Below are 60,000 nucleotides of genomic sequence, written 5' to 3' on the forward strand. Positions count from 1 at the left end.
CAAAGGCTTCCATCAATGGGCCATACGCTCAATCACCATTGTGTTAACTCACTCTCAGATAGACAGTGACTTTACAGACATTTATTTAGGTGGAAATCTTCCGTATTATCACTTTAACTGTAGTTCGGTTGAAAGAAAATAGTTTCTACATGAAACTGCTCACAACTTATCTTGAGTAACCGGTCATGATTGGGTGTTGGGGTGAGGTGGGGTTGGGGGGTAGTAAAGGAGAGTGGACTGGAGCCAGGAAGCCTGGGAAGCCCAGGGGAGGGGCCCCGAGCTGGGAGGCTGAAGCGTATCGGTCAGCTCGTTCCCAGACCAACTTCCCAGCAGGAGCCACAGGGGAGGGGGTAACTCACTAGGACTATATTTAAGACTACATTAAAGAGATACACACACACACACACACACACACACACACACACACACACAACATACACATATAGCTGGGTGTGTGCACATTTAGAGATATGCATGCACACACATATAAACTTGAACGGGAACCACTCACTCACTCACTCACTCACTCACTCACTCACTCACTCACGCCATGGAAGATGCAGATCAGTACAGATTTACCAGGAAGCATAGTGACCCAGTTTCCTGTTAGGCCTACTAGCCTGCAACCATCCTGTCTGTAAATACAAACAACAAAACTCACAACTTGTCTCCTCTCAAGTGCATTTAAAAAAACTGGTGAACAGTTTGTCAATATTGGCCCACCCTCAAGCTTTTCACTTTCTACTTCTGCAGGCTCTACTAAAGAAAAGGTTGTGTCTGTGAAGAAAAAGATGTGTTAATTGAACTGTCCAGAAGCTGGGAAATATATTGGGACTTGACATATTATTGTGTAGTTGGTTCTCAAATGGGGGTCCGGGGACCCCCAGGGGTCCGTGGCACTTTGCAAGGGGGTCCGCGAAAAGTTTCCAGAAAAATAGAATTGCAAAAGCTTCATATAGTTCAATGAAAATATTTTATGCTTTATCTAAAATGGTTCATGGATTACATTCTAATCTAACTAACATATCAATTTAAAAGTCAAGCACATTACCGTGGAAACAATTAAGCTTCGCCCAAAATCACAAATCAGAATGAGGGGGTCCCCGGTATATTTTCTATCTTGTAAGGGGTCCTTGACTGAAAAACATTTGAGAACCTCTGAGTTAGGCTACTCCAAATTGATTACGCAAGTCAGATGTTACTTAATTAAAACATTATGAAACCCTATCCCATTTTAGATTTAAAAATACATAGCTATATATTCCCCCCGGATTTATTTAAATTTGCTCAGGCCTTTTGTTACCTCACCCAACCCATCTAAAGCTCCCTAATGAAAAACAGGGTCCGAAAGGTTTACCATTTTATTGCCTGCTAATGTGGGGCTGCAGAAGCTAGCGGGTGGAAATCAGGTTGCTACAGTAAACAGCACGGACAATAAGGTCAGTAGACTGAAGCCTAATTGGGTGTGATCTGTTAGTGATCTGTACCAAGGTTCCGGTCGCTAAAGACACAGAGCTACAGTAAAAGGGGTTAGTGGCAACCACACTGATGAACTCCTGTAAACCTAAATGTTTCCAGCTCGGCAAGAACAGGTGTCAGGATCAGGAGCTAGCAACAGGAGCTAGCAAACACCATAGAGGATGGAATGGCAGGCAGCGTCCTCGCTAGCTAGCACACCACATGCCCAAATTCCTTTCCCGGCATAGTGGAAAATGTGTGCTGCAGATCCAGTAAGACAGTGTCCCAATCTGTTTATGTGGCGAGAAATTATATGAATAGATAGTACATAGGAGGAATTTTAATTTCCTGGCCTTTGAACTCACACCTACTAAATTGATGTGAGAACAGAGGAATTGTAATTGTATACAGAAAATTTAATATAGCTCATTTTTTTAAACTAGAAATTTTGCAAGCTACGCATGCTCGATTTCTAGGGCGGAGACTCTGGAGAGTGCCTGTGACATCACAGTTGAGCAATTGTGCGCCATCGGCCCCTTAATCACAGTTGCTCGAGTGACATAACTGATGACATCACAACTGCCCGAGTTACATCACAGTTGAGCAATTGTGCACCATCGGCCCTTCAATCTCAGTTGCTCGAGTGGCATCACTGATTACATCAAAACTGCTCGAGAGCCATCACAGTTGAGCAACTGTGCGAGCTTCTCCAATTGACATCACAGTTGGGCAAATGTAGGGATGGGCATCGAATTTCGAATTTTCGAATAATCGTTGTTATTATCAAGGTCGACTTTTATTATTGAAATTCGAAATTCGAAAAAAAAAAAAAAAAATTATTATTATTATTTTTTTTTTAGTGAAATGTTGCATTGTCTCCCCTGATTCTAAGTATAGTCAAATCGCTTGGTTTGAGCAAGTAAAACAATTTTTATAAACATTTTAAGCAAGGTTTATGGAAAAATGAATGGCGGATGAAATCCCATGAAGAGGGAGAGGGGGTGACTTTGGCACCCCTTTGGCACTCAGACCTGAGCCTACTAAATATTTAATGAACCACTCATGATTGTCAAAACTGTTTTTTATTTTCGAAAATGTCAATGTCATGTAACATGTTCTTTACTTCAGTGGTGCAATGCTTGTTTGAGCTAAAAATCCACAACAGAAGCTTTTTATATTAATTAATAAAGCCGTAGACTTAGAATCAGGGGAGACAATGCAACATTTCACTCACAAAAAAAAAAAAAAAAAAAAAAAAATTGCATTTTTATTTTTATTTTCGAATTTCGAATTAAATTCGAATTTGGCCAGCGAATTTCGAATAGTGTTTTTGCTAGAAATGCCCATCCCTAGGCAAATGTGCGCCATAGTGCAACTGTGCAAGTGGCTCTCCAAGTGATATCACTCATGACATCACAACCGCCCGAGTGACATCACAGTTGGCAAATTGACAGTTGTGCAACTGTGTCCCCGTGCAACTGTGTGCCATCGGCTCACATCACAGTTGCTCGAGTGACATCACTGATGACATCACAACTGCCTGAGTGACATCACAGTTGAGCAATCACAGTTGCTCGAGTGAGATCAAGAATGAAGGGAAACACTGGATGGATAAATCCAGAAGGGGGCGGTAACGCAACATAAAGGATGCCAACTGGCAACTTGCCATAAAGCACCACAGAAAAACAGTTGCTCTTGCTCGAGTGACATCACTGATGACATCACAATTGCTTAAGTGACATCACTGATGACATCACTTCCATCACAAATTGTGACAGAGATGTGTGTGGCTCACCTGGTAGCACTCATACAACGGGGGCTCGATCCTTTGCGCGTCCGACGCGGGTTCGAATCCGACCCAAGGTCCTTTGCCGCATGTGATCCCCTCTCTCTCCCCACCTTTCCTGTCTGTCTTATCTAAATAAAGGCAAAAAAAATGCAGCCCCCCCCCCCCCCAAATAAATAAATAAACTAGAACGACCGCACATCCTTGAGTCCAAGTCGATGTTTGAGGCAAATTTGATGAAACTCCATCAAGGCATTCCTGAGATATCGCGTTAACAAGCTTGAAAATGGCGTTTGAGAGGTCACAGTGACCTTGACCTTTGACCACCAAAATCTAATCAGATCATCCTTGAGTCTAAGTGGATGTTTAAGGCAAATTTGATGAAATTCCATCAAGGCGTTCCTCAGATATAGCGTTAACGAACATCGGACGGACGTACGGACATACGTACGTACGGATGGACAACCTGGATCCATTATGCCTCCGGCCTGGCTATCGCCGGCAGAGGCATAATAAAATAAATGGTGACACCGCTGGGACAGACACCGCCCACTTAGCCAATTTTAACTGACTGTCAACCTCTATAAAAGTGTATTTCATAATCAAAATCAATCACTTTATTCAGCAAGTACAACAAAAAAAAGACTAGGCATGCCTAGTTAAGCCGGACCTGGATTGCTGCTGCTACAGCCAAGAAACATGTCAGCAGCTTATTGGCTTACTGACTGACTCCCCATTGTTGAAACACGCATGCGTGAGTGTTGAGCAGCAGTGGCAGACTAGGCAAGCCTAGTTAGTTTGGTACGGCAAAGAAATATCAACAAATTACATAATAGCAGCAGCACAGTACATAGCCTACATGGATTAGGATAGGCTACATACAGTAAGTAGCCTACATCAATTTCTCCCCATTTGACTTGACAGAATAACTTCTGGAATAATAATTTAATCTGTGAGGCTTCTGCTCCAGCTTTCCACACAAACACAAGGCTCGTATAAGGACATATGAAACGGCAGCAGCACGGGGCCACTTCATGTTTAGCAGTGTGATGTTCCCTTCAGGGAGCCTCTCAGAGAACATCCAGGAGCCAATAAACGTCTGGAACAGCATGAACCTCTTCTCACCTGCAGAGCACTGTGACCTTACACGACCTGCTGCACTCACACAGCAGAGTTAACTCTCTCCACACCAAACTCCAGACAGTAGACTAGCCTAGGTAAACCCAGCCCCCACGTGACCTGCTCTCTCAGTTCCCAGTCACTAGCGACTGAGAACAGGTCTGAGAGCAGGTCACGTGGAGGCTGGGTTCACCCAGGCTAACAGTAGACCTCCAATTGACTCTGTTATAGAGCATGAGTCCCTAATAAGATCCTGCAATCTCTAACTGTTCTCTCAAGTCTTATACGCTGTTTGGTCAGATCTAGGGGAGGAGTCTAGGAGATGAGCAAGCTGTAGGGAAAACAGTGGTCTGTTATTGATATATTTACCATTACACCGCTGCCAGCTGGGCGTTTTGGAGAAACATGAACTTTCATTGAATACTTGAACACAGAATAAGGAGCCTCTTCCACTCCACCTCTCCCTACCAGACACCAGTTTCTGTGGCTTTTAGGAGGTCAGGGGATCTTTAGGGTGACAGAGCAGGTCAACAGTATATGCCACATGGAAGTGGTACACTTCATCTGAAAGCTGGGAACCTGCAGATCTCATTGGAGTTGCAGTGTCAAGTTTTTCCAAGTCATAATTCTGTAATAAACATTGTGTTTTGATTAGGCGTCTATTCAAATGTGAAAGTTTCGAGTGTATCGGGCTTAGAACATTGTGATGGAACTTGATGATATGATGGTCATCCCCATGATCAATTGTCTCAGAACTTTTTGCACAGCAATGTTTTATTATGTCATGTAAAGCACTTTGAATTGCATCCATGTATGAATTGTGCTATACAAATACATTTGCCTTGCCTTGATACCCTTACACAGGTTTGGTGCAAGATTTAACCATTTAACCAGAACTAATAAAAAAAAATGGGGGGGGGGGTAACCATTTGGGATAATGGTCTCACTACAATGAAATGGGTTTACTATGCGGACTAACATCATCACTATATACAGTCTATGAGCATCACACATGAATACATTGGACTCATTGAACTCACAAAACAGTCTCAGCTTTCCAGTCATATCCAATTTATGCAATTCCAAGACTGTTTAGGGACCCCAGTAAGTAGAAATATGATTTGAAAAATGTAAAAAAAGAAAATTGCAAGGGCACTGAGGAGTAACACTCTCAGTAAACAATAAGTTTGATTTAAGTGTGAATTTTGGCCCTAAAACTGTCTTACACATACCTGTATGTAAGAGAGAAATTATATATAGGTCGCCAAACTTGTCGTTTAAATAAAGTATTCTTCGCACTGTAGTCATCCATCAGACCGAGCAGTATCTGGCATCTCATCATTTATAACGTTTTACAACTGGAGGCAGAGTCCTTTGGGCCTCAGCAGCTGACCTCTGACCTGAGGAGAGTTCAGCTGACCTGAGGAGAGTTCATGGCTGCTTGGGTGTGAAGCGCAGCTTGGTGCCCGGCCTGCCGTCCGTGGGCTCGGGGAGGATGGTCCTGAAGGTCAGGTTGATGCGAGGGCCACGGTCGTGGTACTCTTTAGCCACCTGGTGCTGTTGGACACCAGAGAAAACAGAGAAGACATATTTTACATTTACACTTTATTCAGGTGATGCTCAACAAGTGAGCAGGCAGCGGGCTCAGTGACACGAGGCTGCTGATGGATACACAAACATTACCATGCAGCTCAATGCCATGAAAAATCAATTGGATTATTTAACATGATTTGTTTTCATAATAAGCCATATGGTCATAATATGACAGCGATTATGATATTTCAACCACATTGCCTTACAGCCTTACAGAAAACTGTTTAGCAGAAAATCTATACACAGCAAAGAGGACCAATTTCACATGACAGTCCCGTATTTATATACAGAAAAGTATACTTGACTTTATATATGGAAGAAAATGGCCGATACCCTCACTGCTGTCGGGTACATTCCAATCAGCAGACATGGAAAATAAGAAGAAGCTTTGACACTCACAGACATGCAACTAAGATAAGAAGCTTTGTGACAGACATGCAACTAAGATAAGAAAACAACAAATATGAAATCACAAGGGAAGGAGAACGACCTCTGACCTCTGCACTAGTCTAGTCAACAAGATGATGTGGAAACATGCGGCTACAACAACAAACACTGCTTCCACATGGGCTAAATGTCAAATGTGTCCCTCTTTGCATAAACACTACTCAATATTTTCCCAATGAGCAGAGCACACATGTAGGAACACGGACACGTCACGTGGCAGCGTGGACAGCCCCAGCACGGACACCTCACGTGGCAGCCTGGACAGCCCCAGCACAGACACCTCACATGGCAGCCTGGACAGCCCCAGCACAGACACCTCACATGGCAGCCTGGACAGCCCCAGCACGGACACCTCACATGGCAGCCTGGACAGCCCCAGCACAGACACCTCACATGGCAGCCTGGACAGCCCCAGCACAGACACCTCACGTGGCAGCCTGGACAGCCCCAGCACAGACACCTCACATGGCAGCCTGGACAGCCCCAGCACAGACACCTCACATGGCAGCCTGGACAGCCCCAGCACAGACACCTCACATGGCAGCCTGGACAGCCCCAGCACAGACACCTCACATGGCAGCCTGGACAGCCCCAGCACAGACACCTCACATGGCAGCCTGGACAGCCCCAGCACAGACACCTCACGTGGCAGCCTGGACAGCCCCAGCACAGACACCTCACGTGGCAGCCTGGACAGCCCCAGCACAGACACCTCACGTGGCAGCCTGGACAGCCCCAGCACAGACACCTCACGTGGCAGCCTGGACAGCCCCAGCACAGACACCTCACGTGGCAGCCTGGACAGCCCCAGCACAGACTGGTTTGTTTGAGGCTGAAGGTTTAGCTGAACACACTTGTTCTGGTTTGTTTGAGGCTGGAGGTTTAGCTGAACACACTTGTTCTGGTTTGTTTGAGGCTGAAGGTTTAGCTGAACACACTTGTTCTGGTTTGTTTGAGGCTGGAGGTTTAGCTGAACACACTTGTTCTGGTTTGTTTGAGGCTGAAGGTTTAGCTGAACACACTTGTTCTGGTTTGTTTGAGGCTGGAGGTTTAGCTGAACACACTTGTTCTGGTTTGTTTGAGGCTGAAGGTTTAGCTGAACACACTTGTTCTGGTTTGTTTGAGGCTGAAGGTTTAGCTGAACACACTTGTTCTGGTTTGTTTGAGGCTGAAGGTTTAGCTGAACACACTTGTTCTGGTTTGTTTGAGGCTGAAGGTTTAGCTGAACACACTTGTTCTGGTTTGTTTGAGGCTGAAGGTTTAGCTGAACACACTTGTTCTGGTTTGTTTGAGGCTGAAGGTTTAGCTGAACACATGTTCTTCAGCATCCCTTTGCTCACAGGTACCTACTGAGTGTGGGGGGAGAACATCACTCACTGACTTCCCCTGTCCTGATTTTCACACCTGACGATTCGATGACATTGTGAAAACAAGCTCCTCGAGCTTTATGCCATCAGTTTGCAACGACGACTGAGCTTCTCAGTGGCCAGCAGATCAGACTGTGGTTGTACTGTTCAGATTCCAGGTGTGAATGTGTGTGAGTGAATGTGAGCAGGGCCCAGTTAGAAAAGAGATGGAAATCCCAAATGTGATTATTATAAATTATATATTATATATTATAATATTATTACGCTGGTTAAAAAAAGGTTAGAAAAGGAAGGAAAGGAAAAGAAAACAAGAACAAAGGTCCAAACCTGATGCTTCATTGTCTTGATGCAGTAAAACAAACAGCAAGAAGCACCTCAGCTGCCTAATGGCCCACCATAATCACCACCATATATTAAACATGACCAGTAATGCTAATTAGGTTATTAATTAAGCTAATTGATGCATTAATTAGCACATATTTTAATGTCAACATACTTGTCTTCATATCAGAGATGGGTGGCAAGAAAATCTCTTTCTCCACATTAATATGCAAATTATCCTACTAAAACGGGCTCTTTCTCTTGGCTACGACACCAAGTCACTTGCTAGTAATCATGCTTGACTTGTGAGGAGGAGGAAGGTGTGTGTGTGTGTGTGTGTGTGTGTGTGTGTGTGTGTGTGTGTGATGGGGGGAACGACACAACCCACAACAAAATTTGACATTTGGTGTTCAAGTGCAACTGAGCAGCTCTTTCTCAACCAAGGTTGTAACCATCGACATAACCCTAACTGGTAAGCTACTGGCAGAACCAAGTTAGCCGATTGTAACTGGTAAGCTACACCAAATTACATCCATGTTAGGCACATTGTAACAGGACCGAAATTATAACGGGACCAAGTTAGCCACATTGTAACTGGTCTGATGGAGAAAATTTAAGTTCCATTGGTTTCATTTCATATTCAATAAGCTATAATTGCATACACATCATTATTGGTATGAGTTATTAGTTATAAATGGACTTCACATCATGGACAGGCAACCTTGCTCAGCTCGCTACAGACAGCTTATCTTGAGATGGGTCACAGTGTCCTGCAAAACACACACACACACACACACACACACACACACACACACACACACGTGGTGTGTGCTCCAAGGCAGATTCCCCCTCCCCTCTCTCTCTGCTCACTATAAGAGCTATGTGCAAATGTCATATATCTTTGCTGTTTTCATGTATACACTGAGATGATTGCAGTCTCCCTGTAATGTTTTTACAGGGATATGTAATGTAATGTAATGTTTTTACAGGGATATGTAATGTAATGTAATGTAATGTAATGTTTTTACAGGGATATGTAATGTAATGTAATGTAATGTTTTTACAGGGATATGTAATGTAATGTAATGTAATGTTTTTACAGGGATATGTAATGTATATGGATATGGATATGTAATGTAATGTAATGTAATGTTTTTACAGGGATATGTAATGTAATATAATGTAATGTTTTTACAGGGATATGTAATGTATATGGATATGGATATGTAATGGCTAATATGTCAGACAAACTTTCCTGGACTCTTGGCTTCATTATTCTAAGTTGGTCACCGGTCTCATCATTCTTGGTGTGAGACACTGACACAAATTCCATTCTACAGTTAAACAGAAACAATATTGTTAAAGCATTGTACAAGATGTATTGTTTTGAATGGAAATACAGTATGGCTCTCAATGATGATTTGTTTTTGGAGCTTTTCACACTTCAAGAGAAGTGACCACATCATCCATTTTCTATTCTGGCACCACGATTTCTAATATTGTGCTTTTCCAGCTGTCAATATAATAATATAATATTGTGTTTTTCCAGCTGTCAAGTGTTTTGCGATGAGAAAAGCGAGGCAACAAGAGTCATGGAGAGAAAACCTCTCTCTCTGGCAGGAAGAATCAGCTCTACACTGGTTAGTGGCACAAAAGGTTTTATGAAGACATCTCACTGATGTATTCCTAACCTAACCTAACCTAACCTAACCTAACCTAACCTAACCTGGACTCATTCTCTTGGCTAATCCTGCTTTACTTGTGTTGAACTTCAGAAGTAAGGTTTCAGTGTTTTGATTGGTGGAGCCTAAGACTGTACCTGCCAATCATCCTGCGTGGCTCCGTCCATCAGCAGTAGAGTTCCATGACTGAGAGGAACCCGGATCCTCTCCACATAGGTGTAGTCGCCATTCTCCTCCTGACATGCACACGCACACAGGTATACATGATCAACACACACACACACACACACACACACACACACACACACACACACACACACACACACACACACACACACACACACACAGGTATACATGATCAAACACACAAGAAGAACACACACAGTGAGGAATAAAACAAACACACAAACTAAGCTCAAGGTACATGCTGCCCACACTACTAACTGCCAACAACTCAGCTACATCACGAGTAATGAACCTACCACCTAAGAAGTGTATACTCAACCCTTGAAATAACAGATGAGTATCAGCTGTACCCTTCTAAACACTCCTGTGAGTTTAAACACAATGAATTTAAAATTCAGACCCCGCCCCCCCTCCCAGAATATGAAATATCCCCAAATATAATTTACAAACCTTACGAATCGTTAAGAAACCATTCTCCAATTCGGATACATATTATCTCCCAAGAAGCATTTTGTGAATGTGAAATCTCGTGTTTGGTAGTGGTTTGCTATGCTGTTAAACTACCGCCCTCCACTGTGCATTGGACTGTGTGAATCACCGACGAAACATTTCAACATACTTAGAATGTGTGCTTCTTATTTAAGTACTGTATGTGTATGCCAAATTAGAGACAGGCTTACAAGTATTCATAAAACGTCTGTATGTTTCTATAAAAAGTCCCAACTTGTATGTTTAAAGTTGAACCGTAAGTAGTTGACTTCAAATGGAGGACCGGCCCCGGCTGGCGGGCAGCGCGCTCTGTAACTAGGTCAAGTCACAGAAGAGACATGATGAGTCACATGGTGTAAGATGGGTCAAATTAATATTTTCGATGTATCTTGCTTGTAATCTATTGTCATGTCATGGTGTCTTTCGGTCATTTATTAACAAAAAGTTTCTAGCGATTTTTTTGGTACCTCTATTTTACATTGAAGTCGACAGCAAGTGCCTTGTGTTTTCCCTCTAAAAGGGGGCGGGACCATATTGGCGTTGTGATGTAATGATGCTCACTGGTGGAGGCTGCTTGCGGAGGCTGAACGCCCTGGTGTCGCCCAGACTGAGGGAGGCGATAGTGGGCATAGCACCCAGAGAGGCCTCGTCGTCACTGTGCCAGCCGATGCTGTCACGGCCGTCCCGGTAGTGGTTGCACAGCAGGGAGTTGAAGCTGTGTCCGCTCGCCTGCTCCACCATCTCACCAAGGGTCAACAGCAATGGATGCCACTATTTTGGAGAAAAGAGACCAAAAAATGAAGAAGAAGAAAGGGGGTGGGGAAGAAAATTCTGATTCCAAAAGAGACAATACAAGCAAGATGAGGTAGCACTAAACATGTTGTCCCCAATGAATAGTGCAGTACCAATCTGGGTCACCTGTTTTGACCTGTAATTATGGGCTAATCAGTGTCATTTAAAAAAGTCTCTGGCATACTGTTCCTGATGTGGTATATCACTTTCCCAACCGATATCACATTTGCTGATATTTTCCAACTCTTTTGGCTGATTGCCATACAGTATATGTGTGCAGTCTCCCCCCTCTCCACCTAACTTCAGAGAACATCAAGTCTCTCCTGTAGTGGAGTTAACACATACTACTCTTATTGTGATGGCCCGCTAGCAGATGCACATATAAATACAATGTTTTTCAAAATGTACACATAATAAAATAATGAAAATTAAATGCTTATATATAATTAAAGTGTAATTAAAGCGACATTTTCGGCCTGTCGTATCAGCAGAGGTGTTCGTTTCGGGCCGATGCTGATATTTCATTTTAAAGCCTTTATCGGCCGATAAAGACGTGCCGATGTCATCGTGCATCGCTAACAGCAAGCGAGGAAGAGACAGCAAAATGGTGAAAGAGAAAGACAAAAATGAAGACAAAGAAAAAGCAAGAGAGCAAGAAGGAAGATACTGAGTGAGTGAGGTGTTTGTTACTGCCTTTGGGTCTTGGTGGTATCATGTGTTTCTGACCTGTGTGTTGGCATCCATGGTGGAGCGAGCGTACGTATACGGCAACTCTCCATACCAGCAGGTCAGTCTGGGCTCGTCGTACGCCTCGCCTGGACCAACATACGTAGACAGAAAACACACACACACATTCATATAAAAAGGCACTGCATGTAGCCTTCATACACACCCAAATATCAATGTCACACATACAGTATATACTAACTGTAAACTAATGACACCATGGTGGAGGAGATGACTGGTAGTGGTGCTGGTGTTTCTCCAAATTAAAACCAATCATAAAAATAAAGCCTTTGCTTGCTGTCACACAGTAAGTAGGCAGTAGGACATTCACGATTGCTGCATCCCAAAAAGTAATCGACTAGTCAGATATATCATATTTTGTTCACCTAATAAAAAATGATCATTCTCGTCAAAAGGGTCTCACACCAGGCAGTAAAGGGTTTTAGGTGGGACCAACCTGGGGGTATGTAAAATAGCAGAGTCCTCGATTGGCTCTGAGAGGCTGTTTACAAATGAGCCGCGATCTGATTGGACTAAACCCGAACAAGCATGTCCGAGCTGGAGATACTGTTTGACTGTAGTAACAACACAGACCCTAGTCTTTCCATCTCTAAATACCTTCTGTTTATTTAATATGACACATAATAGAAAATGATGGCAAACATTGAAAACCACTGATGAACGATTAGTCGACTACGATGCAGTTTGGACTAGAGGTTTTGGTAGTCGACTCGCCTGTGACAACAACCCTATCACACCTGTGACACCGCTATCACACCTGTGACACCGCTATCACACCTGTGACACCCCTATCACACCTGTGACACCGCTATCACAACTGTGACACCGCTATCACACCTGTGACACCCCTATCACACCTGTGACACCGCTATCACACCTGTGACACCGCTATCACACCTGTGACACCGCTATCACACCTGTGACACCGCTATCACACCTGTGACACCGCTATCACACCTGTGACACCCCTATCACACCTGTGACACCCCTATCACACCTGTGACACCGCTATCACACCTGTGACACCGCTATCACACCTGTGACACCGCTATCACACCTGTGACACCCCTATCACACCTGTGACACCCCTATCACACCTGTGACACCGCTATCACACCTGTGACACCGCTATCACACCTGTGACACCGCTATCACACCTGTGACACCCCTATCACACCTGTGACACCCCTATCACACCTGTGACACCGCTATCACACCTGTGACACCCCTATCACACCTGTGACACCGCTATCACACCTGTGACACCGCTATCACACCTGTGACACCGCTATCACACCTGTGACACCCCTATCACACCTGTGACACCGCTATCACACCTGTGACACCCCTATCACACCTGTGACACCCCTATCACACCTGTGACACCCCTATCACACCTGTGACACCCCTATCACACCTGTGACACCCCTATCACACCAGTGACACCGCTATCACACCTGTGACACCCCTATCACACCTGTGACACCGCTATCACACCTGTGACACCGCTATCACACCTGTGACACCGCTATCACACCTGTGACACCCCTATCACACCTGTGACACCCCTATCACACCTGTGACACCCCTATCACACCTGTGACACCCCTATCACACCAGTGACACCGCTATCACACCTGTGACACCCCTATCACACCTGTGACACCGCTATCACACCTGTGACACCGCTATCACACCTGTGACACCGCTATCACACCTGTGACACCCCTATCACACCTGTGACACCGCTATCACACCTGTGACACCCCTATCACACCTGTGACACCCCTATCACACCTGTGACACCCCTATCACACCTGTGACACCCCTATCACACCTGTGACACCCCTATCACACCTGTGACACCGCTATCACACCTGTGACACCCCTATCACACCTGTGACACCGCTATCACACCTGTGACACCCCTATCACACCTGTGACACCCCTATCACACCTGTGACACCCCTATCACACCCGTGACACCGCTATCACACCTGTGACACCCCTATCACACCTGTGACACCCCTATCACACCTGTGACACCCCTATCACACCTGTGACACCGCTATCACACCTGTGACACCGCTATCACACCTGTGACACCCCTATCACACCTGTGACACCGCTATCACACCTGTGACACCCCTATCACACCTGTGACACCGCTATCACACCTGTGACACCGCTATCACACCTGTGACACCCCTATCACACCTGTGACACCGCTATCACACCTGTGACACCCCTATCACACCTGTGACACCGCTATCACACCTGTGACACCCCTATCACACCTGTGACACCGCTATCACACCTGTGACACCCCTATCACACAGAAGATGTTAGTTGCTTTGTTTGCAGTGGAGGAACAGCACCATAAAGCATTCCATCAGATTTCACCATGACCCGGCTGCTGGCATACGCACGGCATACAACGTAAAATGCAGTGTAGAGATCGCTACACTGAAGTCTTCTCAGCGATAGTCTTATTTGTTTACAGTAATTATACTAATGTATTAAAAGGCAATCATTTATTCATTCCTAAATGCTACACACAGCCCATCTTTATAGTGGAACTGAACCCGTTCATCACGTGCGTCGCAGTCCGTTTCACACTGAAAACATCATTTGTCTGAGATGACAAGTTGAGAGGCGGGTCATAGTATCATGTCGATGATTTGATTTGACAATTCTGTCGACTGGCTTTGGCATTGGTCAATCATGGCGTGTTCCACCCCCAAATCGAGTGGGATTCAGCGTGTTGTCGTGCTACGCGAGTGAGAGCCGCAGAGTACCAGGCAGCCAGCTGCTTCGTGCGGAGCGAGCGGACAATCCGATGCATGGGTGCTGCCCGCCCGCCTGGAATCTCCGAGGGCAGACCCCTGACAACCACGCTCTCAAGCGCACGCCTTTTACGCTATTTCTGTAAATACGATATCCCTGGAATGCGCGTTTTAACAAGCCAGTTACATTTCTTTGCATTCTTATAGATTATAGTTCATGTTTCTAACAATTGGCCAAGTTAGTAGTTAGTTTATGGGATAGGAATTCTGCCAGATGACAGGCACTAGGCGCCATTTTCTACTTCATTTGGAAGAGAAAATTATCCTGAAATGAAGATTTGATTGACAGCTGCATGTCGTGATATGATTGGTTGAAATGGGGTAGAAATTTGATAGTACTAGGTGATGTCAGCAAACTGTACATTACTGTTATCAATGAAATCTTGAAAAATGAACTTTTGAAAGTGTGAAAAACTAAAGATGCATACATTATTAAATAAGTGCACTGAATACCCAGGTATTTGAACTAAAAGAAAAGAAAAGTAATTTTTGGGTTCAGCTCGACTTTAAACCCACAGCAATGAATGTTGATTGCATCACATCCTGGTGCTCTCAACCCACTAGACGCACACAACCCAACGCACACATCAATCCACTACTAGACGCACACAACCCAACGCACACATCAACCCACTAGACGCACACAACCCAACGCACACATCAATCCACTAGACGCACACAACCCAACGCACACATCAATCCACTAGACGCACACAACCCAACGCACACATCAATCCACTAGACGCACACAACCCAACGCACACATCAACCCACTAGATGCACACAACCCAACGCACACATCAATCCACTAGACGCACACAACCCAACGCACACATCAATCCACTAGACGCACACAACCCAACGCACACATCAATCCACTAGACGCACACAACCCAACGCACACATCAATCCACTAGACGCACACAACCCAACGCACACATCAATCCACTAGACGCACACAACCCAACGCACACATCAACCCACTAGATGCACACAACCCAACGCACACATCAATCCACTAGACGCACACAACCCAACGCACACATCAACCCACTAGACGCACACATCAACCCACTAGACGCACACAACCCAACGCACACATCAACCCACTAGACGCACACAACCCAACGCACACATCAACCCACTAGACGCACACATCAACCCACTAGACGCACACAACCCAACGCACACATCAACCCACTAGACGCACACAACCCAACGCACACATCAATCCACTAGACGCACACAACCCAACGCACACATCAACCCACTAGACGCACACAACCCAACGCACACATCAATCCACTAGACGCACACAACCCAACGCACACATCAACCCACTAGACGCACACAACCCAACGCACACATCAATCCACTAGACGCACACAACCCAACGCACACATCAACCCACTAGACGCACACAACCCAACGCACGTCGCACACATCAACCCACTAGACGCACACAACCCAACGCACACATCAACCCACTAGACGCACACAACCCAACGCACACATCAACCCACTAGACGCACACAACCCAACGCACACATCAATCCACTAGACGCACACAACCCAACGCACACATCAATCCACTAGACGCACACAACCCAACGCACACATCAACCCACTAGACGCACACAACCCAACGCACACATCAACCCACTAGACGCACACAACCCAACGCACACATCAACCCACTAGACGCACACAACCCAACGCACACATCAACCCACTAGACGCACACAACCCAACGCACACATCAACCCACTAGACGCACACAACCCAACGCACACATCAACCCACTAGACGCACACAACCCAACGCACACATCAATCCACTAGACGCACACAACCCAACGCACACATCAACCCACTAGACGCACACAACCCAACGCACACATCAATCCACTAGACGCACACAACCCAACGCACACATCAACCCACTAGACGCACACAACCCAACGCACACATCAATCCACTAGACGCACACAACCCAACGCACACATCAACCCACTAGACGCACACAACCCAACGCACACATCAATCCACTAGACGCACACAACCCAACGCACACATCAACCCACTAGACGCACACAACCCAACACACATCAATCCACTAGACGCACACAACCCAACGCACACATCAACCCACTAGACGCACACAACCCAACGCACACATCAATCCACTAGACGCACACAACCCAACGCACACATCAACCCACTAGACGCACACAACCCAACGCACACATCAACCCACTAGACGCACACAACCCAACGCACACATCAACCCACTAGACGCACACAACCCAACGCACACATCAACCCACTAGACGCACACAACCCAACGCACACATCAATCCACTAGACGCACACAACCCAACGCACACATCAACCCACTAGACGCACACAACCCAACGCACACATCAACCCACTAGACGCACACAACCTAACGCACACATCAATCCACTAGACGCACACAACCCAACCCACACATCAACCCACTAGACGCACACAACCCAACGCACACATCAATCCACTAGACGCACACAACCCAACGCACACATCAACCCACTAGACGCACACAACCCAACGCACACATCAATCCACTAGACGCACACAACCCAACGCACACATCAACCCACTAGACGCACACAACCCAACGCACACATCAATCCACTAGACGCACACAACCCAACGCACACATCAACCCACTAGACGCACACAACCCAACGCACACATCAATCCACTAGACGCACACAACCCAACGCACACATCAATCCACTAGACGCACACAACCCAACGCACACATCAACCCACTAGACGCACACAACCCAACGCACACATCAATCCACTAGACGCACACAACCCAACGCACACATCAACCCACTAGACGCACACAACCCAACGCACACATCAATCCACTAGACGCACACAACCCAACGCACACATCAACCCACTAGACGCACACAACCCAACGCACACATCAACCCACTAGACGCACACAACCCAACGCACACATCAATCCACTAGACGCACACAACCCAACGCACACATCAACCCACTAGACGCACACACTACCCAACGCACACGTCAACCCACTAGACGGACACAACCCAACTAGGGATGTCAACGGTTAACCGTTAATCGATTAACCGTCGCTAACGTCGTTGTTCGGTTATTGCTGTCGGTCTATCAGTTAATATTAAAAAAAAAAAAAAAAAAAAAAAAAAAAAAAAAAAAATTTTTGGTCTATTTACTCAATGAGCTCATGCCCAAACAAGGCGTGTCTATTTAGATGCTGAAATGTTAATGCTTTTTGTGTTAGAAATTCTAACACAAAAAGAATTTGTGTTGAAATGTTGATGCTTTTTGTTAATGCTTGTTAATGCTTTTTGTGTTAGAAATTCTAACACAAAAAGCATTAACATTTCAGCATCTAAATAGACACGCCTTGTTTGGGCATGAGTTCATTGAGTAAATAGACAAAAAAAAAAAAAAAAAAAAACATTTTTTTTTTTTATATTAAAAAATTATGAATTAACCGATAGGTTAATCGATTATTAGCGTCGGTTAATCGAAAGTGAAATTAACCGAAAATTGACATCCCTAAACCCAACGCACACATCAACAGGCTCTCTATCTCCGTATTGCCACAGTTATTGGGTCATGGCAATTTGAACCCAACAAAGAAAATTGATCCAGTCTGCATTCACAGTCCGGCTAGACGTCCCACATTTCTGTTCCCCATGTATTCCTGGCCAGTGTCAACACAATGATCACCTGATTGGTCGCTTGCACACAATGATCATCTGATTGGTCGCTTGCACACAATGATCATCCGATTGGTCGCCTGCACACAATGATCACCTGATTGGTCGCTTGCACACAATGATCTGATTGGTCGCTTGCAGAGAGAAAAGTAAACATCCAAACCCCATCTCTGCCTTTCTTTTTCCGTCTCTTTCTCTGGGGACAACAAGGCCTCTTCCAAGAAGCAAAGCTTTAGCGTGACGGTGTTTTGGCCAAAAGCCATTGGGACTATGACACAGCCAAACCAAAACACAGACACTGCTCCGATGGCCATTACTTGTTATGGCCCTGGGCAATTTGTTACTTCATTTATCAACTAAAAAAGCCTTACTCGTCCATAAAAAGCTGCTATCAGACTTAGGGATGGGCATCGAATTTTGAATTTTCGAATAATCGTTGTTATTATCAAGGTCGACTTTTATTATTGAAGGTCGAAATTCAAAAAAACAAAAAAAAAAAAAAAAAAAAAACAATTTGTGAGTTAAATGTTGCATTGCCTCCCCTGATTCTATGTATAGTCGAATCGCTTGGTTTGAGCAAGTAAAACCATTTTTATAAGCATTTTAAGCAAGGTTTATGGAAAAATGAATGGCGGATGAAATCCCATAAGAGGGAGAGGGGGTGGACTTTGGCACCCCTTTGGCACTCAGACCTGAGCCTACTAAATATTTAATGAACCACTCATGATTGTCAAAACAGTTTTTTATTTTCAAAAATGTCAATGTCATGTAACATGTTCTTTACTTCAGTGGTGCAATGCTTGTTTGAGCTAAAAATCCACAGCAGAAGCGTTTTCTATTAATTAATAAAGCCTTAGACTTAGAATCAGGGGAGACAATGCAACATTTCACTCACCAAAAAAAAAAAAAAAAACATTTTTTTTTTTTTTTCGAATTTCGATTAAAAGTCGACTTTGGCCAGCGAATTTCGAATAGTGTTTTTGCTAGAAATGCCCATCCCTAGACTAGGGGAAAAGATCAACAGAACCGGCCACAGAGTCTGATTTAGAGCCGCAGTGCTCTGGTCGGAAAAAGTGAGTCATTGCGTTGAAAGAAGGCAGGGTGGATGACCGACAAGAAAGAAGGAAAGGTGATTGGTGGTGGTTTCAGGAGGAAGAGGAGTAAACACCCGTTCCACTCCTATTCCTCAACTCCAATGTCCTTTGTTGACAAAGTGTGAGGAGCATTACCCGACCTCCCTCTTTGCTCCATGTTTAGAAATGATTTGAGTCACGTGTCTTCATCGTGCTGCTTGTCTGCCGCTGAGTTATCTCAGAATAACACACGGATGGACGAGAGCCAGCTGAGAGAGAGGCTGACTTCTGATGCAACGCCTGGCCGTGTCCCAAAACACTGGTTGGATATAGCCTGTCTGGTTACTATATGTAATGAACTGTTATTTTTTTCCCAATTTCCCGCCCATAAATCAGCTCTTTACTCACATGTGAGGAGGAGACAGGCGATACTTTCACCTCGGTGTGTGAGTGTGTGTTTCCATTTTGTTTGTTATTATTCTATCCATGGCCGTAACTAGCTATGAGGACGGGGAGGTCCGGACCTCCCCTAATATTTCAGCCTGCAAAAAAAAAAAAAAAAAATTTTTTTTTTTTTTGCAGGCCAGGCCAGGCCAGGCCACTCACTGAACAGCAGGCCAGGCGCCGCCTACTGGTTTACTAGTGGTTTTATTACTTTATTCAGGTTTAAAGTGGGTGCATCTCATTGTAATCATGCATGATGCCAATTGCCAAGCTCCCGAAGTCAGGTATGCAGGTGGCTATATGCATGGTTTCAGTTTCATGACCCAATAAGTAACAAAAAGAGGTGGTGTAAAGTTAAAAACAACATAATATATTTTATTTTATTTTTCAATCGTTCCTATCAGGAATAAATAAATGTCCCTCTGTATGTTTTTTTTTATTATCGATGATGACTTTGTGTGTTGTGTACGGCTTGGGTTGTGTACCTGTGTTTGTAGGTGTCATTTTGATATGAATTTGGCTAAAACAGTTTGTGTTTGTTAGTTACAATTATGTTGACAGGAGAGCTGAGCAGGTGGTGACATGAAAGAGAATATACTGAATAATGACATCACAACAGTATAATCATAATGTTGATTTAAAATGATATATTACTCTAAATATGGCTAAAAAAGGGGGGGGAAAAAACTCAAATTTTTTTTTCCCCCCCTTGCTGGGCCTCCCCTTGCTGGACCTCCCCTATTTCGGAACCCTGGTTACGGCCCTGATTCTATCATTATCCTCCTTATTGAGTTCTGGTTTCCCTTTAGTTTCTATTAGCCAATTCAGTTGTGTTTTTGTTTTTCACCTTCATTTGTGTTATGTCTTTCATTCACATTATGTGGATTTTTTTAAATCAAACTTGAGAAAAAAGAAAAGTAGCTTAACACTACACCATAACCAAAATGAGAACGGACATGACCCCAAAAACAAGATGAGCCCCGAACCAACTCCCCCCCCCCAACCCCCACCTCCCCCAACCCTGTCTGTAGTTTTTAAGCCCCTGGCACCCACCCTGTCTGTAGTTTTTAAGCCCCTGGCACCCACCCTGTCTGTAGTTGGTCTTCTGGGACCAGGGAAGCTCTACTAGCAGCTTACTGAACATGTAGTCAGCATCCTCTGGGGGAAGAAACCCAGGAAGCAGCCGTAGTCTGGACGGGTGGAAGAAAAACACACACACACACACACACACACAGTCTATTATTTACAGGATAATTCCTGGGTCTCAAGAATCAGGGCACTTTGCCTCTTCCTGTTGGACTTGGTTGCTTGAAGTTTTGCCTACCTAAGGATTTGAGTCATTGTTCCTATTCCTACAGATATTAACATCATAACACACACACACACACACAAGCACACGCACAGACACGCACAGACACGTACACACACACACACACACACACACACACACACACACACACACACACACACACACACACACACACACACACACACACACACACACACACACACACACACACACACACACACACACACACACACACACACACACACACACACACACACACACACACACACACACACACACACACACACACACACACACACACACACACACACACACACTGTAGTTACTACAGCGATGACTGCCATCTAGTGGAGCGGGCCCTCTAGCACAGTCACTTGTCATCAGCTCTGGTTTGTTTCTGTCCAGTCACAGTTTAAACTCTCCCTCTCCTTTTGGTTTCATTTACTTTCATCTTTGCTTCCATCTCTGTGAACACCCCCCCCCCCCCCCCCCTCAGGCCATACTTACCTGGAGACTCCTGATGGACCATGGCTGATCTCATATTCACCTGCTTGCCTGCCCAGAGCAAAATGATGCTTGTTAGTTAACCTGTAAACAGTACACAGCCAGCTGACATCAAAACTTCTAATGATTCAAGTAAAGATAAATACAAATAGTAGGTAGACTTCATATGCAATTGAACCCTAAATAAATAAATCTGGTATTACAAGGTATATGTTGTGTTTTGAGGTACTCTGTCAGGTGATAGTCAGCCAGGCAATATCTCAATATCATTCAAGGAATGGTAAAATCCCAAGATTAAATCGGCCAGCATCCCACTGAAACCAATGACAAGGCTTGTTTGCAAAATCCTCTTTTCCTGGCTTTCATTGCAAGGTTGTTGTAGGGGACACAGCAGCAGGGGGGTTTATACAGCAGCGCTACATCGGTGCTATTTTTGGACAACCTGTAAATGTTTACAGTGAACTAGGCCTAAATCCATTTGAAAAAGACAAGTCATCATTTTCATAATCTTTACCAAATAAAAGTCTGATTTTGGTTTAGGATTAGGAAACATCAGTCTGCCAATATAAATCATTGCGAGTTGATTTGCAGTTGTGTAGACTATTATTTCATCATCACATTCATCAGCATTAGAATGTAAAACAGAAGTGCCCGTGATTAAAAAGAGCAAAGACTCCACTATACACTATATATTGTTGAGGGAGAGGTAAAATGTTCTCAAATCTAGTCTCTGTAGAAATTGCGATACTGACAGGAACAAAATCTTGTCACTTACTCTATCACCTTCTCAGGTGGGACATCTCTTACTGGCTGTGGTGAAGAAATGAGAGGAGGCAGGAAGAATTAGCACTTCCTTAAAAAGCAAACTGTCATACTGTAAAATACCTTAAAAAGCAAACTGTCATACTGTAAAATACCTTAAAAAGCAAACTGTCATACTGTAAAATACCTTAAAAAACAAACTGTCATACTGTAAAAGACCTTAAAAAACAAACTGTCATACTGTAAAAGACCTTAAAAAACAAACTGTCATACTGTAAAAGACCTTAAAAAACAAACTGTCATACTGTAAAAGACCTTAAAAAACAAACTGTCATACTGTAAAAGACCTTAAAAAACAAACTGTCATACTGTAAAAGACCTTAAAAAACAAACTGTCATACTGTAAAAGACTAATTTCCCAAGAACACTACAGTGAGAGAGTCTTTTTTTCATGTTTACTCTCTACCTTGGTGGGCTGTTGAAACTCAAATGCTCGCTGTGGCCCAAATCCCCAAGACCCAGGGGCTGAGTTGGCACTTTTGGACTGTGGGTGGTTTGGTATAGCTCCTGGGGAAACACGAGGTGGTGCGCGCGCACACGCACGCACGCACGCGCACACACACACACACACACACACACACACACACACACACACACACACACACACACACACACTTTTCAGCAGATCAGACAGGTTAGTGGGACTCTACTAGACAATGGAGGGTTGATGGTTCAATCTCTTCGCCTGATAACTGTGGAGTGGGCGTGGCTTCGAAGGTCTGGAGCCAGGCTATTAATCTCTAGTACTGAGTATTGAATGAGAAGGTGATATTATTAGAAGCATTGCTTATCACTAGAATCATACGGTCTTCTATGTTATCCTGGTTCTCTGCAACGAATGTATAAAAGACGGAAGTGTCATTACATCATACCGATGTTCTAATCTTCTTGGGGCCAGACCTTGGTGCCAGTTGAAGCCTATGGGATGTATATGGAGAAGCACACTAAAACTCAACATATCTGTGCTGTATTGAGGACAGGAGAAGCGTCCTAGTGCCGACAGGAACCTTGGGAGTTTGAGTATTTCATGACATGTTTTGCTTCCCAGGTGGGCTGGATTTGCATTGATCACTGACTGAGCCGCTCGCCGCGTGCAAGCGGTGCACCATAGTGAGATAGTGAGATCAAACACACCCTGCTGTAAATTCAGCACAGGTTGTGGAAAGACTGCTTTTAAACGGTTGTTTCATGCAGCAGTATCATTTCAACAGCACCGGCTAAATTACTGGCTTCCGTAGGAGGACTATCATATCTTCGGATCTGCAATCGGACGGGAGGAGCCGAGTAGGAGAGCGTTTTGAACAGCCTTTCCCCCTTATTGCCTATGGGAAGGCTGTGTGACCCTGACTGCTGTACGAGTATATTATTATAATATACGGAGTACAGTAGCAGGGTCACGTTATGGGGCTAGGTTTTAGTGTGCTTCTCCATGCATCTCCAGTAGGCTTCAATAGAACTGGCACCAAAGTCTGGCCCCACGCAGAGCATAAGAAGATCGGTATGATGTATGACTCTTCATTCTTTTATGGGTCCCCCTTGGTTCTCTGTAGATATCAAGAAGGGGAAAGGGAACCAGGGATTTTAAAACAGTAGCAAAAAGCAAAGAACAGTAATGTGATGTCTAATCGGAAATGATTAGGGATGTGTGTCCAAGATATTAAATGCTGAAGAAGGAAAAAACAAAGCACCACCACCACCACCACCACCACCACCACCACCAACAACAACAACAACAACAACAACAACAACAGGACCATTAATAAACAAAATAACCTGTTCTAATTATAGGATGGGCAGAGCAGGTTATATACGAGTACATCCTACCTGTTGGTCTTGGTTGTTTTGGCAGCTGTTTGGCCCAGGAGCCCTGGACTCTCGCACGCTGACGCTTATCTGCCATCACATCTAGTTAGAAAGAAAGCCAGATCACCAAGAGCTTCCAGAGGGAAGATGCGACTCTTTCCTCTGCGCTGGATAACGTTACAGCAGACATAAACAAACTACAAAAGTCACCAGCCACTTTAATATTGTATTTTTATTTGCAAGTATGACAGTTCACAAATGTGCCAGTCAGTCACAGCTATAGCATTAACAAATGGCTAGTTCATTTCCGACCCTGATCTTGCCATTTCTACCCTTGCTGGGACCAGTGGCTACACCTCGACATAACGCTCCAGCATCTAGGTTAACTTAACAGGATAAATAAAGCAAAGCTGTGACTAGCCTAGCCTCAACGCGAGACTCAACCTGAAGAATGAAGGCTAGTCTCGCGTTGAGGCTATGACTAACCAATGCCATTATGCCAACTTACTTCAATTAATAATTCGTACATTAGGTACGTTAACGTTTCATTATGTAGCAGTTAGTTGACTAATGTTGAACACTATCTCCAAATGGTATTACTTACCTAGCAAGACCTGGTCGATAAAACACTCCAGTAGAAATTAAACCACTTGTTTGAACGAATGTGGTTTGACCATGGACACATTTGACAGCTGCGTGGAGCGTTACAAAAAAATAAACCCTACCCGGAACCAAGATAATAATAATAATGGTTCCTACTCTCTCCCATTCCCAACAAGGACGGGTTCTCTCCGCGCGTGGTTGCGGCTAGGCTATGCCATTTGGCTCTGCAGTAACAAGTGCTCATATACAGTCAATGGTGCCACTTGGTGAAAGTTGGACATTTTTAACCAGCAAACAAGCAAAATGTTCAAGCAAACATTCGGTGCCTGTGGGGTGCATTCACTGCACTGTCACGTGTGTTGCGCGCATTGACAGTACATAATTGCGCGGTACATGAAGTTTGCGCATGCGTTGTACCATTTCTTCCGTAGCAGTTTGTAGGCTAGGAACGTTGCAGCAACGGGCAGCGGGAGTTTCATTCACAGCTTTCTCGAATTTTCCTCTCCCCGTCCCCTTTCCACATCACACATTGCTCCATCGTACGATATTGTTTGTTACTGTCGAGGGAAACGAAGAAAAGGCGACTAGAGAGAGGATTTCTGCGCATTTATCGGCGATTATCTTAATAGGCATTCGGACGCACGCTGATGGCGGCCACTATCGAGGAGCTGTATCGTAATTACGGGATCCTTGCTGATGCTAGTAAGGACAACCTCAGCCAGGTAAACTGACGTGCTAGCTACCAGATTTGGGTATTGTTATTGTTTTAATTTTGTTCAATCCAGGTCTGCGTTGCCTAGCCATGGTAGCAGCAACTGTTTAACGCTATAACCTCCCTGACTGGCCTATATAACCTATAACCATTCTGTGCGCGCTAGGCTAACTGTGGCTAGTGAATAGGCTAACGTTAGCTTCACCATAGCATCCACGCTAGCTAAACTGTAACGTTAACGTTAGTAAACTTGACCCTCGCCATTTTTATAGATTAGGTTTTCTATCTTAATTCAACACAGGAAAACACAAAATAACCAAGTCCTTGATTCAAAACTATTTCAGTGCTACTCGTTTAGACTTGCGGTCACCATCACTAGAGTGAACATATTAAAATACAGGGATGCAAACTGTCACCTCAGGTGACCGTCACCTTTTTCATCCAAAAATAGGAGGATTTCTGTGTGGTTTTATGTCTGCCCTCAAACATATACAGGGCCCCTGGTATCTGTCACCTTTTTTACTCTGCGTGACTTTGCATCCCTGAAAATAACATATTAAAGGCTAAATATTTATTGTAACTAAGTGTGTGTGTGTGTGTCAGTCCCTTGGTTTAACACATAATGTTACACATTTCCAAATAAGTGACCCAGCATGTTTCCATATCCATTAACATTACGTGTTTATTGATGCATTCTCTCCTGTATTAATGTTATTTGTAGCACAAAGATGCCTACCAGGTGATCCTGGACGGCGTGAAGGGGGGCCCCAAGGAGAAGCGGCTTGCAGCACAGTTTATCCCCAAATTCTTCAGCAGCTTCCCAGAGCTAAATGACGAAGCCATCAACGCACAGCTTGATCTTTGTGAAGATGAAGATGTGTCGGTGAGTGTTAACACTCTTGGTACACTCAATGGTTGATTGGTCGACACTAAAATTCAAAATTGTGTCTTCTCTGTTTCCTTATTAGGTATGTGTGGCTGACTATCTTGAGCAAATTCACAGTAGTCAGGTTTATGTCATCCTAGTCTGACTAACTGGAAGCAGGCTGAGGGTCTTAACCAGGGGTGGGCAATTATTTTTCATGGGGGGCCACATGACAAACCCAGATTGCTGCCGGGGGCCGAACAAATATTGTCATGCCGTAACCCAGGAACTTTGATGATAGAGAGGACCACGGAAAAATGTCCTCGCTACCAGAGGGCCAGCTGAGGGTTGGGGGCCGAACGGCGTCGGCGTGATTTTTTTTTGGGCGTTTGAAGTCCAGTTTAGAGGAATAACTCATTTTAAATTAACAGTTGTGATGTCATTATTCAGTCTTAAACACCAATATTTGATCCTTTTCTCACTCACTCCTATGTCACCACTTGCTCTCACTGCAGGGCTTGAAATTAACTTTTTTGACCACCTACCAATATGGCTGCTAGATTTTAAAGTTACCAGCCAATTAGAATTTCCACTAGCCAAAATGTTTTTCTTGAAATAAACTAGAATACAAGTGGGTTAATTTAAGCATAAGTATCAGTAAGTGGCCAGGGATTCTCAAAGCCTGACATTATTTACAAAGCATTTATACTTCATGAAACACTGTTTACAACATGCTGCTGTTCAATGATTCTGTTGTATACTGGAAATCTAATTTTGTTTGGCTTCTCACAGAAGACTGTAAAGAAAGATAAGATGTTGAATGACTATGTTGGTCATGTTGAAATAAAAAATAATTACATGATGTAACTGCTTGCTTTAATGTCAATTCTTAATGTAAATATTAATATTTTTTAATAATGCACCAGGTTAGAGGGTACTTCCTTGTACAATGTACAGCATTAGTTCTTTGAGAATCTCTTCCATTATCAAAGCAAAACTGGTATTGTAACTAAAATATCCATATCGAATCGTATCGTATCGGAAATCGTATCGACTTGGGACCTTGTGTATCGGAATCGTATCGTATCGGGAAGTCAGTGGCGATACCCAGCCCTAATCTTACGTTGGATATATGCAAATGTTCTAGGAGAGTATTTGTATAACTGAAATAACATGTTTTTTGGGGGACCTGGCCAAGAAAAGCAGCATGAAGTTACAGATGCTACAAACATTAAATTAAATAACATAATTTTTTTTAGAGAAATAAATGGTGCAAAGCATAAACTGTTATAGAAAAGTAAACCTGTGTAATTCTCTGGCCCATGTCGTCGTATGACACACGCAACCCCCCAGACCCCGACCATTGCTGCTGAAAAAAATGGAGGAAACACGGATTTCAATCAGAGCGAAGGGAAATCCCTTTCCGCTCCTTGCGTGTCTCTCAAATGCATCCGCCGCTGTGAAACAACAACGCTAGCTAGCTAGCGTTGCTACAGACTGAAAATGGCAAGTTTAGACGAAGATTTGGATTGTGCAATAAAGCAGGCCTGCTTGGTACTTTCGGTGGATGCTTGTGTAAAGATAACAGAGCCTTTTTCCCGCTAGACCAGACAGAGTGAGAGTAAGAGCAGCCAGGCTCTCTCCTGCGCTGGTACAGCGAGAAACGGAGATAGTCTGGCATGCGAGACTAATGTCATCCTAACAAACCCTCCATGTGTCTGTGGCACTTATCTTATGTCCAGATTCGACGACAGGCCATCAAGGAGCTCCCCCGGTTTGCTACAGGCGAGAACATCCTCAGGGTGGCAGATATCCTCACCCAGCTTCTCCAGACAGGTATTGGAGTTCTCTAGCTAAATGCTATTGTACCATTGAAGGTCTGGACTCTTGATCTTGTGTCACAACTTTGATTCTCCAAATTATTACCCGACTAATGAATCATCTTACATTTCTTTGTGCTTTCAGATGACACGGCAGAATTCAACCAAGTGAATGCATCACTCGTTTCTATCTTCAAGATAGACGCCAAGGGTAAGTGTTGCCCCCCCTGTTGAACCTCAAACAAAGCTGTTGTGTGTAATGTGAAACATGACAGTTTGAGCCTTAATGAGACTCTCAATCCACTGTAGTTAGATAGTTAGTTTTTTTTTTTTTTTTTCCCGTGTCATGCCATTTCTGGCCCATCCCACATGGGATTACAAGACACTATCACACCAAAATATATATAAACATCCGGCTGTACCTCAATATACAAACAAAAATAAACAAAGTATATAATACACATACGTATGTACATACACACTAGGGATGTCGAAAATCATAATTTTTCTTGACCGACAACCGACACTCATTAGCCGACAACTGTCGGTTAACCGAGAAGATTAAAATGCGCTATTTGACTGTCTGTGCCCCATTAAACAATTACCACAACAAATGCTTGATTTTTTTCATTAGAAAGCGTTTATTTTTTACATCTACAAGCAGAAAAAAACAAGTTGAAGCCTCCAGCCATCTAAACAAAAACATTCCTCCGATAGGCTATACTTTAGAGCTGCACGCATTGCATATTATAGGCACGTCAATTGACACGCAGCTGCCCGGTGAAGTAGTGTTTGAGCGGACGACAGCCCAGGCTGCAGGGCGCACTGACAAAGTGCGCAGCATCACTACAGTATCTTCTCCTCACTAATCCCACAGTGGTTTACCTGCTTTTGGTCTCACCCCTTATTCCTCTCTCTTCACACACGCGACGAGGGCTCTGCTCTCTGTGTGTCTCAGTCGCACGCAGCTGTCAGTAGCCGCTTTCACACCGGCCTTGAAAGTGTCAATGAATACAGTCTACAAACAATCCGTCTCTGTCCCGTTCTGAAACAATTTCTCCGAACTGCGATGTGTTGGACAGTAAAGACTAACGTTAATTGTTACTTTTCAATCGTCAATTAGACCGCTTCATGTCTGCATCTCTAGGACACGGTAAAAACTACTGTTTGATCAGTGCGCGCTGAACGCTGTGAGATTAGCAAGGTGTCGGGTTTCAGGCCATGCGCTTCTCTCTCTCTCTCTCTCTCTCTCTCTCTCTCTCTCTCTCTCTGCATGTGTTTAGGAGACGTGATTTTTTTTTTTAACCGTTTAACTGATAGTATTAATCGGTTAATGTTCTAACGGTCGATTATCGGTTAAATGGTTATCGGTTGACATCCCTAATACACACACACACATACTGTACATACATATCCACATATACACACATACCCATGCATACATACATTCTTTTTTTCTTTTCTTTTTTTTTCTTTTTTACATTGCCTTTTCCTGATAAAGAGCTTCTTTTTTTTCTGTTCACTGTAACTGATGTTAGCATTTTCTGAAGAAATTGTTAGCTACGTATATCATTACACCCATACCCGCAACTAGTCCCTCTGTGCTGACTGGCACACTCACTGCCTCTGTCTGCCGTCATTCAGGTACTCTCGGAGGCCTCTTCTCCCAGATCCTGCAAGGAGAGGACATCGTGCGGGAAAGGGCCATCAAGTTTCTGTCCATCAAGCTTAAGACCCTCCCAGAGGACGTCATGACCAAGGAGGTGGAGGATTACGTCTTCTCAGAGGCAAAGAAGGTCTGAATTGATCCTACCACAGTGATCTTTCCTTCCTCAGGATTTGTCTGCATTTTTTACGTTAGCTCTGGATGTGACCACGGTCATTTCCATCAAACTATGTCGCACCATGTGATGGACTGGGATCAGGTTGGGGAATTAACAACACCAGCCACTGGCCAATGGTGGTACGTTTTGACTGTGGCTGGTAAATTTGTTGACACTCTTGCAGCCATTCTGGCATAGTTTTAAGGTTATTTTCTATTCTAAACTCATATCTGCTCTGGACAATAGTGACATTGGTCACTACATCAGCCACTGTGCGTAAGTGTCCTGCCCTGACTGGGGGGATATGGACATTAAAGGCCTTTTCGTCCCCCCCACACCATAGAAATGTGAGATGAGCTCTTGGCCTATGCGGCACTTTGTCTCCAACTCAGCTGGTTTACTGCTTCCCTGATGTAATCATGTCTCCTCTGTATGTTGACAGTGTAGACCGGGGAAGGAGCTGAGGTCTGGCAGGTCAGTGTAGGCAAAGGAGGAATAGTTCAGATTGAAGAGCTTTGCTGCAAGACTTCTCCCTTTCTTTCCCACCGGAGCTGTATCTATAATAGGGAGGAAGTGGGCAATCTCTCTCTGTCTGGGATTTTTGTCACGGAAGTGATGTCACTCAACTGGAAGTGATGTAATCAGTGATGTCACTCGAGCAATTGTGCATTGTGACATCATTGATGATGTCATCGACAGTGTGACATCATTGTGATGTCAACAGTGAGTGATGTCGTCATGATGCACGTCAAGGGGCACGGTGGCTCAGTGGTAGAGCTGTCGCCTCACAGTCAGAAGGTCCTGAGTTCGATTCTCGCCTGGGACACTGTGGGCGCTGTGGTTGTGTTCCCCCCCATATCTTCAGTGCCTACTGCCCAGGTGGGGTATCTCGTCGTAAGGGCCTTTCTGTCTGTGTGGAGTTTGCATGTTCTCCCCGTGCTCCCCCAGGGGGTTCCTCCGTATATAACCCCCCCACTAAAAACATGCAGAAGATCAGATCGTCATCGTCATCCGACCAGTGACGACAACATCCGAAGTCGGTCCCCGGGCGCTGTACGAGAAAGCGACCACTGCTCCTGGCCTGCCCCCCGGAGGAAAGGACATGCCTGGATGGGTTAAATGCAGAGGACACTTTTCACCGGCCACCGTCAGCATGAGTGTGTTGTGGCCGCATGCATGTGTTGTGGTGTTCGTGTGACAATAAAAGACGGGGCTTGTCCCGTTACGAGAGAGTTTTTTTTTTTTTTTTTTAGCAAATGTGCACTGTGCATGCCAAAGAATTCCAAGTCAATAGTTCTTTACATACATTCTTCCGTAGTTCTCTAGAATGTCCGAACAGAAATCAGCGTCTGAAATTGACGAGCCAAAATGCTGGGCGATATTTTTATGAGGAATATGGAATTACAATATTTTGGATGGTATGCTGCCAGCGTGATTTCTGAATTCTTGCGCTGAATCGTGGAACTTCTCATTTATACAGGAAAAGATTAAAAGTGACATTACAGATGTTAAAAGTGTTAGAATCAAACTGGCTTCACGCTTGTAAAATAGAACAGAATCCTGAACGATGTGGATGATGGCTTCAGCTTGGCTTGAGCACATGGCACGCGTGCAGCTGGTGTGAACGCTCTTGCCTGTTAACAAGGACGCCGAAATTAAAGTGCGTGGCTTCGACGTATGGTGTGAATGAGGGCTAAGTTGCTATATGAGTTGAATCGGTGGTTGCAGGTGTGTAATAGGTCTGTTTGAAATGTGAAATGGAGGTTAATGCTCTAATGTGATATGGGATCTCATTCCAGATTTTTGTTTGTGTGAAAAAATGATCTCTGTCCATAGTTATTTTTGTAAGCTGGTACTGGAATAAGTCCATGTGAGATTGATCTAGTGATTCGTCTCCCCCCCTGTCTCTAATATAAGATTGTTCAATCCTGTTTATTGATGGTGCTTAGCTAGACATATTCTCTGTAAAGCTCTCTGCGACATCATGCTTGTGAATTAGGGCTATACAAATAAACTTGACCTGAAAGGAGCACACAAGAACAGACGTCAATCCAGATGTTATGTTTGCGTCCCAGGTGCTGGACGATGTGACGGGGGAGGAGTTTGTGCTGCTGATGCGTGTGGTGTCCAACCTGCGGGCGCTGCAGACGGTGAACGGGCGGCAGCAGCTGGTGGAGCTGGTGGTAGAGCAGGCCCTCCTGGAGCAGGCGCTCAACCCCGCGGACCCCGACACGGTGGACCGCCTGCTGCAGTGCACGCGCCAGGCCCTGCCCCTCTTCTCTGTGAGTACAACCCACACACCCAACACTAACAGTCACGTATGCATAGTAGCTGCTGTAGTGCAGTTCTTTAGCTTTTTTTTTTAATACATTTTTATTTTTTACTTCAGTTTTGGTTGCAAGTCTGTCCCAGTTTTCATCCCAGCTATGGCTCTAGTACAAGGAACTATTTTTCCTGGGGGGTTCACATAAGTAATCCAGATTGTCGCCGGGGGCCAAAAAAATGTTGTCTTACCACAACCTCTAATTTGATCAATAGATGAAAGTCTAGAAAACATACTGTGCACTTATTCTTCAGCATTGATTATATTGAAAATCACTCCAAACAGCCAATTGAGGTCATCTCATTTGATGTTTTAGCCTCCTAAGTAAAAGGGTGTAGTTTGTCTTAGACCTCCCGGGCAGAACCATCATGAGGACCGCTTAATGCCCAGGGGCCAGTTGCACCAACTGGTCTTAACTATGCCTGGTCGTAACTCCTACGTCGGTCTTAGTTAAGACCATGGATTTACGCCTGTTGCACCAACACGGCTTACGTCTGGTCAGTATGCTGGTCGTAGCAATGCGCGTCCATGTGAATTGCCAGGGAATGCACCCTGATTGGATGATGTTGCAAAAAATGTGCCTCGCGACCTGCTTGGAGCACTGTGCCACTACGCTCTCTCAGCCACTACTGTAAAACACCCTCCCTCCTCTCACCCTCCCTCGCTCCGGGGGGAAAATGGCGGCGATTGAGCCAGAAAGACAGTCTGAATGAAATTGAATGTAACGTTCCCAATTCTATGTATTACATTCTAAAAAATTAACAGCAACATTTTGGAAGGCTAAGCCACACAAGTAGTTAGTTATAATCTAACGTCGTGCTTTCAAAGACGGCGAACTGGCGGTGTTATGACGATGACGGTCAAAAAGGTCTCCGCGGAGATCTCTGTTACAGGCAGGCTCTACGCCTCCTCCTGACGAGGCGTAGGAGTTACGCCTGGGCGTAGTGAAAATAAGGCTTAAGCCGTCTTGGTGCAACCGGCGTAGCTGTTAGGTCATAAAGTTACGACCAACTTAGCTTAAGACCAGTGTAAGACCAGTTGGTGCAACCGGCCCCAGGTCTGCTCTAGTACAAGCTGGAGGGCTAAATATGTTTTTCTTTTAAACACAATAAAACATTGCTTCTTAGTATTTACATTAACATTTCTTAGAATTTGAGAGAAAAATTTGGTTTAATTATGTAATTTTAATTACAAATTTCCACTAACTTTGATGTACATTTTGAAACTTCTTGTGCACATTGGCTCTTATTTTTAATCAGACGACAGTATATTGATTAATCTGTTATGTATACAATCATTCAAAGGAATCATCATTTTAATTTGATCGCAACTTGTGAATTCCTTCTGTTTTCCGCCCACCTTCTAGAAAAATGTGCATTCCACACGTTTTGTAACCTACTTCTGTGACCACGTCCTGCCCAACCTCAGCTCCCTGACCAGTCCTGTGGCCGAGCTGGACATTCAGTTGGAGGTAAGTTTCTCTGGGTGATTTTCAACATGCAACAGTCATTCATTTTTAGTGGGAGATGAGACTTTTCATAGCTTTTGTGTTACTGGCCACGTCCATGTTGCCTCCTCGATTGACATCATTTTGCACTTGGGAAAAGTTTGGTTCATGTCGTCTCTTCAAGTCCAGTGCCGCTTTGTGGCATTTGACCCAGCTTAGGATTCTTTTGATCTGTGTTTGGCTGCAAAAAGGTATTCATCAAAATGGGAAATTACCACAACCCAAGGGCTACTAAATCTTTCTGAGGCCTGCGATTATCTAGTCTACCAGCCACTCGGACATGTTATTGATCATTATATAGAGGTCCAAGCAGCTGTGGTTACATGTCACTTTAAAGGACTTTATATTTTGCATTTTAGAATGTGTGATTATTTTTCTGTATTGCTTCATCTTCTACTATTGACGTGACCGTTGCACTACCGGTAAGTCAAATTCCTTGTTTGTAATCTGATTACTTATTGTGGCTATGAAAGTGAATCTTGAATCAGCAGACAAACAGATTTGTTTCTTGCCCTGGATTTAGTCGGGTATCCTGAATCAGCACTTGGGTCCTTGAGAGGTTTGATAAATGTGTGAAGTGGATATTCCTAATGTCTGACATTTGGTGAGCGGTGGTAGCAGTAAACAAAGTCAGCGTGCGTGGCAGCCACCTGTCCGATGCTGTGTGTTGTTAATGGGTCATTAGCCTGCACCGTGTAACACTGTTTCTCATTAGCAGCACAATTCAGTCTGAGAGGAGCTGTTAAACTGTGTGTGTGTGTGTGTGTGTGTGTGTGTGTGTGTGTGTGTCTAGGTGCTGAAACTGATGGCTGAGATGAGTCCGTTCTGTGGAGACATGGAAAAGCTGGAGTCGAACGTCAACATCCTCTTTAAAAAGCTGCTGGTAAGGATGGATTGGATTCTGCTGCTGTAGCTGCACACAGAGGAAATATACATTGGCAGGTTTTTAGGGATGCATGATATATCGGCAATCACATCGGTATCGGCCAATGTTAGTCATTTTTTAATATAGCGGTATATTATCAGTCCGATAAGCAAAATAATGTTAATATCGGTACCGGCCAATACCGGAGGATCAATAAGCTTTACGGTTCTCTTACCGATGCTGGAGAAATTAAGAAAATAGATTTCCTATTTATAATTGCTGCATAAACGTTATCTTGCACATTTTATCTCACCAACTCCGTAAGACTGCTTGGTGCTTTCGGTGGATGGTTGTAAAGATAACGGAAGAAGGAAAAAAGACACACCCATCCTAAAAAAAAACACTACTGGGTTGGGTGCTGGATCAAAAAATACCTTAAGCCAGTGAAAGAAGTAGGATCCACACCTTTGTAGCTCCAGTTTGAAGGTTTTTATTCACACAGGCTCTTCCTCAGATGCTTTCTCTAAAGATAACGGAGCATTTTTTTCTGCTATACCAGAGTGAGAGTAAGAGGAGCCAGACTCTGTCCTGTGCTGGTACAGCGCCAAACGGAGAGTCTGGCAAGCGAGACTACCCACTTCATAGATGTTACTGTGTGTGTGCGCCTAGGTATATTATATAGACTACCCACACATAGACTTTACTGTGTGTGTGCCCCTAGGTATATTATATAGACTACCCACACATAGACTTTACTGTGTGTGTGCCCCTAGGTATATTATATAGACTACCCACACATAGACTTTACTGTGTGTGTGCGCCTAGGTATATTATATAGACTACCCACACATAGACTTTACTGTGTGTGTGTGTGCCTAGGTATATTATATAGACTACCCACACATAGACTTTACTGTGTGTGTGCGCCTAGGTATATTATATAGACTACCCACACATAGACTTTACTGTGTGTGTGCCCCTAGGTATATTATATAGACTACCCACACATAGACGTTACTGTGTGTGTGTGTGCCTAGGTATATTATATAGACTACCCACACATAGACTTTACTGTGTGTGTGCGCCTAGGTATATTATATAGACTACCCACACATAGATGTTACTGTGTGTGTGTGCGCCTAGGTATATTATATAGACTACCCACACATAGACTTTACTGTGTGTGCCTTGGTACTTTACTGTGTGTGTGTGCGCCTAGGTATATAAAAAGTCTTTGTATAAAAGCCTTAATGGTCACAGCTGGACATTAAAGCAGAGGTTAACTTTTTTAGCCTTTATTTTACAATTGTATTATTATTATTATTATTTGGCTTGATCTGACAGAAAGTTCCAGTCGTGACTGGTGAGTTTCCAGCTCTCTTTCTGTCCGTGTAGGAGTTCATGCCTCTGCCTCCGGAGGAGGAGGGGACCGGGGAGAATGCTGCGAGCGAGGAGCCCAAGCTGCAGTTCAGCTATGTGGAGTGTCTCCTCTTCAGCTTCCACCAGCTGGGCAAGAAGCTGCCTGACTTCCTCCTTGACAAGGTGGACGCGGAACAACTCAAAGACTTCAAGATCAGGTGAGGGGGCGGCTCTGAAAACATCTGTCTCCTGCTTTCAAAGTTCTCAACATGATAAACCTAGCAGTTTGCTTGTCCACCTCCCATACTTATTTATGTTGCTGTGAACTGTGGGCGGAGCTCTACAGTTGTTCAAACATTAAGATGAATCTGAGCAGCAATGGGTACCGCTTCAAATAGAGTAACATACATTTTCATCATAACTTTGCTTAACCATTGAAACGTTTTTATTAGGGAAGCCGGTGGCGACTAATTTTCCTGATGTTTAAATGGAAATTTTAATTTCGACTAGTCTATAAGTAAGAAAACACTCAGAAAACAGCCAAAACTGAGTGCAATTTAATCTATAGGGTTAAAACGTTGTCCGAAAAAATTGTGTGTGTATTTAAGAGCCACGTTTGTCATAATCGTCAATATTCATAACATCTTGCGCTGTTTATGAACATTGCAAATCAGAAAACATCAACAACTCACCCCGGCACCGTGTATTCAGGCTAAATATACACATGTATCTTTCAGAAGCCTTTGCATTCAACAAAGTTGAGTGGAAGCATCTTGTGCAGTCATTCATTACCATATGAGATGCGTCATCTTGTCTGGCTAACGGGTTAGCTTGTCTGGCTAACGCGTTAGCAATGCTATAGCGTCCACAATTGTCCTTGCGTCCACATGCCTGTGCTGAATGTCGGTCGAGTGGTTAATGTTATATGCCAGTTTTACACAGTCTACATGCAACCATCTTTTCCTTTACTGGTTAAAAATACTGCCAAACTGCACTTACAGGGTCGCTCTATCAGCTAAACGGCCTGGATTAGCAACTTTTAGACCGAAGACAATGCCAGTAGTTTGTGGATATTAGTGGGATTTTTGGGATTTTTGGCCAATCTAAAAGGGGCTTTAGAGTTGACTGTGTGTTTCTCTGTGTGTTTCTGTGCTCCCACAGGTTACAGTACTTTGCCAGAGGCCTGCAGGTTTACATCAGGCAGCTACGAGTCGCACTGCAAGGCAAGACAGGAGATGCTCTGAAGACAGACGAGGTAAAATCTGCTGCTGCAAAACTTGTGCCGTGTAATCAAGAACAACTTGCAAATGATTATTTTGTCACTACTGGTCTCGGTTGACTTGTATTCTTGCCATTGTGCTGTAAAATATATCTCAAACACTCTTATCCTTTTTGTGGAACCAGAACAAAATCAAAGTGGTGGCCCTCAAAATCACCAACAACATCAACGTTCTCATCAAGGTAAGCTGTTTAAGATATGGTGGGAGAATAAAGACAAAATACAGACCTCACATCATAACCCATAGATGTTTGTTTCTGGGAGATTTTTATCGAATTAGGGCCTGTGTCCACCTAGCGTCTTTTTCCGACGTTAAACGCTGGAAGTACGCTGGGAAGCGCTGATCTCGGCGCACAATATAACAAGGAAGCAGACTGAAACTAACGTTAGCTCAGTGCGGTAGTAGCTTGATAGCTGACAGCTAACATTAGCAAACAACACACATAGGAGTGATTTAGCTCAACACTCACCAGAAATATTAAGTGTCTAGCCGATCTGCTCCCACAATTGAGCCTTTCTGTCTCTGTTGCGATAGTTTCTCCATATGATTAGTTGCCAGAAAAGGAGCACCCAACACCAGCGTCTTTCTGAAAAGTTAAAATATTTTCAGCTGGGAGCGGTGGGAGCGCTGGGAGTCGGGCGCACAAAAACACCAGAGCGCTGGGAAAATAGACGCTGGACACAGCGCACTTTCTCTAGACGTCTGTGTGCGCCCGCATACGCTCTCCCCCCATTGGAAACAACTGAAAATAGACGCCGGAGCTGATGAAAAGACGCTAGGTGGACACAGGCCCTTAAACTGTATTTTCTCTCCAGGATCTTTTCCACAACCCCCCGTCATACAAGAGCACAGTCACACTGTCCTGGAAGCCTGTTCAGAGGACAGAGGCAGCAGTAGCGTAAGTCTCCTCCCCTACGACCACACAGACTCAATCACTACAGTATTGGCAGTTTTAACAAGTTGTTTTTAATCAGTTGTTACACAGATTTGAATTTCAAATACTTATCCTGCATTAAACCATATGGCACTAATTGTGTTGTGCACTTTTGCAGACCCAAGCAGGTTAAAATGAAAAGGTCTCTTTCAAGTCCACAGAGGTGGAAAATATGATTTAAAAAAAGTGACATCTTTAAAGCTGCATTCAGCAATGTTTTTGTGTTGAAATAAGTGTTAAATGGCTCTATATTCTGACAGCAGTCACTGAAATAGAGTGTTTGGTCAGTAACTTGGAACCCCCGCTGTCCTCTATCTCTCTCCTGTGGTCGGACGTATCTCCGCAACCGTAACTCGTAGAGACTCGGGGATGACGGCGTTGGATTCGAGGTGAAAAAATAAATATGGTCCTTTAGAGGCATCACGATCTGACCTTCTGTTTCCCAGAAAATTAACACTTCTCTGATTGGATAGTGGGAGGTCGACACCAAATTCTTATCCAATCAGAGAAATGTTGACATTTTCTGGGAAACGGAAGGTCAGATCATGATGCCACTAAAAGAGTGTATCTTTTCATCCCTGAATCTCTACGAGTTACGGTTGCGGAGATATGTCCGCCCTGCATGAAGGACTACAGGAGAGAGATGGAGGACAGCGGGGAGGTTGCGGGGTTCTAAGTTACTGACCAAACACTCTATTTCAGTGATTGCTGTCAGAATATAGATATGATATAATATATGCATCATATCTATAATATATAGATATTATTTTAACACTAAAACATCGCTGAATGCAGCTTTAAGTACTTAATTTGCCAAGTAGAAAAACTCTGCAGAATTTTGTTATTGTTGCAAAGGAACCCAAAATTCAGGCTTAACTTTGAACATGTTACTTTTTTCTGTCACATTTTCACAGCTTTACTACACAATATACAGCCAGTTCTGCAACTTGTCTCCCACTTGCTGACACCTATATCTCCTTTAGGGGGAGGTGAACTGATGCAAAGACCTTCCATGTCTCAGACAACAGCCTCATGCACGGTTTCACTATTGTAATGTCAGACTTCAATGTAGCTTCTCATCTAACCCTCTTGTGCAGACCCAAGCGTCCGTCAGGTGAGGAGATGGGCACCGGAGGCAGCATGAAGAAACCCATCTCACCTTTGCCCCGGAGGGACGCACGGCAAATCTACAACCCCCCCAGCGGCAAGTACAGCGCCACCATCGGCACCTATGGTGAGGAACACCTGGTGGCACGCGTTTTATTTTTCCAACACCGGTCTACGGCATATCCACTTTTACATTGATATTTTACATTTTTGGCATGTAGCCGCCACTCATCCAGAGCACATTTAGTTTAAATGGCTGATCGCACTCTTTCTAATCACCTCTCAGCTTCACTAACATGCGTTTTCCGTGATCAGATTGCAATCGGATAGTGCTTGACCACTTGAAAGTACAGTTTTAAATGCCCCCAAGACACATTGAAGATGGATTGCGATCTGATCGGCCAAACCACCAACGGCGGTGGTCAGGGACGCATTTTGACCACATTGAACACAAGTGTAAATGCAATGTGTCCTCTCAATCCCCATACAGCAACTGTATGCGGATTGAGAGGACACCCGTTTTGGGTGATCAGATTGCAATCTGATCACCCAAAATACATGCTAACGCCAGGTCTAAATGGAATCAGGCTAATGTGGTCAAGCACTATCCAATTGCAATCTGATCACAGAAAACGCATGTTAGTGCCAGGTGTAAACGGCCTGTTAGAGTGAAATTAAGGTGATAAATGAGTGGGACAGTTAGAGGTGATATAGAGACGCACAGGAGATGTATGACCAATAACGACACGAGTGGCATTCAAATATCTTAAAGGGATAGTTGGGTTTGTTTGAAGTGGGGTCCTATCAGCTAGTTGCATACACTAAATGAAATAGGTACAGTGTTCTGGACACTGAGCGCACCGTTTATCGAGACCCGGCACTCTGAAGCAACAGCCTCCACAGCTCTGTCTCTCTAGTACACGGGGCCAAGGACTAAAATGTAATTTAGCCACCTAAAACAATGCCCACATAAACAAATCGATATCACTGTACATGCACGCTCTATTGTGACAATTTTCAGCGCTTTACTTTTCCGCCAAACAGCCCTCTCGTTCGGCACTACTTTTTCTCCCAACCGTACAACTGCCGTATTCCTCCGCTAAACGCCTGCAACAATTTATTCATTTATTTGAGGGACTTTGTTTTCTTTTTTTAGGGACAATGCACATTACTAAATTAGGCAGTGTTAATTTTCAGCTGTCCCTTGGAACTCCAGTTAGAATCAGAACTGATCATAAATGTCACTTGACAGCTCAGTAATCCTCTCTGCCACTGTGTTGGCTGAAAGGCTCATGTTGCTTAAGTGACTTTTTTCTCTGGACAGATGATATTTGTAACCTGCAGCATGCAGTCTTTTAGAAACGTGCCTTCAGTAAACGGCTTCCCCGCTTTGCAGATCATCTCACTCACCACGTAACTTACTTCAACTGCTGCACCAGCCTCCTTTCTCCCTTCTGGAAGAGATTTTGTTGTATTCACAGCCAGTGTTTCCCATACATAAAGGAATTTGTGGCGGGCCGCCACAAAAGGATTTGGACCGCCACAAAAAGATGTTGACCAAAAACCTTTTTTTTTTTTTTTTTTACCAGTGCATCTGAACGCAACATGCAAGATATCCGCTGAATAAGTGTCCAATAAATGTTCATGTCATTCTGGCTTCTGGCAATACTTCTGTTATAGCATTTCAGTCTGGAATATCATCTGCTCGCTACCCAGGCAATTATGTATGTACTTAACCTAACTAACTATCCGGTGTGCACAACATTGTCCGGGCCGTATGAAATCATTTTAGGGGCCGTGAGTTTGAGACCCCTGATTTACAGCGACACACAGGGAGGAGGGAGCGGAAGCCGCTCTGATTGACATGGTCGGAGCCAATGACAGAGTTTGTAATAAGCCGGGAGCGAGCGGACATCCGGCTGCCACCGAAACAGTCGCTCCAATGGGAGAGCAGCTGTAGAGCAGGGGAGGGTTTATCCTTGTTGCCTGTTTCCGTGGTGCCAGACTCCTCGGACGGAAGGGAGAGGAGTCTGGCCAGCGACACTACTAGCGGGCTAATTGTTAAAGCCAGAGTGAAGGTACTGGTACCTGAAACTAGAAGACCCTAAGGCATCCATTGGTACCAACATGCCATGCTAGCTTGTTGTGAAGACGGCTAAATGACGCTACAAAGTTAGGCTCAATTCTGAACATTGGGTCGCAACTTAATGATAACTAAGGAAAAATGTGGGTCGTGACGCGTGAGGCCAGAACAGTTGAGAACCACTGTCCTACATCCACACTGAACTCCTGCCTGTGTTCCCCTGTCTGAACCACTGTCCTACATCCACACTGAACTCCTGTGTGTGTTCTCCTGTCTGAACCACTGTCCTACATCCACACTGAACTCCTGTGTGTGTTCCCCTGTCTGAACCACTGTCCTACATCCACACTGAACTCCTGTGTGTGTTCCCCTGTCTGAACCACTGTCCTACATCCACACTGAACTCCTGTGTGTGTTCTCCTGTCTGAACCACTGTCCTACATCCACACTGAACTCCTGTCTGTGTTCCCCTGTCTGAACCACTGTCCTACATCCACACTGAACTCCTGCCTGTGTTCCCCTGTCTGAACCACTGTCCTACATCCACACTGAACTCCTGTCTATGTTCCCCTGTCTGAACCACTGTCCTACATCCACACTGAACTCCTGCCTGTGTTCCCCTGTCTGAACCACTGTCCTACATCCACACTGAACTCCTGTCTGTTCCCCTGTCTGAACCACTGTCCTGATCCACACTGAACTCCTGTGTGTTCCCCTGTCTGAACCACTGTCCTACATCCACACTGAACTCCTGTCTGTGTTCCCCTGTCTGAACCACTGTCCTACATCCACACTGAACTCCTGCCTGTGTTCCCCTGTCTGAACCACTGTCCTACATCCACACTGACCTCCTGTCTGTGTTCTCCTGTCTGAACCACTGTCCTACATCCACACTGAACTCCTGTGTGTGTTCCCCTGTCTGAACCACTGTCCTACATCCACACTGAACTCCTGTGTGTGTTCCCCTGTCTGAACCACTGTCCTACATCCACACTGACCTCCTGTGTGTGTTCTCCTGTCTGAACCACTGTCCTACATCCACACTGAACTCCTGTCTATGTTCCCCTGTCTGAACCACTGTCCTACATCCACACTGAACTCCTGTGTGTGTTCCCCTGTCTGAACCACTGTCCTACATCCACACTGAACTCCTGTGTGTGTTCCCCTGTCTGAACCACTGTCCTACATCCACACTGAACTCCTGCCTGTGTTCCCCTGTCTGAACCACTGTCCTACATCCACACTGAACTCCTGCCTGTGTTCCCCTGTCTGAACCACTGTCCTACATCCACACTGAACTCCTGTCTATGTTCCCCTGTCTGAACCACTGTCCTACATCCACACTGAACTCCTGTGTGTGTTCCCCTGTCTGAACCACTGTCCTGATCCACACTGAACTCCTGTGTGTGTTCCCCTGTCTGAACCACTGTCCTACATCCACACTGAACTCCTGTCTGTGTTCCCCTGTCTGAACCACTGTCCTACATCCACACTGAACTCCTGTGTGTGTTCCCCTGTCTGAACCACTGTCCTACATCCACACTGAACTCCTGTGTGTGTTCCCCTGTCTGAACCACTGTCCTACATCCACACTGAACTCCTGTGTGTGTTCCCCTGTCTGAACCACTGTCCTACATCCACACTGAACTCCTGTGTGTGTTCTCCTGTCTGAACCACTGTCCTACATCCACACTGAACTCCTGTCTGTTCCCCTGTCTGAACCACTGTCCTACATCCACACTGAACTCCTGTGTGTGTTCTCCTGTCTGAACCACTGTCCTACATCCACACTGAACTCCTGTGTGTGTTCCCCTGTCTGGACCACTGTCCTACATCCACACTGAACTCCTGTGTGTGTTCCCCTGTCTGGACCACTGTCCTACATCCACACTGAACTCCTGTGTGTGTTCCCCTGTCTGAACCACTGTCCTACATCCACACTGAACTCCTGTGTGTTCCCCTGTCTGAACCACTGTCCTACATCCACACTGAACTCCTGTCTGTGTTCCCCTGTCTGAACCACTGTCCTGATCCACACTGAACTCCTGTCTGTTCCCCTGTCTGAACCACTGTCCTACATCCACACTGAACTCCTGCCTGTGTTCCCCTGTCTGAACCACTGTCCTACATCCACACTGAACTCCTGTGTGTGTTCCCCTGTCTGAACCACTGTCCTACATCCACACTGAACTCCTGTGTGTGTTCCCCTGTCTGAACCACTGTCCTACATCCACACTGAACTCCTGTCTGTGTTCCCCTGTCTGAACCACTGTCCTACATCCACACTGAACTCCTGTCTGTGTTCCCCTGTCTGAACCACTGTCCTGATCCACACTGAACTCCTGTGTGTTCCCCTGTCTGAACCACTGTCCTACATCCACACTGAACTCCTGTCTGTGTTCCCCTGTCTGAACCACTGTCCTACATCCACACTGAACTCCTGTCTGTGTTCCCCTGTCTGAACCACTGTCCTACATCCACACTGAACTCCTGTGTGTGTTCTCCTGTCTGAACCACTGTCCTACATCCACACTGAACTCCTGTCTGTTCCCCTGTCTGAACCACTGTCCTACATCCACACTGAACTCCTGTCTGTTCCCCTGTCTGGACCACTGTCCTGATCCACACTGAACTCCTGTCTGTTCCCCTGTCTGACTCCAGAGCAGCGTGGAGGCTTCAGGGGCGGCCGGGGACGAGGCTTCGGAGCCAGAGGCAACAGGAGCCGGGGCCGAATCTACTGAGACGCGCACAAACACACGTACGCTCATGGAACTGCAGCACATCAGGATCCTTGCCGTATGAAGGCGAGCTACCCATCGTCCTCTTTTTAACCCGTCTCCATATCTTTTTTTCTCAAGTTCAAAACACACATCCAGGAAGTACTCTGGTTTTTGTTTTTTTGTTTCCCGTCTTCAGAATCTTCTCGGCGGAGTACGTGCTCGGACTTTTCTACTTAACCCTTTCAACAATTTCATCATCCATTCTACTTGGCCAAGTAAATCTTCATGTTAATTTTTTTTATATTGCGTGTATTTTTGTGGAACAAAAGACTGCCAAGTTCAATATTTTTGTCAGATTGTCGTAGAAACAGAAAACAGAGACTGTTGTTTTGCAACACGTTTGATGAAATGCATTCTTTCTACCTTTTTATTTAATCTTACGTTTTTTTTTTTTTTTTTTTAGAGCTTGAATTGGATTGGCGGACTGTTGCTACTTTGTATGAATCTATGATGTTTAATTGGATTTTATCATAAACTTGTATGGAAGTATGACCTTTTTGTCCTTTTTTGTTTGGTTCCTGTAGTAGTGTACATTAATAGTTGTAGTAGATTAAGTAACGGTTAAACTGCAAGCTCCAGTCGAGAGCGAGAGAAAGACGTCACTCAGCGCACTGCTGCTTCAAAATGTTCATATTTAAACCTGAAAACTTTAGTTTAAAAGCCTATTCTGTTTGTATGACATGGCTTCAAAAGGATTTGTTCATTGATTCCAGAAGCACAAACTGTCAATAAATCACTATTTAAACAGGACCGGTGCAAAGAACCACAGCATCACATGAACAAGGCTACTTAGTGGAACGATGAGTGCCGCTGCCCTCTGGATCTTGATTGGCCCTAAAAGCCTCATTGTCCGATGGCTGAATGACTATTGATGGACTTGGATCAAGTCTTGCATGGAACACAGGGATTTGATGGTGTCGACTATTTTTCATCATTGGATGTTTCACAAAGCCTGAATGTAGCTTTGTAGCTTGATTCTTATTTAACAACGTTTGATTTGTTGGTCCACTTTAAATGTTTTTATTTTATTTTAATTTCCCTTTCGACTTGAAGTGAATCCCAGCGACACTGCAGTTCAGAAGTTGTCTCATTTTGTGTGTTGTTAGTCTAGCCTCAGATGATCAGCCAGCATCAATATAGAGAATTATTTATCCAGACTGATGATACACATAATAATTCCCCTGAAACCTTTCTACTAAATGTAAACGTGGTTCCGAGCCACACGTGGACGTGTTACTGCTGATGTTTTTGCATGCGTTTTGGATATACAACAGGTGTTATTTCAATAGTTTTGCATTAAAGCCACATGATGGATAAATGATTGATCTATTTGAATTTGAATATAAGCCTGTTAGGTCAGTGTCGCTCAATGCATGGCTCCACTTTCCCAGCCAAATACAATAGATGTAATATAATGTAGAAAGCATTATAGCACAAGGGAGTGCTCACAAAAATAGTGAAGACCCCCCTCCACTCCAAAATGTTTCTTTGTTCCTTCACTTGAAGGTTTGAGCTTCACCGTGCAGAACGTCTGGGCAGAACGTCTGGACAGAGTTTGACACTAGGAGGCTGTATCATCTGCTGAAAGTCTCTGTGCTCACAGAAAGGGCCACTCCCTACCAGCATGATTTGTGATATCACAAATACTCGGAGCCAATCCCCGTGCAGTATTCAGCAGTTAAACTTTAAAAAGCAACACTTTGCATATTTACAGATTCTGGAATTTTGAATGCGGGAGAAGGAGTTATTTTAAGGACTTCAACAAGACATTTGAACAAACTTTAGGCATTTAGGTTCTTGACTCCAGAGTGGCTTACAATTAGAATAAACCTCAATTCCAAGATTCCAAACATTAGCAGCAACCAATAATACAGGCTTCAGGTAGTAGACAGTGGTTCTCTTGTCTTCTCTTTTCTCTCTCTCTCGCGGGGGGGGGGGGGCGCTTTGAAGTAGAAAAGAGTAGAATGGGGCGTTCAATAACTGAAGCGACTATAAATAGCTGCTGCCACCATATTTCAAACACTTTATTTTACACAACCTGGTGGAGGGTCTGCTTCCCGTTCAGTCATGCACACTTGTTCTTGTTCTTGCATCCAATTTTAACTGACAATTGCCATTTTCTTATAGGATAGTCCTAATCTTAGTTTAGACCCAACTAGCCAAATTGTTTTCCCTGCTACGGTATATAATCTTAACCTTGACAAGCCTGATTCCCTTACAGCATTAACCATTTAGTGACTATTCATAGTTAGACCTGGCTTTACCCTGAATCCTAATCTAGCATTTTCCTCATTCTATACATTTATCCATTTTATTTTGTAGATTTTCCTAAACTATTTTACTACCCCACCCCACCCTTTTTTGTCTTAGTATTTAAGAAGTTGTATGTAGTTGTATTGGTATATTAGTTGGTCCCAACCTAATATAAAACTAATCTATTCTAATATTAACCCTAAACCAAAATCCTAATTGGAAACTAACTCCTTGTCGAAGTGAGGACCGGTAAAAGAAAAAAAATTGAAATGTATGGAGATTAAAGAGGAAATTAAATACATGTTTCTATTCTGTTCTTCACTCCTAACGTCTAAAACCGGGTTTTCTCACAAGGATAGAACAACAGACACAGTACAGTGGGTGCTACAGGTGTGCATGTGAAGACACGTGTGTGGAGGTGGATGGGAGGAGGGGCGCTCGCTGCTTTTCTCAATCACCTGACAGCGGCGAAGAAACCCTGAATGGTTTGCACACATGCATCTTTCAGTTAGAGAATACGCTTGTGAACGACCATCTCAAGTACACAATCTTTTTATCAGATTATATGAAAATATACGAGGATAGGATGGTTTACAAAATAAATCATTCATGAATTGATTTTCCTTTATATTGGTGGTTGTTGGCCTTAAAACACTGCTGAAGATTAAGCTTACCCCCCCGTCCTTTTGGTTATTTTACTGTATTGTCAGTTACTTGCAGAAGAGGATGCCCTAAGATTGGGGGTGAAAAAGACAGTGGGGCTCCAGCAGGTCTTTGTCCTGGCAGTCTCTGCCCTCTAGAGGGCGCACCAGACGAGGCTTTTTTCTTCCAAAGCAACCAGATCTATTTTTAGCTGTACCAAACGAGTCACTTAAAGCTTTCATGCTGTCTTTTTGTCTCTCTTTGTATTGCTGCTGCCTGGGTTAAGGTGCACGGAGGAACACTGCGATCCAGCCCCCGCAATTTAGAATAAATCAAATAAACTCATCTCCCCCATCCTCATGACCCAGACTGACCGTGTTCAATGATTAAGAGCGAGACGTTTTTGTCAATTACTGGTCAAGTACATCATGACCGCCCCTGACAGCTGGGGCGGCTCAAATCTCGCATTCGTTGGTTGCCAGGGACTCTGTGTGTGTGTGAGGTGTGTTTGTTTAAACATCATATTATTGTAAAACGAGATTTATATTGAAGGATGCTTGTTTTATGTGAACGTTGGGAATAAGGTCACATGATTCGGGGAAGAAGAAAAAACACGTTTATCTCCTCAAATGAGGCAGAGAGAGAGAGAATGGAGGGATGCTTGGTGTTATAGCGTTCGTGTGTGTGTGTGTGTTTCACTCATTCACTCAATCCCACAACTTCTCCCTCTCATTTGGCTTTCATTTGATTTAGTCTTCCATCTTCACATAGTTACTGCCTGATACTCTGTGTATTTTCTGCATACATTAATCGGCATATAGGCATGATGTTGTACATGTGATGTGATACACTAGACACTTTTACCCTTTATTACCTGATTACATTTATACCATTATCTTTATTACCTAACTTATTGTCTTGTCTAAACGCACCTAGGGGATTGCTTCAATTTCGTTGTTCTTAAAACTTGTTTTGTGACAATGACAAATAAAGCTCATTCATTCATTCATGTTAGGTCTTAACGGTTGCAATTTCCCATTCAGGACAATAGGGGGCAGTGTGCAACTAAACTAAACCTTCTCATTGATCGTGACCAGGTATTTCCCAAACCAGCCAGTCAGCCAACCGATGCCTGGCACATGCATCTGCACACACACACACACACACACACACACACACACATGCACACGCACACACACACACACACACACACTCACACACACACACACGGTGGTGTTGCTGGAAATAATCAAGTGGTGGAGGAGGAGTGGGCGGCGGCAGCAGCAGCAGCGGGAGAGAGAGGAAGCCAAGATGACCCTCAGAGAGAGAGAGAGAGAAGCGACTGTATGAGTCCATGTGAGAATACAAGTGAAGGTAAATCAATAGTCCTGAAGCACTTGGTGGAACTCTATGGGTCTCCTCACTTTATTATCAACCTGTAGCATGAAACTACACCCCCACAAGGCCTCCTTAATCTACCAGCAGACCTGAGGCTAAACTATCCTGCAGTTTGAATACCGGCTGCTTGGTTAAGTGCAGAATTACTAGATTAAAGTTCAGTTCCAGGATTTTGTTGTGGCATGTTTGTGGTTCATTTTTTCAGATTGAAGACTCATTGATACTATAAGGCCATGCTGACTGTGGTGGCATTTGCTCAAAGAACATCTCATGTCTTCTTATTCCCTGTAGGCTCCTCCTAAGTGGAGCATAGGCCGTCAACCACACTACGCCAATTGACTCCAGGCGTTCTTCCTCGTACAGAGGGAGAGTGTGATTGCGGTTTCTGTAGCAAGTGGGTTTTTGCGGGGTGGAGTTGCTAACTCCATGCCCGTTAACCCTAACACACATGTATTTGAAAGCCACAAACACGGGGAGAACATGGAGAACATGCAAAACAAAGTTGTTGCTGTGATGCCACACCACTGAGCCAACATCTGATGCGCTCCACATTTAAACGCAGGACCCAGGAAGCCGTTCCAACAATCTATTGTAGGCATGGGTGGATTGAAATGGTGGATATTTTTTCCATACAAAGGAATATCAAAAGAAAATATAGATCTGAATAGTATCAAACAAATAATGATAAATTATTATCATTAATATTAATAGGTTTGATTTGGCTTAGAGCTGCAACATTTAGTTGATTAATCGATTAGTCCATCGACAGAAAATTAATGAAATGAAGAAGGACTACCGAATAACGTCCTCCCACTTTGGTTCCGCTTAAACTGGTGTGAACGCGGGCTGGTTCGCCAGAAAGCACCAAGGTTCTGAGACTCCAGAACGGAGCCAGAACCAGAACTGTGTCTGTCTGTTGGGAACTGTCCATCCTGAACCACTGTGTGTGGATGGTGTCTGTTGGGAACTGTCTGCTGGTGCTGAACCTCTGTGTGTGGATGGCGTCTGTTGGGAACTGCCCATGGTGCTGAACCTCTGTGTGTGGATGGCGTCTGTTAAGAACTGTCCGTGCTGAACCTCTGGCGTCTGTTGGGAACTGTCTGCTGGTGCTGAACCTCTGTGTGTGGATGGCGTCTGTTGAGAACTTTTTTCTTTTGCTCTGCCCTCTGCTCCCCTCCCTTTTTTTTAGGGCTGTGGCGATTCACTTATCTCCCGATTCGATACTATCACGATTCTTGGGTGCCGATTCGATTTATATTGCGATTCTTAAGTATTGCGATTCTATGATTATTGCGATTCGATATTACGATTTATTGCGATTTTTGTTTATTTTTTTCTTTTATTTTTTCAGTTTGTTTGCTTTTTTACACTAGATTAGAACATGGGAAAAGTTGAATCATACACTAGAGACTGTATATTATATATCATGAGTAGGGCTGGGCGATATAGTTAAAAACAGGGGCGGACTGGGATCATAATTCAGGCCGGGCATTAGATACCAAGCAGGCCAGGCCGATATGGGCCAACGCGCGTGAAATTTGGGCCGTTTGAAGCCAGATTTGGGCCGTTTGAAGTCCAATTTTACAATGAGATGCACCCACTTTAACCCTGAAGTGTAATTATTACTTCAGACTAACTAATAAAGTAATAAAACCACTAGTAAACCAGTAGGCGGCGCCTGGCCTGCTGTTCAGTGAGTGGCCTGACTGCAAGCACACACAAAAAAAAAAAAAAAAAAAAATTGCGATTATCGATTCTGGAATAAAAGATCGATCCAAAAAATCGTGACATTAAAAATCGCGATACTTCGGTGAATCGATTTTTTCCCCCACCCCTACTTTTTTTTACTTGCAACTGGCTTTCTCTGCTTGTTCAATGTTTTCTAATGATTCCAATGTGAATACTTCATTGATCCCTGTGAGGAAACTCTTTGCTCCCCCCCCCCCCCCCCCCTCCTCCTCTTCCAAAGTTCATGGTCATTTTCTCATTTAGTGGTTCTCAACGTAGAGTCCAGGGCCCACCAGGGGCCCTCGAAGGGGTTCCCGGGGGTCCCCAGCACATCGACGAATTGTAAAATTGTACCATTATTTTATTTACACAAAGTTAACACAAATACAGAATGTAGAAGAATTGCTGTTTTGATCATAGTTTCACTGTTATCTCTCTACCTGCAATACAGGCAGTCATGGAAATCTGAACAAAATCATATCGACAGTAAAACATAATCTCATATTTGGGTCGGAGAGACAAAATCCCATCAAATGGGGGTCCATGCTTCTAATGTTGACTAAATTAGGGGTCCTTGATATGAAAAAGGTTGTGAATCACTGAGTTACAGAACAGACCAGATAGGGATTCTGTGTTTTTGCCTATTGGACACTTGGGTAGGATGCGCAGGATGCTCGCCAATGGAAAAACAAACAAGAGACGATCAGCATCTTGTTTCATTTGCCTCCAATCAACTCAAATCAAGAGTGTGCTCTTCTGATCCTCAGGTCTCATTCCCCTGCGCCGGTCCCTTCTTTTGGGCCGGGCATCATGGTGACGACCTGGGCCACACAGCCAGAGCTGAGCATGGTGACGACCTGGGCCACAGCGCCCCTGAGCCACGTGTCACCACCACACAGACAGAGGTGGAAAAATCAATCCATTGTGAAAAGGGAACTTTTTCTTCCCTTTGATAAAAACACACCGTCCGCCCCCTCGTGTACAATGCTGGGAATAGTAACAGCACTGTGAGGCTGTGCTAAATATAGCAGCCAGTGACTGTTAACATGTCAACTTCAGCAGAGAAGTGCCTGCTACACATGTGACCGCAGTGGATGATGTTGTACACACAGTATTATCTATAAATACCACGCCTGCTTTCTGCTGTATATTACATAAGATACAGACTGAGCCGTGGTGAAAAGAAAAGAAAAGAAAAAGCGTTAATTCCCTGACAAAACGTAAATGATAGGAGGATTTCGCCTTTAAGCTCAGGAGTGATGTGCAAATAATACATACAGTATACATACAGTAAAAACTGAGATAAACAACCATAACATCAATGAGAATCCATTATGCGTACATACTAGAAATCTTGCGCGCTCGGTTTCTAGGGTGGAGACTGTGGAGATTGTTTTTTGTTTTTTTCTGACCGTCCCCCCCCCCCCCTTTTCTCCCCAATTGTACTTGGCCAATTTCCCCCTGCTGCTCCATCCTCTGTCGATCTGGGGAGAGCTGTAGACTAGCACCATGCTTCCTCCGACACATGCGCAGTTGCCAGCCGCTTCTTTTCACCTGACAGTGGGGAGCTTCACTGGCAGGACGTAGCACGTGGGAGGCGCTAGTGCAGCGACCAGGACACCCTAATCCGGCTTCCCACCCGCAGACACAGCCAATCGTGCCTGTATGGACGCCCGACCAAGCCGGAGGTAACACGGGGGCGCGAACCTGCGACAGTGCGACCCTCGTGTTGGTAGGCAGGGAATCTACCGCTACACTACCCGGATGCCTGTGAGATTGTTTATTGTTTATTTGGATCCACATTTGTTGTTACCGAGGTAATAGTCTCTCCCCAAACTCAAATATTACGTTGAATCGCTGCACTCCGCATACTACATGAATGAGTCTCTGCCGATGTCTATTAGTCGCTCCTCATCACCTTCAATAAGTACTTTCATGCTGATGATTTGCTTTCCCCTGTATAGAGCTGGCCATGAGCAAACACTGGAGAAGGCTGTTTATAGCTGGCCATGAGCAAACACTGGAGAAGGCTGTTTATAGCTGGCCATGAGCAAACACTGGAGAAGGCTGTTTATAGCTGGCCATGAGCAAACACTGGAGAAGGCTGTTTATAGCTGGCCATGAGCAAACACTGGAGAAGGCTGTTTATAGCTGGCCATGAGCAAACACTGGAGAAGGCTGTTTATAGCTGGCCATGAGCAAACACTGGAGAAGGCTGTTTATAGCTGGCCATGAGCAAACACTGGAGAAGGCTGTATAGAGCTGGCCATGAGCAAACACTGGAGAAGGCTGTTTATAGCTGGCCATGAGCAAACACTGGAGAAGGCTGTTTATAGCTGGCCATGAGCAAACACTGGAGAAGGCTGTTTATAGCTGGCCATGAGCAAACACTGGAGAAGGCTGTTTATAGCTGGCCATGAGCAAACACTGGAGAAGGCTGTTTATAGCTGGCCATGAGCAAACACTGGAGAAGGCTGTTTATAGCTGGCCATGAGCAAACACTGGAGAAGGCTGTTTATAGCTGGCCATGAGCAAACACTGGAGAAGGCTGTTTAGAGCTGGCCATGAGCAAACACTGGAGAAGGCTGTGTAGAGCTGGCCATGAGCAAACACTGGAGAAGGCTGTGTATAGAGCTGGCCATGAGCAAACACTGGAGAAGGCTGTTTATAGCTGGCCATGAGCAAACACTGGAGAAGGCTGTTTATAGCTGGCCATGAGCAAACACTGGAGAAGGCTGTTTATAGCTGGCCATGAGCAAACACTGGAGAAGGCTGTTTATAGCTGGCCATGAGCAAACACTGGAGAAGGCTGTTTATAGCTGGCCATGAGCAAACACTGGAGAAGGCTGTTTAGAGCTGGCCATGAGCAAACACTGGAGAAGGCTGTGTAGAGCTGGCCATGAGCAAACACTGGAGAAGGCTGTTTATAGCTGGCCATGAGCAAACACTGGCTGAGGTAGGTAGATGCCAACTTGGTCATTGACCTTTGTTGATGGTAAAGAGAAAGCCAATCTCATTGGCAACTGCCATCTGACAAAGGTGAGGGGAAGCTGGTCATTTCTGGCATGGTGAGGAATTCTTGGCAGGAAGATCCTTTCACCTTGTTTCTCCCTACAGAAATCTCACATTCAACCACCTTGTCCATCATCTGCACCACCACCATCCGGGTGACGTTCTTGAGTAGGGGTGTAACGGTACACAAAAATCACGGTTCGGTACGTACCTCGGTTTTGACGCCACGGTTCGGTATATTTTCGGTACAGTAAAGGAAGGAAAAAAGCAAAACATATAATTGCTTTTTATCGTTTATTTTGAACTCTTGTTAACAAGTTTGCAGGCTTTTACAGTGGAGCAGCAGTAATAATCGCAGTAGGTAGGCCTCAGATTTATTTTTCTGTTTTAATAACAGTAGTGACCTCAATTGGACCACTAGTGAACTCTAGTGGGAACAACCACATTGACTCAAGTGCAGCATTAGTGCATTAACAGAGCAGCATTAACATTAACAGTTCAAGCTTATAGGCCTGCACAGATTCTTAGTCTTTTCATTTTTCTAGGAAATGAACTTTTCCAGCTTGACTGAATACAAAATAAAGTGCAGCATCAAAATAATAGTAAACAATAGGGGTGTTGGAAAAAATCGATTCACCTAAGTATCGCGATTTTTAATGTCACGATTTTTTGAATCGATCTTTTATTCCAGAATCGATAATCGGGGGGGGGAAAAAAAAAGAAAAAAAAATCCCCAGCTGTGTACTTCGGTACACAGCTGTACCGGACCGGACGTCCTGTACCGAAAAATTTCGGTATGATTACGTGTACCTTTACACCCCTATTCTTGAGAGTACAGTCAGGACCTGTTTGTAGGTTCCAATAGCAGCACGGTTGCGCAGTGGTAGCACTGTCACTCACAGCTAGAAGGTCCTGGGTTCGATTCCCACCTGGGACGCCGAGTGTGTGTCTCCCCATGTCTTCAGTGCCTACTGCCCAGGTGGGCTATCTCGTCAAAAGGGCCTTTCTGTGTGGAGTGTTGCATGTTTTCCCCGTGCTCCTCTGAGCTTCCTCCATACATTGGTATGGACCCCCACTAAAAACATACAGAAGATCATCATCTGACCAGTGACAACAACGTTTGAAGATGGTCCCCTGGCTCTGTACACAAGAAAGCTGCCCACTGCTCCTGGCCTGCCCATCAGTGCAAGATTAAGAAAGATAAGATTGGGCTGATAGGGTGATTTCTTCTTCTTCTGTGGTGTTTTATGGCAGTTGGCATCATTTATGTTGCATTACCACCTCCTTCTGGATTTATCCATCCACTGTTTCCCTGTAAAACCAGATCCTTCCTTGAGCAATTGATGCTCGTCGACCTCTCACCCCCGTTCTTCTTCTTTTTGGTGTTTTATGGCAGTTGGCATCCTTAATGTTGCATTACCGCCCTCTTCTGGATCCATCCATCTTCTAACTCACCCCCGTTTGACTACTTGAGCAATTGTGATGTAATCATTGAGTGATGCCATCAGTGATGATGTCATCAGTGATGTCACTCAAGCAATTGTGATGTCACTCGAGTGACATTGTCATGAGATTGTGACATCATCAGTGGGAAGCAGGGAAGGGATGCTGATGATGTCACATGATTTCTTTCTTTTTCTTTCACCAGAATCATTCCAGACCCCTGAAAAGTGTTTTGGCATATATATATATATAATACTCTTCAAAATGATTGATTTATGTCAGCCTAAACATGTGGGTATATATATATATACCGTATACATATACACACACATACACATATATATATATATATATATATATATATACCACCATATATATATACCCACATGTTTAGGCTGACATAAATCATTTTGAGGAGTATTATATATACCACAATGAATAAAACTCATAAATCGTTTTGAGGTGTGTGTATATATTATATACACCTCAAAACTATTTATGTCAGCCTAAATGTACGTAATGTCTATTATGTAAATAAAAAGGTGGATAAACTGATTTGAATTGACCCTCTGCTACATTCCAGATCATCAGTAACCCGCACTGCCGATAAAGCGATACAACCAAGATGACATCAGATCAGACACGTCATCAGCGTTTCCCTAATGGGGATTTTTACACGATTTCCCTGATGAAGGACGGCCTGAAACTCAGCGTTCCTGAATCTAAGGGAGGATGGGAAGAGGAGGAGGTGGGAGGGGCGTGTGGTTTATTTTTATCACAGCCACCTTTCACAAATAGTAGGCAGGCTAAAAAAAAATAGACCTCAAGAGTTCTTCTCAATCGAAGACGCTTGTGCAGCAAACCATGCATTTATTTGCGATAGAAGGAGACTTTAAGCCCCCCCCCCTCCCTTCCCCACTCCCCCTAATGTTACGTAATCTAGCATGTGAATGTCAAGAGACATTGAGTTGAGAGAGAGTTGGGGGAGGTGTTATTTGGTCTATGCAAAGAGCTCCCAAAACTCTTACCCAGGGAACACTGTGTACTCTGGTATCCCCAGAGATTTATATGTTAGATTACCACCTCCAACACGCACGCACGCACAAGCACGCACGCTCACTCCAGAGTCGCTGATTCCAGCTACGCCTATATATACCAAATAAGAAGAACGCTATTAAAAGAACAGGTGGATTTACGCTGCTTCCACTCCATTCATCTCTCCATTCAGGAATTGTGTGAATGAGTGAGTGTAGAATAGTGTTGAATGAACGGATGGATGAATGCACGGATGAACGCCCCTCTCCTCTCAATGGACTTTTCTTCTTTTTTCATCACAGAGGCAGCAGAGAGGAGAGAGGGATGTGCGGCTGCAAGCGCAATAACCAGGCAGAAATGTTTTGGGTGCAAACATGGGGGGGGGGGGGGGCGCAGGGCAGGGGGGGCTAGTGCGTGTGCATGTGTGTTTGCGCGCGCACACACACACAGTGTACATGTGCATGTGTGTTTGCGCACACACACACACACAGTGTACATGTGTGTTTGCGCACACACACACACACAGTGTACATGTGACAAAAGCCGTTCATAAATATTCAGCCTCTCTATTCATGCGGATTGGATTCATCTCTTGAGGGGGTTTATTGTGTGCAGCAGCAGAGCTCCCAACCCAGAACCCAGCCATGTGACGCTGGAGGATGCTAGTGTTGTAAGTGTGTGGTGGTGTGGGGAGAGAGAGAGAGAGAGAGAGAGAGAGAGAGAGAGAGAGAGAGAGAGAGAGAGAGAGAGAGAGAGAGAGAGAGAGAGGAGAGAGAGAGAGAGAGAGAGAGAGAGAGAGGGAGCGTTCTATAAATAGTACTAGAGCTCCTCTTCCATTGACATCATTTAGGCAGGAGAGATGGAAAAATAAATAGGGGGAGGGAGGACAGAGGCCGAGGTTCCTTCATCTGAGAGCTTGAAATTCAAACAAAACCTGCCCAGCCGTCCCTCCATGCACACTCTGAGCAGAAAGGGTAGTGAGCGCAGAATGGTTCTCTATGGCAGTGGTACATGCGTATCAGATGGGTGGGCGTCCGGGTAGTGTAGCGGTAGATTCCCTGCCTACCAACACGAGGGTCACAGGTTCGCGCCCCCGTGTTACCTCCGGCTTGGTCGGGCGTCCATACAGGCACGATTGGCTGTGTCTGCGGGCGGGAAGCCGGATCAGGGGTATGTGTCCTGGTTGCTGCACTAGCGCCTCCTCTGGTTGATCGGGGCGCCTGTTTGGGGCAGAAGGGAACTGGCGCGAATAGCGTGATCCTCCCACGTGCTACGTCCTGCCGGTGAAGCTCCCCGCTGTCAGGTGAAAAAGAAGCGGCTGGCAACTGTGCATGTGTCGGAGGAAGCATGATGCTAGTCTATGGCTCTCCCCAGATCAGCAGAGGGTGGAGCAGCGACCGGGGCAGCAGGGGGAAATTGGCCAAGTACAATTGGGGAGAAAATGGAGAAAAATCTGAAAAGGAAAAATAATAATAATAATAATAATAAATATAGCCGCAAGCGGCGATGCGGGGTCCAAGCTTCTGGTGACTTGGGGGTTATATGTCAGATAATATAGACACTGAATTGCACATTTAGTCAGAGTTGATAGGTGCACAAGTGTACCAAGTTTGCAAGTAATATGTAGTAAGTAGCAGTGGTGGTTGGTAAGCCAAATGGCGGCTGTCAAAGAGGCTTATTAAGCAATGGACTTTTTCTAGGCAAACTGTCATAATTTCAAATCCTAGTTTCCTTATAAGCTTAGATGTGTTAGCCATGAGTGGACAGCTTACTGAGGTGTTGCTTTTGTGGTGTTCCGAGTCCATTGGATGAAGATAGTGTGCTGCTTCTACTGTACACTTCTGATCATGGTTATAGATGTGCTCAGTGAGGAAAGGATTAAACAAACTGTTCCTGAATGGTGATCTAAGTAATTGGTTGTCACAATGAAAAGCCAATGCTTTTGTAGTAGTGGTGGTAGTCATAAATCTGGTCTGCATAAGCACAAGGCCAGAATTTGAACCATTTGTCTTGAAATTAATGTAAAATCCTAACTATCACTAGATACTCCACATGGTACATTCATAGTGTCTCTGTATAGATATAACAAGATTAATATTCAGGTTGTGTAAATCACTCTTTAAGTCAAACTGTTAGTGGCTTAATAGGTTATCAGTTAACAAGTTACTTGTCTGTTATTCAGATGTTTTAAAAGGGTAAGCTTGGGCACAGTGGACATCTACAAGTTGGCAATAAAAGTGTAAGCTCAAGGTTGACTAAAGGAGTTAGGATATAATGCATAAAAAACTGGGACAAAAGACAGCAAAGGAGGCAGATATATGATTCAAACAATAAGTTTTTATTGCAAATAATAGTTTTTATGAAATGAAAAACTTAAAATATATCAATCCATTTTGTCCTTGTGTGGGGCTGAGTCGGGGTTTCTGGACTGTGTGGAGGGACTGTTGAGTCTTGGAGTCAAGTCTGAGTCAGGGCTATGATTTGTCTATTATGTCAACTCAGATGTGATTGAGCATGAGGATAGCTTCTTCCATTTCGTCTGTAGTCATTTGAGTTGGTGATTTTGTAAGCAGTGGTGTGTTAAGTGCGAGTGGGATGGTGTATGATGTTTCCTGGTTATTGATGGACAGAGAGAATTGGATATGTGTTTTGCGGTTTCTGTTTTATGGCGTTGATTGCATTTGTGACATTTGTATGTGAGTGAGTCAAAGTTTACAGTAGTGATAGGTGCCAAAAACAGAAGTACTTGTTTGTGACGGTGGCAGAAGAGACTTCACCATAGATGCTTTGAGTGGTGGGTGGTGGTGGTTCTGTGTATGATTCAAGTGCAGTGGTGGGTGTTGATGTTGTGGTTGGGGTGGTTGTCAGATATGTATTGGTTTGTATGCATGTATGGATAGGTTGGTCAGGTGGTACCAGTCATCAATGTCAGGTTTACAGTACCCCCACACAGCTAGGTCAATGGTTCCAGTTGCATCACTGAGGAGGAAGGTTGTTGTATTCATGGTGGTGCCGGCTCAGGTTGTTGCTTCAGTTGTGGGTTTTACCAGTTTGATTACTTTGCAAGTGATGTTGATCTGTGGAAGAGCATGGCATAAACAGACAAATTAGTCATAGGAAGTAGTATGTTTAGCTTTTATAACTTCACATTGACATGACACTATTTGCATATAGGTTGACTTTAGAAAATCTGGAGTATGTAATTCAAATTCAAAGATTCAAGGCCAAGGTTCAGTAGGTGGCATTTTGTTTTTGCATGATATTGTATGTTTTATCTAATGTCACTGTGGCATAGGGTGCAAAAAAAGATAGTAGACTTACTTTTTCGAAGTGGCGTCCTTCATTCAGAATGGTGGTGGTTGCATGTGAATAGCCACCCAGGGAGTGATGGATTATGGGAATTTGAGTCCGAGTCTCCAAGCCCTGAGTCAATTAGGTGGCTCACACGTGTGTGTGTGTGTGTGTGTGTGTGTGTGTGTGTGGGAATGGGGGGGGGGGGGGGTGTCACAGCAGGTGGCATTAAAAGTTTAGACATTACAAGTACCGCATAGTACCACACTTCAAATAAACCAAACTATACCTTTCACAAATCAACTCAATAAGTGTCAAACTAAATGAATGCCTGCGAAACTGTTTTCGGATGTGTGAGATGTGCAAAATAAATCAGCATTGTTTTTCGGTGGAGTGTCCCTTTAAGGCCAAAACTCTTAACATCTTACTTGGCTTTAATTAAACACACAAGATAGGAATACATTTCAAATTTTTATACCCATAGCTCCACCCATCTTCCCAGGGGGGGGGATGCAAACACACAAACAATAACTCACCAATTCAGCTTCAGAGTTTAGATTCAACAGGGCACCATTGGCAC

General features: G+C 44.4%; 2 protein-coding genes across 2 annotated transcripts; one reads left to right on the forward strand and one right to left on the reverse strand.

Moving 5' to 3' along the window:
- Positions 1 to 5,173: 5,173 nt before the first annotated feature.
- On the reverse strand, positions 5,174 to 25,248 carry alkbh3 (alkB homolog 3, alpha-ketoglutarate dependent dioxygenase). Its single transcript, XM_083662919.1, has 10 exons — positions 25,162 to 25,248; positions 24,579 to 24,659; positions 23,161 to 23,261; positions 22,708 to 22,742; positions 21,936 to 21,983; positions 21,206 to 21,309; positions 11,967 to 12,055; positions 11,010 to 11,219; positions 9,911 to 10,009; positions 5,174 to 5,920 (listed from the first exon to the last, which is right to left on the reverse strand). The coding sequence occupies exons 2-10, from the start codon at positions 24,652 to 24,654 to the stop codon at positions 5,795 to 5,797; spliced, it is 888 nt and encodes a 295-aa protein (XP_083519045.1). The 5' UTR covers positions 24,655 to 24,659; positions 25,162 to 25,248; the 3' UTR covers positions 5,174 to 5,794.
- A 351-nt stretch (positions 25,249 to 25,599) lies between these two features.
- api5 (apoptosis inhibitor 5) lies at positions 25,600 to 45,110 on the forward strand. The gene is made up of 14 exons (XM_083663063.1): positions 25,600 to 25,882; positions 26,594 to 26,755; positions 28,480 to 28,573; positions 28,703 to 28,768; positions 30,202 to 30,353; positions 32,456 to 32,662; positions 34,070 to 34,174; positions 35,004 to 35,093; positions 36,471 to 36,652; positions 37,596 to 37,689; positions 37,839 to 37,895; positions 38,530 to 38,612; positions 39,746 to 39,882; positions 44,500 to 45,110. The coding sequence occupies exons 1-14, from the start codon at positions 25,808 to 25,810 to the stop codon at positions 44,577 to 44,579; spliced, it is 1,584 nt and encodes a 527-aa protein (XP_083519189.1). The 5' UTR covers positions 25,600 to 25,807; the 3' UTR covers positions 44,580 to 45,110.
- The last annotated feature ends 14,890 nt before the right edge of the window (positions 45,111 to 60,000 follow it).

Source organism: Poromitra crassiceps, assembly GCF_964638095.1.
Source record: "Poromitra crassiceps genome assembly, chromosome: 30".
NCBI classification, from domain to species: domain Eukaryota; kingdom Metazoa; phylum Chordata; class Actinopteri; order Beryciformes; family Melamphaidae; genus Poromitra; species Poromitra crassiceps.

Excerpts from the sequence above, each read along its gene's own strand:
- alkbh3 (XM_083662919.1), bottom strand. The coding sequence starts at position 24,654 with ATGGCAGATAAGCGTCAGCGTGCGAGAGTCCAGGGCTCCTGGGCCAAA. Across the intron at positions 23,262-24,578 it reads AAAACAACCAAGACCAACAG|GAGCTATACCAAACCACCCA; the intron begins GTAGGATGTACT and ends GTGTTTCCCCAG. Across the intron at positions 11,220-11,966 it reads CCATGGATGCCAACACACAG|TGGCATCCATTGCTGTTGAC; the intron begins GTCAGAAACACA and ends TCTCCAAAATAG.
- api5 (XM_083663063.1), top strand. The coding sequence starts at position 25,808 with ATGGCGGCCACTATCGAGGAGCTGTATCGTAATTACGGGATCCTTGCT. Across the intron at positions 32,663-34,069 it reads AGGCCCTGCCCCTCTTCTCT|AAAAATGTGCATTCCACACG; the intron begins GTGAGTACAACC and ends CCCACCTTCTAG. Across the intron at positions 34,175-35,003 it reads AGCTGGACATTCAGTTGGAG|GTGCTGAAACTGATGGCTGA; the intron begins GTAAGTTTCTCT and ends GTGTGTGTCTAG.